The sequence below is a fragment of the Erythrolamprus reginae genome, chromosome 4, assembly GCF_031021105.1.
Source record: "Erythrolamprus reginae isolate rEryReg1 chromosome 4, rEryReg1.hap1, whole genome shotgun sequence".
Classification (NCBI taxonomy): domain Eukaryota; kingdom Metazoa; phylum Chordata; class Lepidosauria; order Squamata; family Dipsadidae; genus Erythrolamprus; species Erythrolamprus reginae.
This window is the reverse complement of record NC_091953.1, coordinates 127,433,220-127,505,308: the sequence shown is the minus strand read 5'-3', so window position 1 is coordinate 127,505,308 and position 72,089 is coordinate 127,433,220.

The window sequence follows — 72,089 nt, the reverse complement described above, 5'->3', positions numbered from 1 at the left end:
CGGCAAACTCTGGCGATATGACCTTTGGCACCACATCGCCAACATGACACATCTTGGGACGGGCAATTTGAACGATAATGACCCCCCCCACAACCACGGCATGGCGACAAAGGAGGACGAGAACGTCCCGTCGGTGCTTCTCTAGCCCGATTAGTAGCCAATCTGCAGACCTCTTCATCTTCTTCGCCCCCTAAATCGCCCACCTCCTCCGGGGCCAGCTTGGGTTTTTCCGAAACAGAGGCTGCCTTTTGTGTGATATTAACTGAGCTGTCCATAGAAGCCAAAGATTGTGTAGATAACTCGAAAGCACGAGCCTCCGCCACAGCAGCTTGAAAGGTTAAATCCCGGATTGCCAGGAGGCGCCGCTTGAGGCGACCGTCCCTGACTCCGAAAACTAGTCTATCCAAAAGGTAGTCATTAAGGTCCCCGAACTCACAATATAACGCCGCCCTACGAAGAGCAGCCAGAAAGTCATTAATAGACTCCCCTTCGGCTTGATTCCGCTGATAAAAAGTGTAGCGACGAGCACACCTCGAAGGGGCAGGGGCATAATGATCTTGTAACGTTTTCAAGAAATCCTCCCAAGACACATCATGGATGGAAACTGGGGCAAACAGGGCACGAGCTGTTTCAAACATATCGGGGCCACAAAACCCAAAAAAATAGGACCTCTTCCTATCCCCCGAAATGTCCTGGTATCCATTTGAGATCAGGAAACAATCAAAACGGGTGACATAGGAGTCCCACGTCTCCCCTTGAGGATCAAAGGGGGGGAATGTTAAATGCACAGACATCCTGACTTACTGTCACCACTGTCAATCTTCTGCATAGGCTCGCTACCTCGTCGCCAATGTAATAGAGGCCACAGTTAACTCAGAAGTTTATTACAGAACTCATGCCAGGCCTGGCAGGTACAGACTTAAGCAATAACATACACACAGGCTTATATATAACAAGCTGCCTGAGGCAGCACCCAATCCCCGCAGAGAGAAACTTCCCGCTTACATTGTAACTACGGGCTGGCGGCCAATCAGCACCCTGGATAGGGACGCCTATCGCCCGGCTCTAATCTGCGGCTGTAACTGAGCAGATACAACACCAATGATACACCTGGAGAACATCCTTAACTCCCCAAATTGTTCAGCTTTCTTTTTCAGTCCTGTTTCTGCCTCTATGGTTTAAAAAAAAAAATCTGCATTTTAACCATCTGAATTTTTCACAGCATACTTTCCTCTTTTCATCATACCCAACAGATTCTTATCTATTTTGCTCCTTTTACCTATCTAAATTAAATATAGATTCAGGGACAGTGTGTATTATTCTTCATTTGCACACATATTACAGGAACTAAAGAGGAATTATCTCACTTCCCTTTTAAAGCCTGCGGCACATTTTGAAGAGGCAAAGTTAAGCAACCATTTTCAAAGAAAGATCGGCAATTGATATCCCTGGGGAAAGTATAGCTCTCAGATAGATAGATAGATAGATAGATAGATAGATAGATAGATAGATAGATAGATAGATAGATAGATAGATAGATAGATAGGAAGGTAGGTAGGTAGGTAGGAAGGTAGGAAGGAAGGTAGGTAGGTAGGTAGGTAGATAGATAGATAGATAGATAGATAGATAGTTAGGTAGGTAGGTAGGTAGGAAGGAAGGTAGGAAGGTATGAAGGTAGGAAGGTAGGTAGGTAGATAGATAGATAGATAGATAGATAGATAGATAGATAGATAGATAGATAGATAGATAGATAGATAGATAGATAGATAGATAGATAGATAGGAAGGTAGGTAAGTAGGTAGGTAGGAAGGTAGGAAGGTAGATAGATAGATAGATAGATAGATAGATAGATAGATAGATAGATAGATAGATAGATAGATAGGAAGGTAGGTAGGTAGGTAGGTAGTTAGGAAGGTAGGAAGGTAGGGAGGCAGGGAGGTAGGAAGGTAGGGAGGCAGGGAGGTAGGAAGGTAGGGAGGCAGGGAGGTAGGAAGGGAGGTAGGCAGGGAGGTAGGGAGGCAGGGAGGCAGGAAGGTAGGTAGGTAGATAGATAGATAGATAGATAGATAGATAGATAGATAGATAGATAGATAGATAGATAGATAGATAGATAGATAGATAGATAGATAGATAGATAGATGATAGGTAGGTAGATAGGTAGGTAGGTAGATAGGTAGATAAATGTGCTTTCCATTAACACAGAAGTACACATACATGCACATACAGACATAAGCAACATGAATTTGGGTATTTTCAGGTAATAGGATCAACATTAACTGAAGGGACATTTTTGTTATGGCTTTTGATAAAGAGCATTCTAAAAATCATCACAAATGTTTCTCACAAGGACAAAATTATAAAAACAATGATAGAGATAAAAGTAGATGGTTATATAGATGAGCGATGGACAGACAGATAGACGGAAGAAAGAGAGGGTGGGAGAGAGAATGAGAACAAGAGAGAAAGAAAGAGGGAGAGAGAGAAATAGTATATACAATGGCAAATATGGAGGGAAGGATACAGAATGGCTGTAAAAGCACTGTGAAAGCAGTATATAAGTCTAAATGCTAATGCTAGACAAATTAGTTGAATCAATCAACAAATGTATTTTTTGCATGTCCCAGAAAACCAACTGGTTTCATGAACGTAAAGCCAGGAATAAAAGGAGTTAATACATCCTCCTAACTTTTACAAAAACATCTTTAGATATTTCACATCTTGAAGAATCCTCTTTTAGAAAAGGAAAATGAGCTCAGGGTTTTATTTATTTATTTATTTATTTATTTATTTATTTATTTATCTATCTATCTATCTATCTATCTATTTATTTATTTATTTATTTATTTATTTTGTCCAATACACAATGAGGGTTTTAGTGGGTATATATCTATATACACATAGTAAAATACATGATGAAGGTTATAGAGGAGATACTCATAGTAAAATATATCTAAGAAATAATAGAAAAGAATGTATAGTAATAGAACATATCAATGAAAGAATAGAAGAAGAGATATAGGAATAGAAGAAAGGTATAGGAGATATAGGAGAGCAATAGGACAGGGGATGGAAGGCACTCTAGTGCACTTGTACTCGCCCCTTACTGGCCTCTTAGGAATCTGGAAAGGTCAACCGTAGATAATATAAGGGTAAAGTGTTGGGGATTTGGGGATGACACTATGGAGTCCGGTAATGAGTTCCACGCTTCGACAACTCGGTTACTGAAGTCATATTTTTTACAGTCAAATTTGGAGCGGTTAATATTAAGTTTAAATCTGTTGTGTGCTCTTGTGTTGTTGTGGTTGAAGCTGAAGTAATCGCCGACAGGCAGGATGTTGCAGCATATGATCTTATGGGCAATACTTAGATCTTGTTTAAGGTGTCTTAGTTCCAAACTTTCTAGGCCCAGGATTGAAAGTCTAGTCTCATAGGGTATTCTATTTCGAGTGGAGGAGTGAAGGGCTCTTCTGGTGAAGTATCTTTGGACATTTTCAAGGGTGTTAATGTCTGAGATGCGATACGGGTTCCAAGCAGATGAGCTGTATTCGAGGATGGGTCTGGCAAAAGTTTTGTAAACTCTGGTAAGTAGTGTGAGATTGCAAGAGCAGAAGTTACGTAGAATTAGGTTTACAACTCTTGAAGCCTTCTTGGCTATATTGTTGCAGTGGGCTTTGGCGTTTAAATCTTTTGTTATTAGTATACCAAGGTCTTTAACCGAGTGGGGATTATCTGTGATAATTTGATTATTCAGTTCGAAGTTTGTTTTCTTCCACCAAAAAGAGCTATTAGTAAGGTTTTGCTCTAACATCTGCATTTACCTGGCAAATTACATTTCTTTTCTATGATCAAACCTTAAAGCATTTGGATTTTCTATATCAGAGCTCAGAACTGGAGGGTTTGTAAAAGGAAACATGGTTAAATTTATTTCAAGTTGATAAGCCCTCTGAAAAAAATGTGAAAATGAGTAAAGAGCTGGAATAAATGCATACAGTTGTGTGCATGCCAAGGACTGACTTTTTTAAAAAGGAGATGTCAGAAATGAATCTTTATTTTCTCTACTAATTAATAAACATCATGCTGTGAGTAACTAGCGATAATATTCTAATAAGAAAAATCAATAAATTTGCACCCAGGGTCATGGTAATTGCTGCCACCAAAAAGGGGAAAAAATATTTCTTCCATTGATCCCCCAGCAAAACTTCTAACTAAAAAGGAGAGAAAGCAAGCCAATTACTGCCATGTGCTTCTGAAAATGATAAGATTAAAAAAGCTAATTATGCAGGTTTTTTAAAAAAAAATAACTACCATTTTTGATGAGCAAGGGCAAACCGTACTTCAGCACAGAGGCTATTACTCTTTACTAATTAAAATAATTGACAGTCCTGCAGAATGCCTTAGTAAACTTGCACGACAAACATCTGAGACAGTGTCATCAAGTTACAAAATTTAGGTAGATGCCCCAATGATGGGATCCACCATTATTTATTATTATTATTTGGATTTCTAGGTTGCCCTTCTCTGTAAACTCAAACTGGAATAAATACAAATAGAATACGTTAGAAACCCAAACTTAAAATCTAATCTAACACCCCAATTATTAAAACAGTTCATAGAATATATAGTAGAATATATAGTAGAGTAGAGTAGTTTATAGAGTATTAAAGTAGAGTAGGCTAGGGTTGAGTCAAGCCAAGTTGAATAGAGAATAGAGAATAGAGAATAGAGAATGGAGAATGGAGAATGGAGAATGGAGAATGGAGAATGGAGAATGGAGAATGGAGAATGGAGAATGGAGAATGGAGAATGGAGAAGGGAGAAGAGAGAAGAGAGAAGAGAGAAGAGAAGAAAAGAGAAGAGAAGAGAAGGACTAGGACTAGGACTAAGATTAAGACTAGGACTAGGACTAGGAACAGAACAGAATAGAGCTGGAAGGGATCTTGGAAGTCTTGGAAGTCTTCTAGTCCATCCCCTGCTCAAGCAGAAGAACCTATAACATTTCAGATAAGCGGTTGTCCAGTCTCTTCTTTAAATACCTCAATTGATGGAGGACCCACAGTTTCTGAAGGCAAACTCTCCCCTTGGTTAATTGTCCTTACTGTTAGGAAGTTTCTTCTTAATTCCAGGTGGCTTTTCCCCAGGCCCATGTTGTCTTCTATATTTCTGGCTAGTTCCAACACAAGATGTTTGTGAGACGAAGGTCTAACAAGGAGCCCCAGCAGCATGTTGCAACTTGAAAGCACCCAAACAGTCCACTGAACTACATGGTAGCCTCCAGTCTATATTCTGTTTTGTGAACAGCTGAGATATAGATTACCTAAAGTGAACCTCAGTGAGAACAGCCTCATCCGTCACGGTTCAAAGCATGGGTTAATCCATTAATGAGGAAACATTACTTTGCATTTCCCTTGAACCGTGCATAAGGTATCATTCATGTAACCTTAACAGGAGGTTGTTGGGTTTTTTTCAGGGTGGGGCAGGATAAATATAGTCTGCAAATGAAAAAAAGAAAAAGCAGCATCTTTGGGAATGAGAGTCTCTAGTCTCATTTATAAAGATTTTTTTTAAATCAGTGCAAGCCATTTGAGAACAGAAATTTGTCCTCTGGTTACTTTATGCGCTAGTACATGGCATTGGACCAGAATACCTCCGGAACCGCCTACTACCGCACGAATCCCAGCGGCCGATAAGGTCCCACAGAGTCGGCCTTCTCCGGGTCCCGTCGACTAAACAATGTCGTCTGGCGGGCCCCAGGGGAAGAGCCTTCTCTGTGGCGGCCCCGGCCCTCTGGAATCAACTCCCCCCGGAGATTAGAACTGCTCCCACCCTCCTTGTCTTCCGTAAACTACTTAAGACCCATCTATACCGCCAGGCATGGGGGATTTGAGACACCTTTCCCCCAGGCTTATTATAATTTATGTTTGGTATGTATGTGTTGTTTGGTTTTTTAAATTGATAGGGTTTTTAGTTTTTTTTCTTAATATTAGATTTGTGCCTGTACAATATTGTTTTATCGCTTGTTGTGAGCCGCCCCGAGTCTTCGGAGAGGGGCGGCATACAAATCTAATAAATTATTATTATTATTATTATTATTATTATTATTATTATTATTATTATTATTAGTCTTTGGAGAAGGGCAGCATACAAATCTAATAAATTATTATTATTATTATTATTATTATTATTATTATTATTGTTGTTATTATTGTTGTTATTATTATTATCATCATCATCATCATCATCATCATCAATTCTAGGTCTTGTGTGTGTTTCTATGTGTGTGTGCAACATATTTTTTTGCTAATAATGAAAAGGAAGTGAGACCGCTATAGATCTATTTCAAGCTATTTTGCTCTCATCAGCTAGTCGCACCCTTAACTGGGATTTGAACTCTTTGAAGACGTTTCGCTTCTCATCCAAGAAACTTTTTCAGCTCTGATGGGATGATGAGCAATAGAGGGGCAATTATTCACGTGACCCTGAGGACACAGATAAACCTCTTTGTGGCCTTAGACTGGCTGAAAGAATGCAAATGACCTGCATTTAATGCAAATAAATCCTTCCATTCCCCACCATTCAGTTAGAGTTGAAGAATCTCCTTGGATGAAAAGCGAAACCTCTTCAGAGAAAAACCAGGAAGTCCAGTTGCCTCTTGAAAAGAAAAGCACCTTTGAGACAACTATGAATGAATGGTTCTGAAAGACTGAAAACCTGAATAGGCAAAAATCTACATGGAAACTATTATGTTACCAAACACTTACTCGGTTTTTTTAGGAGTCCAGTTTCTTTCTTTTGCAGTTAAGAAGTTTGCAGTTAGGTCTAGTTTTGAGATGAAACCTTAAGGAGCACAGCCAGGCTTACCAATGGGAATTTTTCTGTTTATGTCACTCATCCCTTTTCTGTAAGCCTTTTTCTCTGTACTAAACAACAACATCAACAGCAACATGAAAAAAAAACCACAGTATGATGTTAGATCGACCAGCAAACTCTTTGCAAAGACCCCTGAAAAAAACAGAAGCTCGACACAGTGTGTAAGGCCTGCAATATATATATATGTATAAAACAATAGCTTTTATGGCATATCCATATTGAATGTACTTGAAGCGGATGGCACATAGACTCTAATAGAAATATAAAAGCTAACACAATAGACCAATGTTCTTTTCAAGTTGCAGAAACTCTTATACGAACTGGTTGAGTTTTCCCTGTTCCCCGTTATTCAGCATACCAATTAAGAGTAGAGTAGAGTATAATATAGTAGAGTAGAATAGAATAGAATAGAATAGAGCAGTTTGAGCTTTCTAAGTTGGCACAGAAAGAACATTCTTTGTTGTGCTTGTTTGATGATGTTTTTGATGTTAGGTGTCCATTTTAGATCTTGCAATCTGGTCGAACCTAGAAATTTGAAGGTCTCTACTGTTGATACTGTGTTGTCTAATATTCGAAGAGGTGGTAGAATTGGAGGTTTTCTCCCAAAGTCTACCACCATTTCTACATTTATTTTGTATAAGGCCTCCCTTAATTCAGTATCTTCCAAGTGTGCAATTTGCCGATAAAATCCTTTTCTACTTTGCACTTACCCTATGTTAGTGGAGTGTTTTCCCTTTTTAAAATAAAATAAAATAAATGAATGAATGAATGAATGAATGAATGAATGAATGAATAAATGAATAAATAAATAAATAAAAAATTTGACTGAGTTAATTGTAGTGGGATATTAACTGATAGTTTTAACTAATTAGATTTGTATACATATTGTTTTGTATTTATCCTGTGAGCCACCCTGAGTCTTCGGAGAAGGGCGGCATACAAGTCTAATAAATAATAATAATAATAATAATAATAATAATAATAATAATAATAATATAAAATAAAACAATAAAATAATCAGCCTGTTGAAATGCCTGACATGAGAATTTTCCGACGGTCTTAACTAGATTTTTTTATTTTGGCATTTAATAAGCTGTAAACTGCAGAAGCTGTTTGCAGATGAAACTCTCATGTTTGTCCATCAGCAGGAGGCTGGGAGCATAAATTAATTGAGTGAAAGTTAAAAGACGGACAGCATGGTTACATTTATGCAAATACCTCCGTAGCGCATCTAACAGAAGAGGAAAAATAGCTTGTAACTGATTGGTTTGGGTTTGGACCAAAATCCACAGGGCCCCTTTAAACCAGAGCAGATTGTGCCTACAACAATTAAGGCCTCCAGTCCGGATTCTTTTTCTATTTTTTTCCCCCTGTTGTTGTTATTAAAACATTCTTGCCTGCTAGATAAGAAATACCAGGGAAAAACACTCTCCCGGCAGCCGAATACTGAAATCCAATGAGAGAACCTGTGTTTTTTTCTGTTTCAAGTTTTCTGACTGATCAAGCTAGGCTAAAATAAGTGGCTAAAGAAAAAAAAATTAAAAAAATAAAACAAGAAACAAGAAAACGCATGTGTCTTTCGCCATATGTCAGTCTCGTCTGTTTGTTTCTTTTATTTGGATCCCAGGCATGCAAAACCTGGTACACCAAAGGTTCTGTTTAATTAGCTAGCTAAAAGCTTAAGCCATGGAGATCAGGACAGATGCTAGAGGTATTAACCTGTGCCCTGTTCAGAAACTCTTACAAAGATTCTCACTTTCTTCTATGGATTTTAAGACCCATAACGGGGCAAAATCCTGACTGGGACCCACTGGGGAGGGAAAGGCTAGAAATAAATGTTATGCACCTATTATGAGGACAAGGGCTTTATTTCCAGATGCATCTTTCTTTCTTTCTTTCTTTCTTTCTTTCTTTCTTTCTTTCTTTCTTTCTTTCTTTCTCTCTCTCTGTTTCTTTCTTTTACCCCTTCCTTCCTTCCTTCTTTCTTTCTTTTTCTCTCCTCCCTCCCTCCCTTTCATCTTTCCTTCCTTCCTTCCCGCCCGCCCGCCTTCTTTCTTTCTTTCTTTCTTTCATTCATTCTTTCTTTCTTTCTTTTTCCCTCCCTCCCTTCCTTCCTTCCTTCCCGTCTCTCTCTGTTAATGTTTATCTCTATCATATCTATCATCTATCCATCCATCCATCCCTCTTTCTCCATCTATCCATCTATCCATCTATCCATCCACCCACCCACCCACCCACCCACCCACCAGTCCACCTTCCTACTATCTACCTATCTATCATCTAGCTATCACCTATCTCAATCAATCATTTATCAATCATCTAAATATTTATTAATTTATTATTTATTGATTATATTTATATGCTGGCCAACTCCTGAAGGATTCTATTTCTCTCTTTCTTTCTCTCTCTCTCTCTCTCTCTCTACCTACCTACTGTGTTTTCCTGAAAATAAGACGCTGTCTTATATTTTTTTGAACCCTGAAATAAGCGTTTGGCCTTATTGCCATGTCCGATTGGGCTTATTATCTGGGGATTCGTATTTCAGTGATATCTCAGAGCTGGTTATATCATTACATAAAGTAAAATAGCATTTGATCTACCACATCACAAAAACAACACCAGAAGACTGTGAATTTACTATTATCTTTATTTGTTACTATCACCATCATCATCAACAACAACAACAATGTGTGTTTGCCAAATAACTTGATTTGAATAGTGATACTGAAAAATGTTTTCATTTTATATGCAACTATCATCCATCCACCCACTCAACCAGTCACCCAACCAACCACCCTCCCAACTACCTACCTACTTACTTACTTACCTATGTACTTATTTGCCTACCTACCTACCAATAGCAATGGCAAACAAGATTTGATGAATATTAAAGAATTGATGAAGAATTCATGGGCTGGAAACAAGAAGGAGATAGAAAGAAGATGCAGCTATGGTCCAAACATGGATAGCCAACATGCCAACTGCAAAAATTCATGTTATTCACCTCTTTGAGAAATCTCACGTGATCAGGGCATACCTTCTCCCATTGGCTCACTTTCCTTTCGAAGTCAGACTTAACTTTCTGTCAACACACTATTTATAATGAAATTTAATTACCGGAAATTGTGTGGAATCATTTGAAGAGGAGTGAGTAGAAGTGGAGAAGCCTGATGCGTTCTTTGCAAGGAACATGGCAATGTTTCATGTTTCCAGCCAACTGAGCAAGCCACAGGTGTGCGTGGATGCAGCAGGTGAACCAAATATGATGATAGTATAATGAGGAAGCAACAGGATTCATTCACCCGTTGCGCATTTGTGCGAAATCACACCTGTTCTGAAGAGAAGCAGAAATGGATCGTGGGTAAGGTAACCTGTAATGGGACTTTTTTTTTTGGAAACCCAAAGAAGACAAACATGTGTTGGCTGAAGCTCTCCCCACAAGAGATTAATTGTTTCCTAGATTCTCTAACAGCAGATATTTCATTTCATTTTTCATTTTATTGGATTTGTATGCCGCCCCTCTCCGTAGACTCGGGGCGGCTAACAACAGTAATAAAAACAATGTGTGACAATCCAATACTAAAGAAGCTAAAAACCCTTATTTTAAAAACCAATCATACATAGAAACGTACCATACATAAATTGTGGAAGCCGAGGGGGAAAGAATATCTTAATTCCCCCATGCCTGATGACAAAGGTGGGTTTTAAGAAGCTTGCGAAAGGCAAGAAGGGTGGGGGCTATTCTAATCTCTGGGGGGAGTTGGTTCCAGAGGGCCGGGGACGCCACAGAGAAGGCTCTTCCCCTGGGTCCCGCCAAACGACATTGTTTAGTTGACGGGACCTGGAGAAGGCCAACTCTGTGGGACCTAATTGGTCACTGGGATTCGTGCGGCAGAAGGCGGTCCTGGAGATAACCTGGTCCGATGCCATGAAGGGCTTTATAGGTCATAACCAACACTTTGAATTGTGACCGGAAACTGATCGGCAACCAATGCAGACTGCGGAGTGTTGGTGTGACATGGGCATATTTGGGAAAGCCCATGATTGCTCTCGCAGCTGCATTCTGCACGATCTGAAGTTTCCGAACACCTTTCAAAAGTAGCCCCATGGCTTCTTGACTTTTGGGTTTTAAGGTCAAGAGATGTAGAGAAAAGAAACATGGTGGACTCATGATTGATGTTGGCATGAAGGACACTTGGGGATCGCAGCCCTTCTTTATTCTTGAGATTTCAAATATCACAACCATAAATAGCAACATTCTTGTGGACTTTTAGGGCTGATGAACATCTGACTTACAATCCCTACTGCAGCTATTCATTTTAATGTAGCTTCCAGCATCCTGTAGTTTTTAACCAATCACTCTCCTTCTCTCTGTCATTTGTCTATCGTCTAAGTATTCATCATCTAACTGTATTTGTCTCAACTAAAGCGATTTTGAGTTGCAACAATTCAATTCTTTTAGTTTGCCTTTATTTGATTTAGTCTTAAACAAGTATTTTAAGTGTCTTGTTTTCCTGACTGCCACTGAACAAACAAATGAAAAATCCTGTTAAATGCAATTTGAGGACCAGTAGCTGGAAGCCACAAATATAAGGTACAGTGGTACCTCTACCTACAAATGCCACTACTTATGAATTTTTTTAGATAAGAAACGGGTGTTCAAGATTTTTTTTTTGCCTCTTCTCAAGAACCATTTTCCACTTACAAACCTGAGCCTCCGAAAAGGCAGGGAGAAGCCTTTGTGGGGCCTCTCTAGAAATCTCCTGGGAGGAAACAGGGCCGGAAAAGGCAGGCAGAAGCCTCTGTGGGGCCTCTCTAAGAATCTCCTGGGAAGAAACAGGGTATCCACCCTCCCTGTGGTTTCCCCAATTGCATGCATTATTTGGTTTTACATTGATTCCTATGGGAAAAATTGCTTCTTCTTACAAACTTTTCTACATAAGAACCTGGTCACAGAACGAAAGTAGAGGTACCACTGTACTCTACATCTCTTGAGCTTAAAACCAAAAAGTCAAGAAGCCACTAGGGTCAGTGGTCACTGAGACAAAACACCGAGTAAATGTCTTCCACCTTGGTTGTTTTAATTCCGAGGAATATGTGGCATGTTTCAAGTGCAAATATTTGAAGTGCAAAAGACTCCATTTTGAGTTCAACATGCTAAGTTTGAAAGAGCTCTATTTAGAGCTATTGTGGAAGTGTTCCGAGTAAGTTCAAACAGCACTTTTAGACATGAGCCAAAATACTTACAGAAATCTGTAAACAACCTGTGTCCTTTTCAAAACATTTGTCTGGAAAACAGAGCAATTTCAATTCAAAGCATTTTGAATTCAAAATTTTCAACACCCCTACTAAAAATTTAAAAATATCTTATGTTCCTCTTAAAACATTCACAACATGTATAATAACACATTCATTTTACCACTTAACATTTCTTCTCTCTGCCTCTGTCTCTATCTCTTTGTCTCTCTCTATCTGTCTCTGTCTCTCTCTCTGCCTGTTTGTCTGTTTCATCAATATGCCGATGATACCCAGTTATACATCTCCACCCCATGTCCAGTCAATGAAGCAGTGGAAGTGATGTGCCGGTGCTTGGAGGCTGTTGGGGCCTGGATGGGTGTCAACGAACTCAAACTCAACCCAGACAAGACGGAGTGGCTGTGGGTCTTACCTCCCAAGGACAATTCCATCTGTCCGTCCATTACCCTGGGGGAGAATCATTGACCCCCTCAGAGAGGGTTCGCAACTTGGGCGTCCTCCTTGATCCACAGCTCACATTAGAGAAACACCTTTCAGCTGTGGCGAGGGGGGCGTTCTCCCAGGTTCGCCTGGTGCACCAGTTGCGACCCTATTTGGACCGGGAGTCACTGCTCACAGTCACTCATGCCCTCATCACCTCGAGGTTCAACTACTGTAACGCTCTCTACATGGGGCTACCTTTGAAAAGTGTTCGGAAAATTCAGATCATGCAGAATGCAGCTGCGAGAGCAGTCATGGGCTTACCTAGGTATGCCCATGTTTCACCATCACTCCGCAGTCTGCATTGGCTGCCGATCAATTTCCGGTCACAATTCAAAGTGTTGGTTATGACCTTTAAAGCCCTTCATGGCACTGGACCAGAATATCTCTGAGACTGCCTCCTGCCGCACGAATCCCAGCGACCGATTAAGTCCCACAGAGTGGGCCTTCTCCGGGTCCCGTCAACCAAACAATGTCGCTTGGCGGGACCCAGAGGAAGAGCCTTCTCTGTGGCGGCCCCGACCCTCTGGAACCAACTCCCCCCAGAGATTACAATTGCCTCCACCCTCCTTGCCTTTCGAAAGTTGCTTAAAACCCACCTCTGCCGCCAGGCATGGGGGAACTGAGATATACTTTCCCCCTAGGCCTTTACAATTTTATGCATGGTATGTCTGTATGTATGATTGGTTTTTATATAATGGGCTTTTAACTGTTTTTAGTATTGGATTTTGTTATATATTGTTTTATTGCTGTTGTTAGCCGCCCCGAGTCTGCGGAGAGGGGCGGCATACAAATCCAATAAATCTAATCTAATCTAATCTCTCTCTGTGTGTTCCTATTTCTATCTCTGTCTCTATCTCCTTCTCTTTCTCTCTGCCACACTCAACACACACTTACTTTAGTTTCCCTGTTATTTTTCCAATAGAGAAAAACAATCATGAGCTATTTTGTAAATACAACTGCAATGTCTAAACACAGTAATCTTAGGAGTTATTTTTGAGCAGAAGGTTTGGCGTGTTTACAACATGCCTGATAGTAATTCAGTCATCCTTCCAATTCCAATATTTTATTTTATTATTTGAAAAAAAGAAATGCCTGAGCTAAACATGAGTGCTCTGTTTGAAAATATATTGGAACCTGGCAATGGAAACTCGTTGGAGCAACCCCTGGAATTCACAGGGTTTCCCAGAATTCGACCAATAAAAGAGAATAAATGTTTGCATATATCATTCTGACCAGCTGAAGTTTGACTCAGCCTTTTTGAAGTCAGTAAAATGAGGATGCAGATCATTGGGAGCAATAGGCTGACTCAGTAAACCTACCTAGAATGGGCTGTGAAGTGGTATACAGTGGTACCTCTAGATACGAGCTGCTCCACATGTGAGTATTCCAAGTTACGAGCTGCGACGCAAGCAAAATTTCTGTTCGACACCCGAGCTCAAATTCAGGATACGAGCCGAGCTTCCACTAGGTGGCGCAAGAATCTCCTTGCTTCCGGTTATCTCGGCGCAAAAAACAAAGTCTAAAGGCATTCGTTCGAGATGCCAGTTGATCGACTTACGAGCTCAGGTCTGGAATGAATTAAACTCGTATGTTGAGGTACCACTGTATATGTTTCTAAGTGCTATGGATATCATTTCACTCTGTAAAAACCTAAGATTTCATGTTTGCTATTTTCTATTATTTTTTCTTTTTTGGGGGTAAAGATTTTTTATTATTATTTTTCTCTTCAATCACATATACGGAAAAAGAAAATATCATTAATTTGAAGTTATATTACAATTTTACAATTTGGGTATACGTACTTTAACCAACGCTACCTTCTTAACATGTGACTTGAGTGATGTCAACTTGGCCATCTTTAAGCCAGCCACATGACCTTTAAGCCACCCTGGGTCACATGATCATCAAGCCACTCCCACCTGGTCACGTGGCCAGCAAACTACACCCACAAAATAAGCCACATCCACAGTGTGGGAGTAAAAATTTTTGCTCCAGAGCCTGTGGATGGTGAAAAATGGGGCCAAAGAGTCTTCCAGAAGTTTAGAAATGAACTCCTGGTAGGCTTATTGGGCCATTTCCCATGTCCTCAAGATTCAGGAGACTTTCATGAAGCCTGGGGAGGGGGAAAATGGCCTCTCCCTGCCCTCTGGAAGGCTGAAAAATTATGGACAGCGTGCACATATGCAGTGGAGCTGACTTATATCTCTCATGCTGTCAGATATGGCTTCACCTGCCATCTGCAGCATACGTACCATAGGTTTGCCATCACTGCCTTAGAGCAGTTTTTCCCAAAGTGTGGTACACGTACCCCCAGGGGTACGGAATACCTCCGGGACCGCCTTCTGTCGCATGAATCCTAGCGACCGGTTAGGTCCCACAGAGTTGGCCTTCTCCGGGTCCCGTCGACTAAACAATGTCATTTGGCGGGACCCAGGAGAAGAGCCTTCTCTGTGGTGGCCCTGACCCTCTGGAACCAGCTCCCCCCGGAGATCAGAACTGCCCCTACCCTCCTTGCCTTTTGTAAAGTTCTTAAGACCCATCTCTGCCGTCAGGCATGGGGGAACTGAGACATCTCCCCTGGGCCTATCCAGTTTATACATGGTATATTTGTGTGTATGCTTGCTTTTAATAATGGGGGTTTTAGGGTTTTTTAAATTATTAGATTTGTTCTTACATTGTCTTTGTTATTGTTGTGAGCCGCCCCGAGTCTACGGAGAGGAGCGGCATACAAACCTAATAAATAATAATAATAATAATAATAATAATAATAATAATAATAATAATAATAATAATAATAAGGAGCAAGCAAAACTACTGTGGGACTTCCGACTTCAGACTGACCGAATTCTGAAGCATAACACACCAGACATTGTGATCGTGGAGAAAAAGAAAGTTTGGATCATCGACATCGCAATCCCAGGAGACAGCAGAATTGAGGAGAAGCAGCTAGAGAAATTAGTGAAATACGAAGATCTAAAAATCGAGCTGCAATGACTCTGGCATAAGCCAGTGAAAGTGGTCCCAGTGGTACTTGGCACGCTGGGCGCAGTACCAAAGGATCTCAGCGGACATTTGAAAACCATCGGAATTGACAAAATCTCCATCTGTCAATTGCAAAAGGCCGCTTTACTGGGATCGGCAAACATACATCATGCTACATCACGCAGTCCTAGGTGCTTGGGAAGCGCCCGACTGGTGATGAAATACGAAATCCATCATAGTGATCTCATTTGCTGTGTTGTACTGACATAATAATAATAATAATAATAATAATAATAATAATAATAATAATAATAATAATGTTATTTATAATATAACTTTTATTTATATTTTATTAGGAATAATTTTATTTTTCATTTATTATTGTGTACTAAAGAAAGAAAAATTAAATATATTTTGATTGTTATTAAAATACATCCCTTTTTAAAAAACAAGGGGTACTAAGCGTTATGAAAATTATAGAAGGGTTATACATATGTCAAAAGTTTGGGAAACACTGTCTTAAGAGTATATACCCAGTCACTTATTTTTGACAGGCATGGACAGGGCTGTATACTGAAACTGAAACCCGTAGGGAAGTAATAATCCCTCTGTGAGAGAGACAGGTGGATTATTAATTTGATAAATAAATAAAATAGCCCTTTTCCCTTTGCTAATTCAAGTACTTTTTCTCTTCAACTTCTATGCTGGACAATCAAACAAAAATACAGTGGTACCTCTCTCTAAAAACGCCTCTACTTACGAACTTTTCTAAATAAGAACCGGGTGTTCAAGATTTGTTTGCCTCTTCTCAAGAACCATTTTCCACTTACAAAGCTGAGCCTGCAAAACTGTAACCGGAAAAGGTAGGGAGAAGCCTCTGTGGGGCCTCTCTAGGAATTTCCTGGGATGAAACAGGGCCGGAAAAGGTAGGGAGAAGCCTCTGTGGGGCCTCTCTAGGAATCTCCTGGGAGGAAACAGGGCCGGAAAAGGCAGGGAGAAGCCCTTGTGGAGCCTCTCTAGGAATTTCCTGGGAGGAAACAGGGCCGGAAAAGGCAGGGAGAAGCCTCTGTGGGGCCTCTCTAGGAATTTCCTGGGAGGAAACAGGCCAGAAAAGGTAGGGAGAAGCCTCTGTGGAGCCTCTCTAGGAATTTCCTGGGATGAAACAGGGCCAGAAAAGGTAGGGAGAAGCCTCTGTGGAGCCTCTCTAGGAATTTCCTGGGATGAAACAGGGCCGGAAAAGGCAGGGAGAAGCCTCTTTGGGGCCTCTCTAGGAATTTCCTGGGATGAAACAGGGCCGGAAAAGGCAGGGAGAAGCCTCTGTGGGGCCTCTCTAGGAATCTCCTGGGAGGAAACAGGGCCGGAAAAGGCAGGGAGAAGCCTTTGTGGAGCCTCTCTAGGAATCTCCTGGGAGGAAACAGGGCTGGAAAAGGCAGGGAGAAGCCTCTGTGGGGCCTCTCTAGGAATCTCCTGGGAGGAAACAGGGCCGGAAAAGGTAGGGAGAAGCCTCTGTGGAGCCTCTCTAGGAATTTCCTGGGATGAAACAGGGCCGGAATAGGTAGGGAGAAGCCTCTGTGGAGCCTCTCTAGGAATTTCCTGGGATGAAACAGGGCCGGAAAAGGCAGGGAGAAGCCTCTGTGGGGCCTCTCTAGGAATCTCCTGGGAGGAAACAGGGCCTCCACCCTCCCTGTGGTTTCCCCAATTGCACACATTATTTGCTTTTACATTGATTCCTATGGGAAAAATTGCTTCTTCTTACAAACTTTTCTATTTAAGAACCTGGTCATGGAACAAATTAAGTTCATAAGTAGAGGTACCACTGTATAACAATTAAGATTTTAGCAGAAAGAGGGGGGGGGAATCCAGAACAACTGTAAGGGTGCTTCAGTGTCTGGGAAACATCTGGAGAAGCCAATAAACATCTTGTTTGGGTTTTCCAATCCTGTTTAGTGGAAAAGTAAGCAATTTGGAGGAACCTGAGAGAGAGGAAGGAAAGGCGCAGCTGACCCCTGCTCGGCATTTACTTAAGCAGAATTGGCATTAATAGAGTATTCTGTCAAAAATCCAAGTTCAGGAAAATGGATGGCTTTGTCCGTAGCAGCCACTATCTTAGCAGATTGCACTGTCACCACTTCACACAAAGAGCATTGCAACACCATTAGCGGACATAAATAATGCACAAGCTCTTATGTGGTACTCAGCTAAGTGCATGGAAACCTTGGGCTCCTGTTGTCAGAAATTCAATGGATTAGTACCTAGATTTATTTTAAGTCTGTAAAGCACTTTGTTCTTGACAGCGTTCAAAGTAGAAAGAGTGCTATCCCGAATGTGCATCTTAATACTGTCATGCCTGTCTTGTAGAAGCAGATGATATATGGCCTGCAATACAGCTTTTTAATATTTAAAACTTTTTTTTTTCACTCGGCAGATGCAAATGTATAGATATTAATAGAGATCTACAGCTGCTTTATTGATTTGGAAATGCAAAGCAAAAAGAAGAAAGGGGGGAAGAGAGAGGGGGGAAAGAGGAAAAGAGAAGAAGGGAGGAAGGAAGGGAAAAGGGAAAAGGAAATGGAAGGAAAGAAGGAAGCAGAAAGGGAAAGGGATGGAGAGGGGGAAGGGGAAGCTGAAGGGGAAAGAAGGAAAGAAGGAAGGAAGGAAGGAAGGAGAAAGGGAAAGGGAAGGAGAGGGGGAAGGGGAAGCTGAAGGGGAAAGAAGGAAGGAAGGAAGGAAAGAAGGAAGGAAGGAAAGAAGGAAAGAAGGAAGGAAGGAAGGAAAGAAGGAAGGAAGGAAGGAAAGAAGGAAGGAAGGAAGGAAGGAAGGAAAGAAGGAAGGAAGGAAAGAAGGAAGGAAAGAAGGAAGGAAGTAAAGAAGGAAAGAAGGAAGGAAGGAAGGAAAGAAGGAAAGAAGGAAGGAAGGAAGGAAGGAAGGAGAAAGGGAAAGAGAAGGAGATGGGGAAGGGGAAGCTGAAGGGGAAGGAGGGAAGGAAGGAAGGAGAAAGAGAGGAAAAAAGAGAAAGAAATGGACAAGGTGAGAATGCATGTAACCCCACAATATTTTATACAATATAATATCTGCAAATTGCTACTATAATGATTTATTCTCTTTTACGTGCCTTTATTGCAAGCCCTATTTAAATATCATATGCAAAACTGTATACCAAGGGTTCTCAAACTTGGCAACTTTAAGACTTGTGGACTTCAACTCCCAGGATTCTTCAGCCGGCTATGCCAGCTGGAGAATTCTGGGAGATGAAATCCACAAGTCTTAAAGCTGCCAAGTTTGAAGACCTCTGCTGTATACTGTGTGAATGGCACAGAATTCAACATGTCACTGTGTAATGTGAAATGCCCTGTTGTAGCCAGTCAAGTGGAATGGTAGACAGTGGCATGCAGAGCCATATTGGAGGATATTTTTGCCATGTTTCAACTCCAGTGCATATACACGTGCCGGCCAGCTGATTTTCAGCCTTGGGAAAGACCATTTTGCCCTCTGGATACTTCCCTGAAGCCCCGGAGACAAAACAATCCCTCAAAGGACAAACCGGAAGTTTGGAAAACGCACTTCCATTTTGCCGTTGTGCTGTTTTTTGCATTCTGGAGGGTTCAGGGAAGTTTCCTGAAACTCCGGAGTGCAAAAAACAGCACCATGGGCAAAACAGAAGTGTGTTTTCTGAACTTCTGGTTTGTCCCTTGTGCTGTTTTTTGCACTCTGGAGCTTCAGGAAGCTTCCCTGAACCCCCCAAAGTGCAAAAAACAACACAACCAGAAGTGAATTTTCCTGAACTTCTGGTTTGCCCTTTTGGGCATTTTTTTCACCTACCAGGCTTCAGAAACACCTGTGCATATGCTCATGGGGGGAGGAGGTGTGTTTGCATGTAGATGAATGATAGCACACACACAAACACACCCTTTTGGCACCCAAACCAAAGAAGGTTCGCTATCACTCTCCCAGGGTTTGTACACCGCACTATGGAAACCTGACAACAGCTAATACAATACAGTGGTACCTATATCTAAGAACATCTCTACTTGCAAGTTTTCTAGATAAGAGCCGGGTATTTGAGTTTTTTTTCCTCTTCTCAAGAACAATTTTTTACTTACAAACCTGAGCCTCCAAAACTGTAACTGGGGGGCCTCTCTAGGAATCTCCTGGGAGGAAACACGGCCGGAAAAGGTGGGGAGAAGCCTCTGTGGGGCCCCTCTAGGAATCTCTTGGGTGGAATCAGGGCTGGAAGAGGCAGGGAGAAGCCTCCGTGGTGCCTCTCTAGCAATCTCCTGGGAGGAAACAGGGCTGGAAAAGGCAGGGAGAAGCCTCTGTGAAGCCTCTCTAGCTATCACCTGGAGGAAACAGGCCTGGAAAAGGCAGGGAGAAGCCTCTGTGGGGCCTCTCTAGGAATCTCCTGGGAGGAATCAGGGCTGCAAGAGGCAGGGAGAAACCTCCTTGGGGCCTCTCTAGGAGTCTCCTGGGTGGAATCAGGCCAGAAAAGGCAGGGAGAAGCCTCCATGGGGTCTCTCTAGGAATCTTCTGGGAGGAAACAGTGCCTCCACCCTCCCTGTGGTTTCCCCAATTGCACACATTATATGCTTTTACATTGATTCCTATGGGAAAAATCGCTTCTTCTTCCTCATTGAACCATCTTTTCAATCAATGTTTCCAGTGTCTTTCTCCCAGCTTGGAACTGAACCAGATGGATATTTCTTCCAACCCAGCCATCTTCTTTTAATCGAACACAGATCCTAAGATCGGATCGTTTTTCACAAGCTTTGATTCCATTTTTTTTTTTGAAAAAAATAATAATAAAAGATGCAGAAGAATTATGTCGATTATATGAGACAGCATCCGCTCTGTGTTTGTTTTCAAAAGCCGCTTAGCAAATATGATGTATGTTCTGCCACAGCAGGGATCTAGCTGGGCCTTCTCTCTGTCTGTGTGTCTCTCCATGGCCCCTTGGAAGTGCGAGAGAGTTAAGCATGATAATCCTCCATGCGCTTGAGAGGATAACAGCCCCCTTTGTGTAGATTAAAGCAGTTTTCTATTGACACTGGGGTGGTAATACAAGAGCAGCCATATCTCATGTGAAGGTCAGTCTTTCACAATGCCACTAAGACATAAAATCTTCATTTGAAATAATAACGGTTACCTTTTCGCTTTCTCGCCATGCTCCATGAATTTCTACAGAAGTCAGTGAACCAGCCTGCAGTGAAGTATTCATTACTGAACCCTACACTATAGAAGTCACAATATGTGTGTCATTAATGCCCACCACTGGGGAGGGAAGAGGGGAGATGGACGCAGCAAGGGACTGCAACATTGACACAGAATGTGTTGGTTTGGTTTTTTTTACCAAGAGTAGGTGTTAGAGGTGGATTAACTCAAGGCACATGGCTTGGGTGTACTTGCATTTTTTTTTTAAAAAAAATCTAATTTAAATTAGAAGTTTTAAAAGTGAAAAGTGGTAAGAATGATTGCAAACTAAACCAGAATGGGGAAGGGAGGAAGAAAGGGAGGGAGGGAGGGAGGAAGGAAGGAAGGAAGAAAGAAAGAAAGAAAGAAAGAAAGAAAGAAAGAAAGAAAGAAAGAAAGAAAGAAAGAAAGAAAGAGGGATGGAGGGAGAGAAAGAGGCGAGTGAGTGAATGAGTGGGTGAGTGAGTGAGGTAGGAAGAAAGAAAGAAAGAAAGAGGGAAGGAGGGAGTGAGGGGAGTGAGGGAGTGAGGTAGGAAGAAAGGAAGGAAGAAAAAAGAAAAAAGAAAGAAAGAGGGAAGGAGGGGAGTGAGTGAGTGAGTGAGTGAGTGAGTGAGGAAGGAAGGAAAGAAGAAAGAAAGAAAGAAAGAAAGAAGGAGGGAGGGGAGGGAGGGAGGGAGGTAGGAAGGAAGCGAGCGGGTTTGTCCAGCAGGGAGTTGTTTATGACGAGTTGGCTGTGGTGAGTTGTCCCATTTCTGCAGGGTAGTGCCTGTTCTACGGAAAAACTGCTCAGATCGGGCTCCAATGTTTGAGCTCTCTGGGAACTTATGAACTCTGACCCTTTCCGGAATCCTCACAATGAATTATAGCATAGTTTATTTATTTATTTATTTATTTTGTCCAATACATAATACACATTGAAGAGAAAGATATGTAATAATATAAATAAAGAAAAGAATAGAAGAAAAGATATAAAAGTATAGGTGAACATATTTGAAAGGAAGAAAAGACAAATGAGATAAGGAGAGACAATTGGACAGGGGACGGAAGGCACACTGGTGCACTTGTGCACGCCCCTTACTGACCTCTAAGGAACCTGGAGAGGTCAATCGTGGATACTCTAAGGGAAAAATGTTGGGGGTTAGGGATTGACAGTACTGAGTCAGGTAATGAGTTCCACGCTTTGACAACTCGGTTGCTGAAGTCATATTTTTTTACAGTCAAGTTTGGAGCGGTTCATATTAAGTTTGAATCTGTTGCGTGCTCTTGTGTTGTTGCGATTGAAGCTGAAGTAGTCATTGACAGGTAGAACGTTGCAGCATATGATCTTGTGGGCAATACTTAGATCGTGTTTTAGGCGTCGTAGTTCTAAGCTTTCTAGACCTAGGATTGATAGTCTGCTTTCGTAGGGTATTCTGTTTCCAGTGGAGGAGTGAAGGGCTCTTCTGGTGAAGTGTCTTTGGACATTTTCAAGGGTGTTGATGTCCGAGATGTGGTTAGTGATAGTGAAAAGATAGTGAAAAGTTAAGAATGATGTGGAAGTCTTGTTTGAGTTTTGGGGAAATTTACTCCTAAGAAACAAATGGAGAAGACATTCCACAAGTCTGCCAATGTTTTGAACAGTACCAATGGTTGTGTCGAATGTTAACAGAATGACTATGGATGAACAAGACTTTTAAAGATAATCCATTTGGCCTAACTTTGTAGCAACCTCATAAAAGGTTCACCGAGGAATAGTGCCCTTCCTGTAAAATTGATAATATTCCTTATTTCAGAAGATACAAAATGAGGGCAATTAAAAGAGGACCACTGTTTCTGCTGATTTTCTTATCCTTTGAATAATATAATTTCAAGGAAGACAGAATTTTCTCCGTCTTGCTAAAATAAAAGAATTATCTTCGTATATCTGGCCTGTCACTTCTTTATCAAACAAAGCCTGTTATAATTGCTACCCTGCTGATTGCATTATCTTATTTTCAAGATCTGTTTTGTTCTATACTTTATGGGTGTTTACGTTTATTTATTATATTTTACATTCATATAGAGTAAAACTGCTCCCGGAATTTCTACAATAAATTAAAGCAGCAATAATAATTACAAATTTATAGATAGAAATTACAAATACTTTATTTTTAATCTGAAGGGAGGATGGGAGGGAGAGAGGGAGGGAAGGAGGAAGGAAGGATGGAGGGAAAGGAAGGAAAGAGGGAGGGAAGGAAGGAAGGAAAGAAGAAAGGAAAGAAGGACGGAGGGAGGGAAGGAGGAGGGTGGGAGGGAGAGAAGGAGGGAGGAAGGAAGGAAAGGATGGAGGGAGGAGGGAGGGAAGGAAGGAAGGTTTGAAAGCTTTATGATGAATTCTGGAACGAGGTCAAAAAATATAACTGTTTTTATTCCCTAGTTAAATTAAGATGATTAAATATACTCTGCGAGATCTTTTGAAAGTCATATTTAGACAAGTGACTGGTCTATTAATACAGAACTATTAAGAAGGATTACTTAGCAGTAATACAATTTAATGTTCATTTTAAGTAGAGTCTATTGTTTGGTACAAATAACTCCAAAACTTTGCTTTGGTATGCTCTCTTTTTTTATTTTCTTTTTTCTGCATTCACACCCCCCCCCCCCAAATCAGTTTTAGGGTTAAAGGCAAACAGTCTAGCACAGTGATGGCGAACCTATGGCACGGGTGCCACAGGTGGCACGCGGAGCCATATCTGCTGGCACATGAGCTACTGCCATAGCTCAGCTCCAATATGCATGTGTGTGCCGTCCAGCTGATTTTTGGCTCACACAGAGGCTTTGGGAGAACATTTTTGACTTCCAGAGAGCTTCCGGGCGGATGGGGGGGATGCATTTTTAACTTCCCCTAGCTCCAGGGAAGCCTTTAGAGCCTGCGGAGGGAGAAACACGAACCTACTGGGCTCACCAGAAGTTGGGAAACAGGCCATTTCTGTTGGCTTCCGGGTGGTGGGAGAAACTGTTTTTGCCCTCCCCAGGCATTGAATTATGGGTATGGCCACTCACACATGCATAATAGTGTGCGCGCACATTCTTTTGGCACCCAAGGAAAAAAATGTTCGCCATCATTTCAGATCGTGCAGAATGTGGCCGCGAGAGCAATCATGGGCTACTGCCTGGACAGGGGTGGGGGGACACACACAGTGGGGTAGCAAAAATGGAGCTCTACCCCAAAACACCCAATTTGCACTGAAAGATGTTGAAACAAGATGCATAATCCACGCTCACAGTGTGGTTGTAAAAATTTTGGTAGCCCATCGCTGAGATACGCCCGTGTCTCATCAACACTCCGCAGCCTGCACCGGTTGCCGATTAGTTTCCGGTCACAATTCAAAGTGTTGGTAATGACCTATAAAGCCCTTCATGGCATCAGACCATATTTTTAGGACTGTCTTCTGCCACACAAATCCCAGTGGCCGATTAGGTTCCACAGAGTCGGCCTTCTCCGGGTCCCGTCGACTAACGTCGGCAAACGCCCTCTTTGCCACAGCTAAAATATAGAAACATAGAAGATTGGTGGCAGACAAAGATCTCATGGTCCATCTAATCTGCCCTTATATTATGTCCTGTATTTTATTTTAGGATGGATATGTGTTTACCCAAGGCATGGTTAAATTCAGTTACTGTGGATTTACCAACCACGTCTGCTGGAAGTTTGTTCCAAGCATCTACTACTCTTTCAGTAAAATAATATTTTCTCGCATTGCTTCTGATTTTCCCCCCAACTAACCTCAGATTGGTGCTCTAATGTAAGCAGTGGATTGAGGAGGACGCGCAACTTGTGGACCCTCTCTGAGGGAGGTCAATAATTCTCCCCCAAAAAGCGTGATGGACGGACAGATGGAATTGTCCTTGGGCGGCAAAACCCACAGCCACTCCGTCTTCTCAGGGTTGAGTTTGAGCCTGTGCATGAGGCTCTCCCGCCCAGTTTTGGACCTAGCAGGACTCTCTTCAGACTCCTGGGACCAAAAATGGGCTGTACCTGTTAAATATTCATGAAGAAGGTTCCAGAGTTCAGAATCTGCATAGAGCCTCCTAAGCTGTCCTGATTGGTTGCTTCATTTGGCGGGAGACTTGTTACCATGCCAGATGGAGTTTGTTACTTTGTGATCTCTATAAATACAAAGCCGCGGCATTTTCTTTTAGAGCGATTTTAAATGCAACCCGTTTGCGTTAACCCTGTCAGCTCTAGCCGAATAAACAACTGCTAATTCTACCAGTTTACTCTCCGAGTATTTTTCAGTACCCTCCCCAGAATATGTGTTGGTTATGACCTATAAAGCCCTTCATGGCACCGGACCAGACTATCTCAGGGACTGTCTCTGCTGCACGAATCCCAGCGACCAGTTAAGTCCCACAGAGTGGGTCTTCTCCGGGTCCCGTCAACTAAACAATGTCACTTGGCAGGACCCAGGGGAAGAGCCTTCTCTGTGGCAGCCCCGGCCTTCTGGAACCAACTCCCCCCAGAGATTAGAATTGCTCCCACCCTCCTTACCTTTTGTAAGCTTCTTAAAACCCACCTCTGCCGCCAGGCATGGGGGAACTGAGATACTCTCTCCCCCTAGGCCTTTACAATTTTATGCATGGTATGTCTGTATGTCTGTTTGGTTTTACAATAAGGGTTTTTAACTGTTTTAATATTGGATTGTCATATGCTGTTTACTACTGTTGTTAGCCACCCCGAGTCTACAGAGAGGGGCGGCATACAAATCCAATCCAATCCAATCAAATATGTGCCTGTGACTCCCAACACCCTGCACATGCACAACCAATTTCCTGCATGCACCTTGCTCTCTGCACATGCCTATGTGCTGTGCATAAGCGAAAATCAGCTGGCCGGAAGGAGATGCGCACACATGCTTGGTGAAGATGAGCTCGGCGACAGCTCATGTGCCCACAGAGAGGGCTCTGTCTTCCACCTGTGGCACGCAGAGTCACACCGGATTAGGCCATAATGTCTTCTGTAGGAATCTGTGATTTAATTGGCCGATTGGCACCCATACAATTTATTAGCAGTCGATTTACTATTCCAGTTGTGCAATGGCTATTTGAGATACTTCCTACCATGATTCCCCCACCCCCCTTTACTACATTAATGTTCCATTTGGGAAATATTATTAAAACACGATGAAATGCTTTTGATTGATGGTGTCCAACTTTTTTTTTAGAGGCTAGCCCACAACCCAGTTAATGTTTACATTAGGATGATTTAGTGGTGGTAGCAATAAGTGTTTATGTCACATTACGCTGTTATTTAAATCGCTATCCCTCCGGTTTAACCGAGTTGTCACAAGAGGATAGCCAAACTTTCACGGATCCTAGAAGGCTTAGAGTCACATGTCTTAAATCTTGACATTATGGTGATTATGGCAGATAAGGGGATCTGTGTTCCTTTGTAAGACGGTCAGTCATTTGAATTAGAATAAGAAGCACATTCTACTTTTTAACCAATAGGTGGCGGGTTTCCTCTTCTGCTTAGGCCGATAGTCAGAATGGGTATCAGCAGACAGATTTGATTATTTAGTATAAACATTGAAAATGTATTTTAAAACATCTTCGTTTCGGTGCCGGTTTAGTTTATAGAAGGGTTATTTATCTGTAGTGTATGTCTCCCAGATGTGTTCTTACAGTGAGGCCTTCACTGTTAAGATGGCAGAAACTTTGCAAATTATGGCCTGATCTTTTTTGGAGGTATTTTTCTGAGACAATAAATAAATACTTAAGGCTTGACTAGGAAATGACGTTGAGTTATGTGCGCGGCTCAGCCACGCACAAAATCGTAGCAGTTTAAATTAAATCAAGCTGGACAAATACACCTAATTGGATTACTCTCCATGTACTTAACAACTTCACTTAGTTACACTTAAATTACCATTTGGATAGGGTATTTTGGAGAGACACCAAGAGAAACTTGGGCTTCCTGTTCCAAGTCCTGCTATATGGTGGGCATGACAATTCAATAAGATACATTTCTGTCTACAGGTCATATTTGAATCTGTTATATGTGTGTGAAACTTTCAGTAGAGCATCTATCAACAGTCACAGTTCTGCTATTACGATTAAACTTCTTAGGAGGCCAACTTTCCTCCTGTGTTTTAGAATTCATAGATGTAAGATAGAAGAAAAAACACATTGGGATTTGATAGAAAGAAAGCAGTTATCTATTTGTCATTTTTTTCACCACTTTAGCTTTCAGACTTTCTAAATCTTTAAAACAATTATACTTCTAATCGACCAATGAAAGAAGAAAAGGAAGATCCCTGGTGTGGTTTTGGAGTTTTGGAGTATTCCAAGCATCTGTTTATAAATAATGTCAAATCAAAACAAATGTTAGAAAGTTTGAAGCCTGAACACAAATAGCTTATATTAGTACTTCCAGTTCTAAGCTGGGGAGTTGTTTTAGATCCCAGAATTGATTTTATTTATTTTATTTATTCATTTGTCCAATACACAAATACATAGGAAGAAAAATAGACATGTAGTAATATATATAAGGGTAAAGTGAACTTGGAGGAGAGGATATATGGAAGAAAGAAAATATATATGATAAAGTGAGAGAAAGGAAAGACAATTGGACAGAGGACGAAAGGCACACCACTGCACTTATGTACGCCCCTTACTGGCCTCTTAGGAACCTGGAGAGGTCAATCGTGGAGAGTCTAAGGGAGAATATCACAATCTCCTGAAATCCCAGAATCTAGATTTGACTCCATCGTAAATATCACAATTGTAATTGTGGGTAAAAATCTAGGAAGGCAGTAGAATAAAATAGGGGAAAAGTAGAATGCAGTAAAACTGCACCTCGGCATAGAGACATGTTGGCAATAGGACCACGGAAGTGTCTTTGGTCAATGTTTGCTCCCTCAGCCAAGAAATAGAGATGGGTAGTACTCTCTAACTGAGACACAACTCTATGGAGAATCTCCATAATCCACTGTATTCACTGTATCCAAGATGGCGCCAACAATGGCTGCCTCAGTGAAATGTTCTCAAATGGTTTCTTTATTTTTTTGTAACTAGTTGCTTGCATCCTTACGATTTATATTAATACAGATCGTTTCTGAATTGCTTATTTCTACCCTATGACAATCATTAAGTGTTTTACCTCACGGTTCTTGACAAATGTATCTTTTCTTTTATATACACTGAAAACATATGCACCATATTGTTGTGAGCCGCTCCGAGTCTTCGGAGAGGGGCGGCATACAAATCTAATAAATAATAATAAATAATAATAATAAAAGACAAATTTCTTGTGTGTCCAATCACACTTGGCCAATAGAATTTATTTATTCATTCATTCATTTGTCAAAACATGTACAAGATAATATGTATGACATAAATATAAACAAAGGCAAATTCTATTCAATTCTATTCTACTCTACTCTACTCTACTCTACTCTACTCTACTCTACTTAACTCTACTCTACTCTACTTTACTTAACTCTACTCTACTCTACTCTATAAGGGCAGACTAGATGGATCATGAGGTCTTTTTCTGCCATCAGTCTTATATGTTTCTACGTTTCTATGGTTGTCCCAAAGGCATCTTTTTCAAGAGGCAACTGGACTTTCTGAGTTTTTCTTTGAAGGCATTTTGCTTCTCATCCCAGCAGCTTCTTCAGCAATGGAAACTATGTAGAACGACTGGATTTAATTTTGAGTTGTATGTCACGCAATCGTATCTCATTCAGAGTTCCCAAACATAAACAGGAAGCAAAATGCTCAAATTTCACCCTTCGCTAATTTTTTTAAAAAACAAGCCACAATGGATTTGCTCAGAAAACAATGTGGAAACGATTTTATTTTTAGCAGACTCAGCCCACATTACAATAGAGTAGGGGTGTCAAACTCGATTTTATTGAGGGCCGCATCAGGATTGTGGTTAACCTTGGGGAACTGGGTGAGCGTGGCCTGGATCGGTGTGTCTACCTTGACGTCACTCGTGCCTATGGAGGCCCGAGTACTCTGTCAGTGAAAATGGACCCTGGGCTCTGTTTTCGGCTGTGACAGCATCCTGCAACCCTCTGCCAATGAAAACAAAGCTCGGGAGGGCTGTATGCAGCCAACCAAAGCTCTGTTTTCACTGGCAGGTGCACTGTTGGCCAGTCCATCCCTGTTTCCAAGGCAGCCTCATGGGCCAGATCTAATCACCCCATGGACTTGAGTTTGACAACTCTGCAGTAGCAATAGAAATAGCAATAGCACTTAGACTTATATACTCTCTTATATAACCTCACTCTACTCACAAGAGCCTACAAAACTTTTGCCAGACCCATCCTAGACTACTGCTCATCTGTCTGGAACCCATACCACATCTCAGACATCAACACCCTTGAAAATGTCCAAAGATAGTTAACCAGAAGAGCCCTTCACTCCTCCACTCGAAACAGAATATCCTATGAAAATAGACTAACAATCCTAGGCCTAGAAAGCCTAGAACTACGACGCCTAAAACACGATCTTAGTATTGCCCACAAGATCTTTTTTTAAAAAATTTATTTATTTATTTATTTATTTATTTATTTATTTATTTATTTATTCTTTGTCCAATATACAATACATATGGAAGAGAATAGGCATTAAGTAATACAGTATATATAACGATAGAAAGTAAAAAGAAGAGTAGATGAGAGGGAGAGAATATATATGATATAAGAGATAAGGAGAGAATATATATGATATATGAGTTAAGGAAATCATATGCTGCAATGTCTTACCAGTCAATGACTACTTCAGCTTCAACTGCAATAACACAAGAGCACGCAACAGATTCAAACTTAATACGAATCGCTCCAAACTTGACTGTAAAAAATATGATTTCAACAATCGAGTTATCGAAGCTTGGAACTCATTACCAGACTCAATTGTGTCAACCCCTAACCCCCAACATTTCTCCCTTAGACTCTCCACGATTGACCTCTCCAGGTTCCTAAGAGGCCAGTAAGGGGCGTACATAAGTGCACTGGTGTGCCTTTCGTCCCCTGTCCAATTGTCTTTCCTTTCTTTCACCTATCTTATATATTCTCTTCCTTTCATATATCCTCTCCTCTAAGTTCACCTTCACCCTCTTTTATATTATCATATGTCTATTTTCTTCCTATGTATTTATGTATTGGACAAATGAATAAATAAAATAAATAAATAAATACTGCTTCACAGTGCTTTACAGCCCTCTCTAAGCAATTGACAGAGTCAGCATATGCCCCCAACAAACTGGGTCTTCATTTTACCCAGCTCGGAAGGATGGAAGGCTGAGTCAACCTTGAGCCTGCTGCGATTTGAACTGGTGAACTACAGCCAGCGGTCAGCAGAAGCAGATTGCAGTACTGCAGTCTAACCACTGCGCCACCAATGCTAATAAGTAGCTAATAAAAACAGCATGTTTGAAAAAGAAAATGCAACCCTCTTTCTTATATTCCTAAATCTGGCCTACAGTGGTTTTATCACCAAGCAAATAGTCGTTGTTGTTTTAATCTCAAGATTTATGAGTTCTCTACAGTTTGGATGCTAAACTGTTCAAGAAAAAAAAACCCAGAAAATAAAGTACTTCTCCAACTGACCTTGACTCCAGCCTTTTCTTGACTGCAAAATGCCAAAACTTTGCTTGTTGGGTTATTTTTTTGACTAGAATCACTGGGGGAAGATCCCATTAAATACAATCCCAGCCTGCCCCAATTAACTTCTCAGCTAAGAAAGGTCAACTTGGCATTGCCATCTGCAGAGGTGGCATTATATTTTTAAGAGTTGTTTTCGAGTTGTTGTTGTTTTTCCATCTTCGCTGTTCCTAAGTGCTGACCCGGACCGAAAACTCTTCATTTGCAGTGCTTATGTTTGGTCAATTTGAATACTTTTTTCACTTGGAAAGTAGTCTGAACATTTCTGCACACAATGATATGAAAATTGAACTGAAGAAATTAATCCTTATTGGTTTATTTTGCACATAAATATGCCTCCCCCCCCCCATTTTTGTGAATTTTCTTTAGGTTTATTGATAATTATGCCTGCAAAATACATTCTATTTTACTAAAGTTGGTATGGGATTGGTAGCTTGAACATTTCTGAACATAATGATATGAAAATTGAACTGGAAAAATTGATGCATATTGGTTTATTTTGTTGATGAAATGCACGCCCCCCCCGGGGGGGGCGTGCATTATATCCGCAAAATAAACCAATAAGATTTACTTTTTTCATTTCAATTTTCATATCATTGTGTGCAGAAATGTTCAGACTACTTTCCAAGTGAAAAAAGCTTTCAAAAAGACCAAACATAAGCACTGCAAATGAAGAGTTTTCGGTCCGGGTCGTATGTGACCCGAACAGAAGATTTGTTATTTTTCTTAAACAGAACAGCAGGGGAAAATTAAGGGAGACTAGGATAGATCTATTTCGGCCTTATTTTGGCCTCATCAGCTAGCCATACCCACTGGGACTTGAACCTGCAACCTTTGCCTTGTAAGGCAGAGAATTATCCTCTAGGCTACAGTATCCAATCCCTTCAGCTCTGTACCAGGGAAGGGTTACATTTTTGTGTCGAATCACCCTGGTATATTGAAGGAACATCACAGCTCCTTTTTTGCCTCTCGGCCCAACCCAGGGCCATTTCCAAGGCAGTTAATTTTATTGATAGCCGACAATTCTATCTGTATGTGTCACATGTTTAATATATATATATATATATATATATATATATATATATATATATATATATATATATATATATATATATTTGTTTTCGTAAATTTTCACAGGTATATGTATGTAGATTGTTCTGAGTTCGGGTTTTGCCCTGTGTAATATTTTGCATGTTTATGCGACGTTTCGGTGAAATCTCATTCACCATCACCGAAACGTCGCATAAACATGCAAAATATTACACAGGGCAAAACCCGAACTCAGAACAATCTACATATATATATATATATATATATATATATATATATATATATATATATATATATATCAATGAAAGAATAGAAGAAGAGATATAGGAATAGAAGAAAGGTATAGGAGATATAGGAGAGCAATAGGACAGGGGATGGAAGGCACTGTAGTGCACTTTTACTCGCCCCTTACTTACCTCTCAGGAATCTGGATAGGTCAACCGTGGATAATCCAAGGTTAAAGTGTTGGGGGTTTGGGGATGACACTATGGAGTCTGGTAATGAATTCAACGCTTCAACAACTTGGTTACTGAAGTCATATTTTTTACAGTCAAGTTTGGAGCGGTTAATATTAAGTTTCAATCTGTTGTGTGCTCTTGTGCTGTTGTGGTTGAAGCGGAAGTATTCGCCGACAGGCAGGATGTTGCAGCATATGATCTTGTGGGCAATACTTAGATCTTGTTTAAGGCATCTTAGTTCTAGGCTTTCTAGGCCCAGGATTGAAAGTCTAGTCTCGTAGGGTATTCTGTTTTGAGTGAAGGAGTGAAGGGCTCTTCTGGTGAAGTATCTTTGGACATTTTCAAGGGTGTTGATGTCTGAGATGCGATATGGGTTCCAAACAGAGCAAGACACAGAAAGATAGCTGTTCCAGCTGGGTTCAATTCCAAGTGGGGAGAAAGACTCTAGAAACATGGAGGCTGATTGGAAAGACGGCTTAATGTTGGACTGGACCGCATGAGTTTGAAATCCTGGTGCAGCTGTACATATGAAGAAGAGAGAGGGGGCAGTGATGGGCTCCTACGGGTATGGTCAAGTACGCAAAACTAGTAGAAACTAGTAGGGAATAAAACATTGTGTTACCTTTGGCTACCTGCATATCCCAAATGTTGCATGTAGGACAACTGCCCTATTATTTGTTTTTTCAATAACCACAATAAATACTCTGTTATATTTTCAAGTGCTTAGTTTCATATCTATGAGATCTTTTAATCCTTCCTGTAGAGCTTTGACAACTGAGATTTGAAATGTTGCTTCTGAAGTTAGTTACTTAAATTATTAAGGAACTCATATGTTATCATAAAACTGGATATTTAGTGCAAGATATATAGCAACAAGAACCTGTAATAAAAATAACTCCATTAATTGGAAATATGTTTCCTGATTTGTATTGTGATTTGGGAGAAAAACAACTTTGAAGTTACATTTTATTTGACAAAAACGTTTTTTATTAAAAATACAGGTTTCACTGTCCTATTTAAGGCATCTTCAATTTTTTCTTCCATAGATTTGTTTCTCAAAGCAGTGTGTGATAAGAAGCACACCAGACCTTGAGCCTTTGGTATTTAATTATTTATTCATTTTACTAGTTTTCAAAAGTCCAAACCAAAACAATCAACAATACATAATAAACAAAAATAATAATAAACAAGAAAAAGCAAAACCAAAGGAAATCATCTTAACAATTTAGGCATACCATCATACCTTTCAAAGCATATTATATTATGAATGCAATGAATAATAATTAATTATTAAATAATAATATTATCTAATTTATCCATTTCTCAAAAGGTAACTTTTTCCTTAGTCAAAAAGTGATAACAATACAAGTAACACAAAAATATAACACAATAGAAATACAATACAAAAAGGATAACAATACTAACCCTTTTGTACAGATTTCATGATATTTTGCAACAATACAGTCTCTTACAACTTTCTAAGAATTTTGTTGTTGTTATCCTTTCTATGTGACAAAACTCTTCTTTAAGCAAGTTTATTTATTTATTTTATTTATTTATTAGATTTGTATGCCGCCCCTCTCCGTAGACTCGTTACATAAGTTACATAAGGTAAGTAGGTATCTTTTCACACCAGAATTTCTTTTTGAAAGGAAAAAAAGGAAGGTCTTCTATAATGTTGATGGATTCTAGGTTTGAATATGTTTCTTCAAAAAATATGCAGTATCTTTCTATTCTGGTTTTTTTAATATTTAGATATTGTGTCCTGTCTTTTGGGTTTAAACTATGTAGAGATTTCAGCCTTCTTGTTTCTAGCTTAATTCCCTGAGTGACCTGGTGGCCTAGTGGTGAAGTCGTTTTCCTCATCTTCAGAAGGTTGAGAGTTCGATCCTAGGTAGTGATGCTTTTCTCCTAGGGCAGTGTTTTTCAACTAGTGTGCCGTGGCACACTAGTGTGCCGTGAGACATGGTCAGGTGTGCTGTGGGGAAATTAAACATGGGTCCCTGTTCTGTCGGGCTCTCTGGTAGAATCCTCCCAAAAATTCACAGGTACAAATTTCAGACACACACACATTTGAAAATTCAAAACAATGTTCTTTATAATGAAAATTCACTTAAACCAAGCCCTCTTTTGGTATAGCAAATAGCACTCATCTCCAAACAACCTGGTAATTTGTACAAGTCCCTTATCAGTTCTGTGATACTTAGCTTGCAACTGTGAGGGAATTCACAGTCCTTCTTCTTTCACAAAGTGAAACACACTTTGCTCTGGTTTAGTTTCAAAGCGGGGAAAAATCAGCACACAAAAGGTCAAAGTCAGTAAAGCAGTCACGAAACACAACGATCAGATAATCCTCCACAATGGCCAAACCCACAGGCTGCTATTTATAGCAGCCTCACTAATGACCACAGCCCCACCCAACCACAGGTGGCCTCATTTTCTTTGATAATAATCTCTCAGTTGTTGCTGCCTATGCATCGCTCTCCGCATGCGTGGCTGTATCATTAACTCTTGTTCTGAATCCAATGAGGAGCTAGATAATTGATCTCCTTCTGAGCTGTCTGCCACACTCTCCTCCTCCCTGTCACTCATGTCTTCTTGGTCAGAGGAGCCTTCATCATCAGATTCCACCGGGGGCAAAACAGGCCTGCAGCATGTGGATGTCTCCCCCACATCCACAGTCCTTGGGGCAGGAGCTGGGCCAGAGCTAACCACAACAGTCCCCAAACTACCAATTCTGCCAGGATATCTCGTTTGTGTTCATCGAAACAGGCCCAGGTTTCACACTAATTGAGTATAAATACATTTAGAAACTATATTATTTACTATATGTATAATATGCACTGCGTTAGAGAGTCATTTTGTGTCATTTTGGTTGGTGGTGTGCCTCAGGATTTTGTAAATGTAAAAAAATGTGCCACGGCTCAAAAAAGGTTGAACATCACTGTCCGAGGGCACAAAGGAAAAAAAGGGCTGCAAATTCTGTTTGGTATCAGGAAGGGCATCCGGTCAGTAAATCCTCAGCTCCATACAGTCGCCCCAACTTAACCTCCAATTAAGGGATTACAGGGTCATAAAAAAGGAGTTTAAACACTTCATTATACCTTGAGGCTTATGAGGGGATCCTAATGATCAATAATAAAAAGATCTGAGCAAAAAAAAAAAAATTGCATCAGCACCAGGCGAGCAGTAAATGAATTTGTGGTTCTGTTGTACCCTCATTTCTGCCATACTATCAGCAATTCATTTAGGCATGATAAGAGCAACGCCAGATAATTCCCCCTTTTATTAAATTTTAGCGCTTAATCAAATCACACAAAATTTATCTTCTGAGCTGCGGTAATTTACATGTTTTCTTTATGTGGTAAATAACAATATTTAAGGTCCTTTTTTATGCTTGCACAAATAGCCTGCATCACTATTGTTTTAGCAAGGTTACCGCATAGGAAGATTTGACTAATATTAAATATGTATGAATTTCTCTGCTATTCCCCAAGGCTTTCTGAAATGATATGCATTTCAATAGACTGATAAGCAAAGTTTAAATTTAAAGACAAAGCCCTTGAGGATTCTTCTTCTTCAGCTGTCTTGGTCTTTATGTTAACCTCTAATTTTCACCTCAAACAAATATTTAATAAATAATTATTACTGCAGGGTTTACCAAGTTAACTAAATTAATTGTTTTGGGGGTGTTGTCATTATTTATTTTTGCCAGAGACTATGCCAGTTCTGTATTCTGCCCTAACGATAAACATGACATGATTGATCTTAAGGGTATTGACTTTTTACAATGCCGAGCCGGCGACTTACCGCCAGCAGGATTTGCTGCGGTGCTGGGGAAATGCGGTTCCCGGCGCAGCCGCCATTTTGTTTGGCCAGGATCTCATGATATTTCATGAGATCCTGGCCAGGTCCGGCATTGGCGCAGGCCAATGACGTCGCCTGGGGGTGTGGCCCGCCAGCCCTTTATAATGGACTGTGCAGGCTTGGGGCCTTCTTTTCGCCCCAGGCAACAAGCAGGCAAACACCCGGCTGGTGTTCGCTGAAGATAGGAGCGGCCATTTTTGAAGATCTCGTGGCGTCGGCCATTTTGAGGGGGTGAGAAGATCGGGCCTATAGGCCTCGGCTTCCCATTTATGGGTTTCTTTGAGGATTCTTCTTCTTCAGCTGTCTTGGTCTTTACGTTAACCTCTAATTTTCACCTCAAACAAATATTTAATAAATAATTATTACTGTAGGGTTTACCAAGTTAACTAAATTAATTGTTTTGGGGGTGTTGTCATTATTTATTTTTGCCAGAGACTCTGCCAGTTCTGTGTTCTGCCTTAATGATAAACATGACATGATTGATCTTAAGGGTATTGACTTTTTACAATGCCATTCATGCTGATGAATTTTTTTAAAAATCCCATTGAACTATCCAAGACACTATTTATTGTCACTTTAACACCCCAAATCTTTCAGTCAGTGGCTCTAAAGAGGGATGCAGGCATTATTAGGTATTGATAAATTGTGTTTAATATCTTAGCAACGTGGATGAATAATATGTGAGAGCAACTATTGTTACAGGCTTCTCATTGTTAACTCACAAACACACAAGGAGTTTCCAGGGTGATTTGTTAATTTGCCTTCGGTGTCTATCGACACATTTCATTGAGAGTTTCTTCCCATTTTTTATGTAAGAAAAACACTAGGATTTCGTCACTTGCTGTATGAAGATAAAGCCAATCATTTCTCCTTCAGCTTGGAACTCACTACCAGACTTTGTAGTATCATCACCTAAGCCCCAAAACTTTACCCTTAGACTATCCACTGTTGACCTCTCCCAATTTCTAAGAGGACAGTAAGGGGCATGCATAAGTGCATCAGCGTGCCTTCTGTCCCATCCTAATGTTTTTCTTCTACTAGTATCATGTATATAAATATTGTTATATATTTATTGGATTTGTATTTGTATGCCGCCCCTCTCTGTAGACTCGGGGCAGCTAACAACAATGATAAAAACAGCATGTAACAATCCAATTAATAAAACAACTAAAAACCCTTATTATAAAATCAAACATACACACAAACAAACATACCATGCATAACTTGTAATGGCCTAGGGGGAAGGAATATCTTAACTCCCCCATGCCTGACCGCATAAGTGAGTCTTGAGTAGTTTGTGAAAGACAGGGAGGGTGGGGGCAGTTCTAATCTCCGGGGGGAATTGGTTCCAGAGGGCCGGGGCTGCCACAGAGAAGGCTCTTCCCCTGGGGCCCGCCAAACAACATTGTTTAGTCGACGGGACTATGTCTTTGTATACCACGAATACGTATTTGACAAAACAAATAAATAAATAAATAAAAATAAATAAAGCTTTAGATTTCCCCATTTTTTTCCCAAGTGCCAGAAGAGGGCCTAAAAATGAAGTCATTCCTAAGCTAATTCTACAGAAGGTTGCCTCAACTTTGTCTTCAAGCTATTTCTCTACCTCATTGGTGCTAATGTGTGTGTCACAAGTTACATTCAGTCTTCCAAGATATTTTAAGTGGGCCTCAGAGCTCTATTTCCATTTAAGAGTGATTTAGAGAGGCACAGTTTCCTGCCATTATGTATAGGAAACTGCCCAATAGAAGAAAGAGAAGGGACAGGAAAATGAAGCAGGGAAGGAGATATACAGTGACCAAATAATGTTTCAGTCATCCCTTGAATCTTCTTCTTCTGTCTTAAGAATCAATACTTTTGATTTCATGATCTCCTTGTTCCAATACCATAAAAAAATATTTTATTTTATTTATTTGTTTGTTTTGCCAAGTATGTATTGGTGATATTTATTTATTTGTTTGTTTGTTTGTTTGTTTGTTTATTTATTTATTTATTTAATTGGATTTGTATGCCGCCCCTCTCCGTGGACTCGGGGCGGCTAACAACAGTGATAAAACAACATGTGACAATCCAATAGTAAAACAATTAAAAACCCTTATTATAAAACCAAACATACATACAAAACATACCATGCATAAATTGTAAAGGCCTAAGGGGAAAAGAATGTCAATTCCCCCATGCCTGACGGCAGAGGTGGGTTTTAAGAAGCTTACAAAAGGCGAGGAGGGTGGGGGCAATTCTAATCTCTGGCAGGGAGATGGTTCCAGAGGGCCGGGGCTGCCACATAGAAGGCTCTTCCCCTGGGTCCCGCCAAATGACATTGTTTAGTTGACGGGACCCAGAGAAGGTCCCACTCTGTGGGACCTAACTGGTTGCTGGGATTCGTGCAGCAGAAGGCGGTCCCCGGGATAATGTGGTCAGGTGCCATGAAGAGCTTTATAGGTCATAACCAACACTTTGAATTGTGACCGGAAACTGATCAGCAACCAATGCAGAATCATGTATTTATATACATGATACTAGTAAAAGAGAAACATTAGGACAGGGGACAGAAGGCACTCTGGTGCGCTTATGAACACCCCTTACTGACCTCTTAGGAATCAGGAAAGGTCAACACTAGATAGTCTAAGGGTAAAATTTTGGAGGTTCCATGCATCAACTACTTGGTTACTAAAGTCATATATCCTACAGTCAAGTTTAGAGCGGTTTACTTTAAGTGTATCTGTTGTGTGCTCTTCTGTTGTTGTGTTTGAAGCTGAAGTTGTCGTTGACAAGAAGGACATTGTAGCAGATGATTTTATGGGCTATGCTTAGGTCATGTTTAAGGAGACGTAGTTCTAAGCTTTCTAAATCTAGGATTGTAAGTCTAGTTGTGTAGGGCATTCTGTTGCGAGTGGAAAAGTGGAAGGCTCTTCTAGTAATTATCTCTGGACGTTTTCTAGAGTGTTTATGTCCTAAATGCGGTATGGGTTCCAGACAGATGAGCTGTATTCAAGGATTGGTCTTGTGAAAGTTTTGTATGCTCTGGTTAGTAGTGTGAAATTACCGGAGCAGAAGTCAAGAAATGTATCTACAAAAATGGTGGAAGGTCTTAAGCATAAAACTTATCAAGAAAGATTTAATGAACTCAATGTGTCTAGTCTGGAGGACAGAAGGAAAAGCGGGGACATGATCAAAACATTTAAAAATGTTAAAGGGTTAAATAACTTTCAGGAGGGAAGTGTTTTTAATAGAAAAATGAAAAAGGGGGCACAATCTGAGGGTAGTTTGGGAAAAGATCAGAAGCAATGTGAGAAAATATTATTTTACTGAATATTATTTTATTAGAAGTAACGTGAGAAAATATTATTTTACTGAAAGAGTAGTAGATCCTTGGAACAAACATCCAGCAGACGTGGTTGGTAAATCCACAGCAACTGAATATAAACATGCCTGGATAAATGTATATCCATCCTAAGATAAAATACAGGAAATAATATAAGGGCAGACAAGATGGACCATGAGGTCTTTTTCTGCCATCAATATTCTATATTTCTATGAAAGAGTAGTAGATACTTGGAACAAACTTCCAGCAGACGTGGTTGGTAAATCCACAGTAACTGAATTTAAACATGCCTGGGATAAACATATATCCATTGTAAGATAAAGTACAGGAAATAGTATAAGGGCAGACTAGATGGACCATGAGGTCTTTTTCTGCCGTCAATCTTCTATGTTTCTATGTATTTCAAACTCCTATCTCAGCCTGGTGTTTTTAGTTAAAGTCACATTATAATTCTTGATTCTCTCAAAAGAAGCAAAATCATCATGTCAATCAGAGTTATAAGACATACAGTACATGATTATGGAGGTTACATACAAACAAAGGATTTTTTCCCCCTTCCAAACAGAAGCTCAGCTTTATTCCTTTGATGAATGTAGTGAACAAGGAGAAATTGGGGGAGGGGGAGCGGAGTAGCATTTGAGGTGACTCCAATGTGAGCCAAGTCTTGTAATGAACCTATAAAATGCTTAGTGCGAGGCAGTGAAGCTTGCAGTTGTGTTTACAGAAAGGAACATTCAGGTTTCATATTTATTATGAGCTTCCACTGATTTAAGACTCTCATATATTGAAAACTAATAAAAAAAGAAGAAGAAGAAGAAGTCCCTTATTTGCATAGTTTTCCAAAGAGCAGGAGTCAATTTCAGGCAGCAAGGCAAGGCAAATTACCGGGAAATTGTAATGGACCACAACATAAGTGTTGAAAAGCGGTCGTGGAAAGCTGGCAGTGGAAATCAATACTTGGGAAAAAGATCATTGTAATGATAATACAGTGGTACCTCTACCTAAGAACGTCTCTACTTACAAACTTTTCTAGATTAGAACCGGGTGTTCGAATTTTTTTTGCCTCTTCTCAAGAACCATTTTCCACTTACAAACCTGAGCCTCCGAAACTGTAACCAGAAAAGGCATGGAGAAGCCTCCGCGGGGCCTCTCTTGGAATCTCCTGGGAGGAAACAGGGCCAGAAAAGGTGGGGAGAAGCCTCTGTGGGGCCTCTCTAGGAATCTCCTGGGAGGAAACAGGGCCAGAAAAGGTGGGGAGAAGCCTCTGTGGGGCCTCTATAGGAATCTCCTGGGAGGAAACAGGGCCAGAAAAGGAGGGGAGAAGCCTCTGTGGGGCCTCTCTAGGAATCTCCAGGGAGGAAATAGGGCCAGAAAAGGTGGGGAGAAGCCTCTGTGGGGCCTCTCTAGGAATCTCCAGGGAGGAAACAGGGCCAGAAAAGGTGGGGAGAAGCCTCTGTGGGGCCTCTCTAGGAATCTCCAGGGAGGAAACAGCGCCCCCACCCTCCCTGTGGTTTCCCCAATCGCACACATTATTTGCTTTTACATTGATTCCTATGGGTGGGGGGAATTGCTTCTTCTTACAAACATTTCTACTTAAGAACCTGGTCACAGAACAAATTAAGTTCATAAGTAGAGGTACCACTGGACCAAACTCGGATTGTGTGCACTGTCGCTCAGCGAACAAACTCAGGCTGCTGACATCCATCCAAGGAAGGCATTACCATAATTTTATTTATTTATTTTATTTATTCATTTGTCCAATACACAAATACATAGGAAGAAAAATAGACATGTAGTATATATTACTACATGTATATAAGGGTAAAGTGAACTTATTGCTAATATATATAAGTAATAAGTGAACTTATTACTAATATATATAAGGGTAAAGTGAACTTAGAGGAGAGGATATATGAAAGAAAGAAAATATATATGATAAGTGAGAGAAAGGAAAGACAATTGGACAGGGGACGAAAGGCACACCAATGCACTTATATACGCCCCTTACTGGCCTCTTAGGAACCTGGAGAGGTCAGTGAGTGCAGACAACAATATCACAGATACTTAGTCTGAGTACAGATTTCAAGTTTTTTAAGCTTCTGAATATAGCCTGCAAATGGTTCCTGTAGTCTGCATTTATTTTTTTGGAAATCCATTCACACTCCAAAGAACTGAAGAATCTTCTTGGAGGAGAAGTGAAATGTCTTCAAGAGAAAAAAAGAAACAAGAAAGTCCAGTTGCTTCCTGAAAAAGTACCTTTGGGACAACCATAACCTTGATTTCTGAGAATGTCTACAGACTTTTAAACATAGATTTGTCCATGGCAATGACAAATCTACTTTCTTTGCATATACTGTACTTATCAAGCTGGGTATCTTCTTATCTCATACAAGAGCTGAAAGCAAAGATGCATGTCAAATTAGTAAAATGAGGTCACATAATATTGCTAATTATCATACAATATTCCGCTACCTCCACTGGGTTACCATTTGAGCGAAAATGCTACCAAACCCGAAAGAAAGTGACTTCATCCTTATCACATAGATGAAACAGTTCTCTTTCCGAGTTTGAAATTTCTGTGATCTTTCGGCTTAATAAGCTCCCTAAAAGGCATTCAAATTGCATCACTTTTGTCTTAGAAGTTAAATTGGGAAATATTGCATTCTCTAAGATGATAAACTCGGTTGAAGATAAATTATCATGAGAAATACTTTTAATTGATTTACCATAATAAAAGTGACTTTGAAGTGGAAATGACACATTAAAATGAATCTACACTATGTTAATAATAAAGTGGCTTCTTTGTTAATGGAATTACTGACAATGCCAATGCTTACAGGAGAGCTGTCTATTGTTACTCTGGAAGCATTGATGGCAACCACAGATAAGGAGTGTTTAAATTCAAGTGCGGCTTCCAAGCAGCATGAACTGAATACACAGCTCCAAGAGAGAAGAATGTTTGTAGCTCAGGATTGAACTGTGAAGTGCTTGGTGTTCTCTTAGCTTGGTTGGTTTCTTACAGACAAATTTCATTATCCCACTAACATTCTCGGTGCTCAAGCACAGTACTTACCCAACCAATAAGTACTTCTTCTTTACCAAGATGTCCTGTTAAATATGAATATGTTGAATACCTTGAATACTTACATTTCAAAGTGGTTGAAGGTTTAAGCTATCAAGTTCCCATCTCAATTCTGTGTTGAGCTAATTCCATGCATATATATATATATATATTTCCTTTTATCATCATAATAGAATAACATATCCCGTTATTCTGTATAGAATATCAGAGTTGGAAAAGACCTTGGAGGTCCTTTAGTCCAACTCCCTGCTTTAGGCAGGAAACCCTTCACCACTTCAGACAAATGGTTAGTTTTTTCCCAAACGCCATCATTCTACTAAAGAAATAATTCCCTCAACACTGTCAAACATTTTACTAAGTCTGCACTACTATTACCAGTAGTTTTTACTTATCATTCCCATCACTCATTTCCTCCCACTTATGACTGTAGTACTGTAACTTTGTATTGCATCCTTAAGATTTTATTAATTTTTATTGTTATTTCATTGCTTATTTGACCCCATGACAATCATTAAGTGTTGTTGATTCTTGACAAATGTATATTTTATTTTATGTACACTGAGAGCATACGCACCAAAGACAAATTCCTTGTGTGTCCAATCACACTTGACCAATAAAGAATTCTATTCTATTCTATTCTAAAACTTAATCTTTGATACAGAATGAGAAATGCAATTGTTACCTCTGTTTTATATACCTATCTCTTCAGAGGTATAAATTATATTACCCCCGGAAGCCGAGTAACGACGCTGAGACATGTTGTGGATTAAATATGGGTCATTTATTGAATTAACATAAATTTAAATAAATTTGAATACGTCAATTTAAATATTTAAATTCAGAACAAACTAAGGACCTGCAGAGGCAAAAACTAACGGGGCGGAAATTCCTACCAGAAAATTCCTTGGCAACTTTGGGCAAAACTCCTTGCTGAACCAGGTGAAGGTACCACCTTCACCTGGATCCAAGCCATGCCCCTTCGTCGTGTGGGAGGAGTTCACCCTCCAATCCCCGTGGGAAATTGGATCCGGTGATTCCCATGGACATCCTCTCTCCAATCCCCGACGTTGTTCCAACCTCTAGTTCCTTTGAAGGATGCCCAAAAGGAGCAGGCACAGTCACTTCTAATTACCCATTTCCGCCCCTAACCTGCCAAACCCCAATGACCAAAGGGAGGCCTATACCACTAAGTGCGCCGCACCCCCTAACCAATCCAGTCCACCCCGTCAGTGTGGAATAGGCGAAAAAACGGCCGCCTCTAAAGGGGAGGCCACAAAAAATTCCTATTCGGCCCCGAGGTGACCTCCTTAGGACACACTGTTGATAGCGGAGGGTGGGCGGGTGTTCGCCTGAAGAGGGAGCCAGAGCAAGGGGGAGGTCCTGTCCGGATCGCCCTTAAATAGGGTGACCCCGGACCTCCCCCAGGACCCAGCAGGCAGCACGCCACCTTGGCGCGCTGCCAAAAGCCGAACTTCCGGGTTCCAGAGGAACCCGGAAGTACGGAGCTTGCAAGAGCTGCCGGCAGCGTCTCCCCTAGCTCCGAGGTAATTTCGACCGGTGGTTTTTAAGCCGCTGGTCGGGCATTTGGTTGTAAGGAAATACACACTTTAAACAATGATACAATAGTTAAAGATAAATGCCTTAATAAATCCCGTTCTAATGGAAAGGAATCACTTCTTTCACCTTTTTTGACTTTTCAAAAATGCAAAGGTTTCACTTATATATGTGACAAACTTTGAGAAAAGAAAAAAATGAATAAAATTATTAAATATGATCACATTCTTAAACTGTCTTTTCACTGCAGCTTTCTATGTTTGAATTAATTTCTAAGGATTAATCTAAGATATATATATTTATCTTGGTTTCATTGTTTGTTCGTTCCTTCCTTCCTTCCTTCCGTCTTTCCTCCCTTCCTTCCATTTCCCTTTCCTTCCTTCTCTCCTTCCTTCCTTCGTTCCTTCCTGTCTTCCTTCCTTCCTTCCTTCCTTTCTTTCTTTCTTTCTTTCTTTCTTTCTTTCTTTCTTTCTGATATGGCAATCAGTTTTTCGTTGCAAACAATTTTTTAAAAATCTAAATCTACCTGAGGAAGCCTTTTATTCTGTGTCCTCTCATTGACTTTGAAGGATTGAGCCAGAAGAATGTCATTCCCTCCTAATTTTCATTTCCTGGCTTTTAAAAAAAATCAAAATATGAGCAAATATAGTTAAACCAGCTAGAAATACTACTGTGCCTGCAATTATCCTTTTAAAACGCTCCTATTTTCCTGATGCTTTTAGCAGGGAAAGCTCATATCTGAATTTAGTACCTGTTTAAACAAAAATAGATGTTTATCTCTTTTAAAATTTTGCCAGGATGCTGTCACTTCCCCATTCGTTAATGTTATGTTGTGACAGAAAGTGTCAGCATCTCACAAAAAAATGAACAGGAATACATTCCTCTATTTAGTGAAGCTGAAAAATATGTCGTCACCATTCAGCAAAAAAAAAAAAAAAAACCCTTTCAAGGTGCAAGTTGAAGCATCATCGGGGTTCAGGGAAGCCAGATTTTCTGACAAAATTAGTTCATTAAGAAACCATCATCTCCTTCGCCCAGCTATTCCTTCGGTCTGGTGTCCAAATTTTGTACTACTAGTTTGTGATTGCAACTCATACCTTTCTTCCTGGAGAGCTTGGTTTTCATAGGTTGAGAACCAATGGACAGAGCGCATGGCCTTAAGAAATGTAGCAAACCAACTATCGTTTCTACTCTTTGCTTTTCTATCTCTTCAGGTAATATTTACTAATTCTCTACCTATTTATATAACAAGACAAAAGGTGAGAAACTGACGGGCACTTAGTAAAAAATTATATATTATATTATATTTATTCGATTTGCATGCCACCCCTCTCCGTAGACTCAGGGCAGCTCACAGCAATAATAAGAACAATATATGGTAACAATCCAATAACTAAAAAACTAAATAATTAAAAAACTAAAAACCCCTTATTTAAAATAAAACATACACTCAAACATACCATGCATAAAATATATAGGCCGGGGGAGATGTCTCAATTCCCCCATGCCTGACAGAAAAGGTGGGTCTTAAGAAGTTTACGAAAGGCAAGGAGGGTGGGTGCAATCCTAATCTCCGGGGGGCGCAGGTTCCAAAGGGTCTGGGCCGCCACAGAGAAGGCTCTTCCCCTGGGACCCGCCAAATGACATTGTTTAGTCGACGGGACCCGGAGAAGGCCAACTCTATGGGACCTAACTGGTCGCTGGGATTCCTGCGGCAGAAGGCGATCCCGGAGATATTCTGGTCCGATGCCATGCTCTGGGGTGGAGCTCCATTTTTGCTACCCCCACTGATATCATGTCACCCCTAGTCCTTCTTTTCATCAGATTAGACATAATCAATTCCAGCAACCGTTGTTTATATGTTTTAGCCTCTAGTCACGTACACATCAAGCATGAAATATAATAAGCCTAGGGGAGATGTCTTAATTCCCCCATGGCTGGTGATATAGGTGGGTCTTAAGTAACTTGTGAAAGACAAGGAGGGTGGGGGCCGTTCTAATCTCTGGGTGAAGTTGATTCCAGAGGGCCGGGGCCGCCACAGAGAAGGATCTTCCCCTGGGGCCCACTAAATGACATTGTTTGGTCGGCGGGACCCAGAGAAGGCCAACTCTGTGGGACCTTATTGGCCGCTGGGATTCGTGCGGTAGAAGGCGGTTCTGGAGGTATTCTGGTCCAATGCCATGTAGGCTTTAAAGGTCATAACCAACACTTTTAATTGCGACTGGAAACTGATCGGCAGCCAGTGCAGGCCACGGAAAGTTGTAGAAACGTGGGCGAATCTAGGAAGCCCCACGATAGCTCTCGCGGCCGCATTCTGCACGATCTGAAGTTTCCGAACACTTTTCAAAGGTAGCCCCATATAGAGAGCGTTGCAGTAGTTGAACCTCGAGGTGATGAGGGCATGAGTGACTGGGAGCAATGACCCCCTGTCCAAATGGGGCCGCAACTGGTGCACCAGGCGAACCTGGGCAAACGCCCCCCTCGCCACAGCTGAGAGATGGTGTTCCAATGTTAGCTGTGCATCGAAGAGGATGCCCAAGTTGTGAACCCTCTCTGAGAGGGTCAACAATTCCCTCCCCCCGGGTAATGGACGGACAGATGGAATTGTCATTGGGATGTAAAACCCACAGCCACTCCGTCTTGTCTGGATTGAGTTTGAGCTTGTTGACACCCATCCAGGCCCCAACAGCCTCCAGGCACTGGCACATCATTTCCACTGCTTCGTTGACTGGACAACGAATCTGTTACTCTTCTCTGCACTCTTTCTAGAGTCTCAACATCTTTTTTACATATTGGGAACCAAAGGTGGATGCACTATTCCAAGTGTGGCCTTACCAAGGTATCATAACATTAACATTTCACATGATCTTAATTTTATCCGTCTGTTTATATAACTTAGAACTTTGGCTTCATTGGCAGTTGAAGCACATTGCTGGCTCATATTTAAGTGGCTGTCCACTAGGACTCCAAGATCCCTTTCTCAGTTATTCCTGTTGAGCAAGGTACTGCATATACTGTACCTGTGCTTTTTGTTTCTTCTTGCCTAAATGTAGAACTTTATTTTTTTTTCATCACTGAATTTTTCTTTTATTTATAGTAAACCCTTGTTTTTTATCATGAAATATTAAGGCATATTTCTTCCTTGCAGAGAATGTACCCTTTGTTATCTTGAGTTACGTAGGATTGGTAAAATTGAAACAGGAAGCATAAAGGTAGGGGAAGAATATCTTTGGACATGACTCAGATTTATTTATCAAATTTACGTTATCAAATTCTGGGTTAATTTACACACTCATACCCCACCCCACCCATACATATAATAACACCCAAGCCCACAAAGCAATGTGAAGACAAGGTCAGTTCTATACAAAATTGCTAAAAAAAAACAAACACTTGGAGGGTTAGGATATTTATTCACTGACCCTGAAATGACAACTTGACACGGCTACTAATGTAGAACACCTCTCTTTGGAGTTATTCTTCAAACCAAAGGTGGCACCAACTGAGGGTTTACCAGAGGTGCCAGCTAAAACCAATCTGCATGCAATATTTTATTCCTAGATCCCATAAATCAACTTTATAAGGAGATGGAAATATCAAGAATTTCAACTCTAGGAAAAGGGACAGGCCTTATGTTATCTTGAAAGTATCTTATTTGAACATTAACTCTTTAGTGTAATGATTGAAATCTTTTGCCTCTTACCATTCTGCACTCAAATTGTCATCTAACAAGGAACAAGAATCTTTGGAAAGAGAAAGAAGCAACTGGATATTATCGTGGTTCCATATTTGTTTTCTGCTGTAGGTTAAACTGGTGGTTCTCTACAGCTTTAGAACATGGCATCAATGCACCGGTCATAAGACGTTCTCTACATTTGTTTGGTGAGGAACCAATCTCATCAAGAAGAATTTAGTTCAATTGGTGATTAATAAAATATATATGCTATGATAGAAGATTATAGGAAGCTTATTTCCTGTCATTCAGGATGCTGCTTATAAGCGGTATGTGCTTAGAGTTCAACCCACTTTATGGTGTGTTTCTGTTGCGCTCTTCTGAGAAGAGATTTCAAAGTATTTCTAGCAGTTCTTCCAGATTCTCTAACAGCTTTTTTTTCCTTAGGCCATCCATCTGGTAAATTCATATGATTTATTTTTCTATTCGTGTACATCCAGATTTGACTGTGTCGTTTCTCTACATTATATAATATACCGTATATGGATATATGCATATCCTTTCTTTCTTTCTTTCTTTCTTTCTTTCTTTCTTTCTTTCTTTCTGTCTTTCTTATGTAATGTACATTGGAGGTGGAGATGACATTTTGAGAGCTGTATGCAACAAAATTTAGTTTCAACGTATTCTGATTAGTGTACATCCAAAATGATGATAAAGTTATTCTATTCTATCCTATCCTATTCCATTCCATTATATTCCACTCCATTCTCTATTCTATTCTGTTCCAGTCTAGTCTAGTCTAGTCTAGTCTAGTCTAGTTCTGTCCTGTCCTGTCCTATCCCATTCCATTCATATATTCTGTTCTGTTCCATTCCGTTCCAGTCCTATCCTATCCCATTCCATTCATGTATTGTATTATATGATATTGTATTGTATTGTATTGTATTGTACTGTACTGTTTTCTACTCTACTCTACTCAACACTACTCTACTCTACCCTACCCTACCCTACCCTACCTGACTCGACTCGACTCGGTTATATTTTTTAATAGATGTAAAGAACACGTGATATACCCCTACAGTCTCATAATAAAATCCATGCAACTTACAGGTTATCTTTGTAGCTCAGAGTTAAATCACCAAGGACATTTCTTAAATGACACATGGACCCATCACCAGGGAAAAGAATATGTTTTCCTTTGCCACACCTAGCTTTACATGCTTATGGGTCGAAAGGATCTGTCCCACCCTTATTTTTACTCTGTTCTGTCATCTGATCTTCTTTTCCAATACCTAGAGCCGTATTCCCAGTCCAGTTGAGAATGACATTTATATATGCAGTTTTTCCAAGAACAACTAATGAGGCTGAAGATGTTTTATGCCACATGAACAAATTAGTTATTGTCCATTCTTTTAATTTAAAATGGAGACATGCAGTAATTGCTCTATTATCAGGGAATACCATGATTCTATTATGTTGTGCTGAGCTTCCAAGGTTGTCAGTTCTAGATAGCATTGTTCTTTATCTCAACTATTATTTCAAGACAATGTGACAGGCTGAGCCTTTTTTTTTTCTTTTGAAAAAATAATTAAGAGTATGACTACTGTACGTCTCAAACACCCAGCTGGATGGCTTACATGCATTCTCGTTCCTTAGATGTAGGACCTGTTAAAAGGATGTGTCAAGTCCAAAGCATAAAGCACTCCAACAACTCTATACATTCTTGACATCAAGAAGATATAAAGTATGTTTGCAATGCACCTTATCATGCTTCATTTTGGGGAATTTGTGGCCTGTAAAGCTAGAATAAAATGTGCTGTTGAAGGAGACCATAAAGGACTTTCCTGGAGCCAAGACCAAATGTCTCACACTACTTACCAGAGCTTACAAAACTTTTGCCAGACCCATCCTCGAATACAGCTCATCTGTTTGGAACCCATATCTCATCTCAGACATCAACACCCTTGAAAATGTCCAAAAATATTTCACCAGAAGAGCCCTTCACTCCTCCACTCAAAACAGAATACCTTACGAGACTAGACTTTCAATCCTGGGCCTAGAAAGTTTAGAACTAAGACGCCTTAAACAAGATCTAAGTATTGTCCACAGGATCATATGCTGCAACATTCTGCCTGTCAGCGACTACTTCAGCTTCAACCACAACAACACAAGAGCACACAACAAATTTAAACTTAATATTAACCGCTCCAAACTTGACTGTAAAAAATATGACTTCAGTAACCGAGTTATCGAAGCGTGGAACTCATTACCGGACTCCATAGTGTCATCCCCAAACCCCCAACACTTTACCCTTAGATTATCTACGGTTGACCTATCCAGATTCCTAAGAGGTCAGTAAAGGGCAAGTACAAGTGCACTAGAGTGCCTTCCGTCCCCTGTCCTATTGCTCTCCTATATCTCCTATACCTTTCTTCTATTCCTATATCTCTTCTTCTATTCTTTCATTGATATGTTCTATTACTATATCTTCTTTTATATTATTTCTTAAATATATTTTACTATGAGTATCTCCTCTATAACCTTCATCATGTATTTTAGTATGTGTATATAGATATATACCCACTAAAACCCTCATTGTGTATTGGACAAAATAAATAAATAAAATAAAATAAAGCTCATAAACATAAAGGAAAAGTTGCATATTTGCATCTTGATTTTGCTAGCAAAACAGAGATATGCAGTTTGACAACCTTTTGGTACTCCAGGGAGCCCAGGGAGCAGAAGCTGTAAAATGGACACGATCAGAAAGCCAAGTCAATAGTCATTCTTCCATGATGCCAGCCTGCCTGATACCAGAGAAAACCCAATACTCAGGGAGGTTTAGGTTTATTAGATTTATAGGCCACTCTTCTTCTTGCGGACTCATAGAAACACAGAAACATAGAAGACTGATGGCAGAAAAAGACCTCATGATCCATCTAGTCTGCCCTTATACTATTTCCTGTATTTTATCTTAGGATGGATACATGTTTATCCCAGGCATGTTTAAATTCAGTTCCTGTGGATTTACCAACCACGTCTGCTGGAAGTTTGTTCCAAGGATCTACTAGTCTTTCAGTAAAATAATATTTTCTCATGTTGCTTTTGATCTTTCCCCCAACTAACTTCAGACTGTGTCCCCTTGTTCTTGTGTTCATTTTCCTATTAAAAACACTTTCCTCCTTGACCTTATTTAACCCTTTGACTTATTTAAATGTTTTGATCATGTCCCCCCTTTACTTTCTGTCCTCCAGACTATACAGATTGAGTTCATTCAGTCTTTCCTGATACGTTTTATGCTTAAGATCTTCCACCATTCTTGTAGCCCGTCTTTGGACCATTCAATTTTGTCAATATCTTTTTGTAGGTGAGGTCTCCAGAACTGAACACAGTATTCCAAATGTGGTCTCACCAGCGCTCTATATAGCTGGATCACAATCTCCATCTTCCTGTTTGTTATACCTCTAGCTATGCAGCCAAGCATCCTACTTGCTTTTCCTACCGTCTGACCACACTGCTCACCCATTTTGAGACTGTCAGAAGTCACTACCCCTAAATCCTTCTCTTCTGAAGCTTTTGCTAACACTGAACTGCCAATACAATACTCAGATTGAGGATTCCTTTTCCCCAAGTGCATTATTTTACACTTGGAAACATTAAACTGCAGTTTCCATTGCTTTGACCATTTATCTAGTAAAGCTAAATCATTTACCATATTACAGACGCCTCCAGGAATATCAACCCTATCATAGCGGCTTAAAAGGATAAAATAGAGACAATTACTATAAATAGAATTTAAAACATTACTCTAGCATTTGAGAATGGTGTGATTGTGTAGAATTGAATCGTTTGGTTTTTTTTTTAGTAATAATGGGTTTTTAAATAAGTTTTAATATTGGATTTGTACCATATTGTATTTTGTTGCTGTTGTGAACCACTCCAAGTCCTCGGAGAGGAGCGGCATACAAATCTAATAAATTATTATTATTTATTATTATTATTATTAACTGGGAGAATAGGATATTTGCTGTATTGGATCAATATAACTTTTTTTCTGGACAGTTTGGTGAATGTTATGCTCAGTGAAGGGCTACCAAAAATTTTACTACCACACTGTGGGTGTGGCTTATGCATTTTCTTTCAACATCTTTTGGTGCAAATCGGGTGCTCTGGGGTGGAGCTCCATTTTCACTACTCCACTGTGTTCCCCCCATCCGGGTAGTAGCCCACCCGTGGTTATTATTATTATTATTTATTAGATTTGTATGCCGCCCCTCTCCGAAGACTTGGGGCGGCTCACAACAGTAATAAGAAACACTGTAACAATGGGACAAATCTAATAATAAAAAATATATAAACACCCCAACAGTTAAAAACCATACAGCACATACATACCAAACACGAAATATAAAAAGCCTGGGGGAGATGTCTTAGTTCCCCCATGCCTGGCGATACAGGTGGGTCTTGCGAAAGACAAGGAGGGTGGGGGCCATTCTAATCTCCGGGAGGAGTTGGTTCCAGAGGGCCGGGGCCGCCACAGAGCAGGCTCTTCCCCTGGGGCCCACCAAATGACATTGTTTGGTCGATGGAACCCGGAGAAGGCCAACTCTGTGGGACCTTATCGGCCGCTGGGATTTGTGCGGTAGAAGGCGGTTCCGGAGGTATTCTCGTCCAATGCCATGTAGGGCTTTAAAGGTCATTACCAGCACTTTGAATTGTGACCGGAAACTGATCGGCAGCCAGTGCAGACCATGGAGTGTTGTAGAAACGTGGGCAAATCTGGGAAGCCCCACGATAGCTCTCTCAGCCGCATTCTGCACGATCTGGAGTTTCCGAACACTTTTCAAAGGTAGCCCCATGTAGAGAGCGTTGCAGTAATCGAACCTCGAGGTGATGAGGGCATGAGTGACTGTGACCAATGACTCCCTGTCCAAATAGGGCCCTAACTGGTGCACCAGGCGAACCTGGGCAAACGCCCTCCTCGCCATAGCCAAAAGATGATGTTCCAATGTCAGCTGTGGATCGAGGAGGACGTCCAAGTTGCGCACCCTCTCTGAGGGGGTCAATAGTTTCCCCCCCCCCAGGGTAATGGACGGACAGATGGAATTGTCCTTGGGAGGCAGGACCCACAGCCACTCCGTCTTGTCTGGATTGAGTTTGAGTTTGTTGACACCCGTCCAGTCCCCAACAGCCTCCAGGCACTGGCACATCACTTCCACTGCTTCGTTGACTGGACATGGGGTGGAGATGTACAACTGGGTATCATCCACATATTGATGATACCTCACCCCATGCCCTTGGATGATCTCACCCAGCGGTTTCATGTAGATATTAGCCCACCCGTGGTTATGCTCTGCCTTAGGAAAACAGTGAGTGAATATACTTCAAAGACACCAGGTTGTAGCTTTGAAAGTATCCAGCTGCAGCACCAGCTGAAAGCATGCCCTTCCTGAATCCCCGTTCTCATCTTGATTCGCAGTTATTGTCACGACTGGTTTCTAAACACGAAGGCCAGAAAAGCAGATATCACGTCCCTCTCAAACATGACCTTTCCTGCTAATACTGCGTTCCCCAGGTTATTCTGGCATTCTGCTCTGGGGAACTCCAGCTTCTTCCCACCACACGAAAACTGTACAGCACATCAGTATTTAAGCTTTTAGAAGACAGCAAAGCATGTTAATGAATCTTTGCTCCCTCGAGGTTCATTACTTCTAGGAAAAGAATGCCTTGTTTGCAAAGGCATTTTTTTTCTGCCTGACCTTCAGTTCAGGAGCTCTGCCTACCTCTTCAGCAGTCATTAAGGCTAGCTCTCTGCTTTTTATGTTTCATCCTGCAAATTGAGTTAACAAGTTTAGAAAGCCAGCAATGTTTGGCTCAGAGGAGGAGTTGAACCGCATCTGGAGTGCACTAATTAAGATGATCACTAGGTGGCAGAAAAGAGAATTAAACCAATCTCTTGGCTACCCTCTACCACCACAAAACCACGATGTGATTACATATTTTTTAATTTAAATATTTGTTCAATCAATGATTAGCAAAAATATAAAAGAACAAAATGATGAAATGTAATCCAATAGGCTTATATTGGAAAAAGAATACAGTGTTCCCTCGATTTTTGCGGGTTCAAAATTCGTGAATAGCCTATACCACGGTTTTTCAAAAAATATTAATTAAAAAATACTTCACGATTTTATTTCTATACCACGTTTTTTCCCGCCCAATGATGTCATACGTCATCGCCAAACTAATAATTTTTGCAAATAAATAACAAAAAAATAATTATTGTTAATAAGTAATTATGTTTATAAATATCAGGATCACTAAGTGTTTTATTCAATGGTGAGTACCAGTAATAATGGTGAGTAAATTGTTGTTAAGGGAATGGGAAATGGTAATTTAGGGGTTTAAAGTGTTAAGGGAAGGCTTGTGATACTGTCCATAGTCAAAAATGGTGTATTTACTTCCGCATCTCTACTTCGCGGAAATTCGACTTTCGCGGGCGGTCTCGGAACGCATCCCCCGCGAAAATCGAGGGAACACTGTACTCTTAATTTGGAAGGAAACAAGCTTCCCATTTAATACTATTTGTTGTACTCATCTGCCAAATATCACTTTATTATCAGTCACATTTTACTTTACGGTTTGTTTTTTCTTCTCTCCAGCGATGTTTGATTTTAGGCTTGTTATGCTTATAAGTGTACATTTAAAAACCAGATTAAAATCATTTCTAACTGGACTCAGTTCAGAACAATCCATCTGATTCTATTGAGACATTCAGGTGAGTATTGATGCATTCTGATTATATTTGGATTTTTGAATTGATTAGGAAAAACTGATGTGGTGCTTCTACTGAACCATCCCTGTTGATCCGTCAATTCAAAAGCATATGATCACACTTAACATTTTGAAATGACTTTCCAATTAAATTAAACACAAGACCACATATCCTGTTTTCAACAGAAATAGCAACAATTGATAGGGGGGGAAATAAGATAGACATTAAATAATGGAAAAGGGGAAGGGAAGGAAGGAAAAGAATCAATATGGCTCTGGACAAAGCCAGATAGGGATTTAAGAGTAGTTCGATATATAAAGGAAATAAATAATAGTTGGGGAAGAAATCTTTCCAAGCATCTAGAAATGTCCAAAAACATTCATATTTTTTTCAGTAAAGATGTTCATATTTTTCTACTCTTAAGAAAGAGAGATTTACAGAAGAAACGACTTGAGGAAGAACTTTAGTAAAATATTAGAAACATAGAAACATAGAAACATAGAAGTCTGACGGCAGAAAAAGACCTCATGGTCCATCTAGTCTGCCCTTATACTATTTTCTGTATTTTATCTTAGGATGGATATATGTTTATCCCAGGCATGTTTAAATTCAGTTACTGTGGATTTATCTACCACATCTGCTGGAAGTTTGTTCCAAGGATCTACTACTCTTTCAGTAAAATAATATTTTCTCATGTTGCTTTTGATCTTTCCCCCAACTAACTTCAGATTGTGTCTCCTTGTTCTTGTGTTCACTTTCCTATTAAAAACACTTCCCTCCTGGACCTTATTTAACCCTTTAATATATTTAAATGTTTCGATCATGTCCCCGCTTTTTCGATCATGTCCCCCCTTTTTGGACAGTATATGACTCTGTAAAACCAAAACTGATTAATCCCTGTGTCTAGAAATGTGTCAAAATTAATGAATCAATCCTAAATCAATCATATCATTGTCATGTTATTCATTCCAAAATTTCAATCCTCCTTTAATAATTTAAAAATTATTTAAAAAAAAAAGTTTTTTTATTTTCAGAATGTCCAAAATCCCCGAACAGGCATTTTGTATTTAAAATGTTAAGTATTTTCTCATCCCATCATCAAATTAGTATTTTGTCAGTCAGGGACAGAAATCATTATTGTTTAGAGAGTTGTAATTTACACAACAAAACCAACATTAACACCCATGTCAGTCTCCTCTGTCTGATAACCAAACGTTTTCGCGTTGAATATGATTACACAAATAGTGTGATTCGAATAATTAAATTTATTTGTTTAAATAAACATTGCACCGTAGAGTTTTTTTTAAAAAAAAATAAAATAAAAGGAAGGAAAAATGAGACAGATGCAGTGTCACTGTATCAAGAAATAAAATGAGATCATTATCGCCGTAGACTAAAGGAGGAAAAGAGGAGGAAATAAACCCCACAAACCTGTCATGATGATTTCTTTACGAGGTATCTATGGAGGGAGAAAGTGGAACCGGGAGTCACTGCTCACAGTCACTCATGCCCTCATCACCTCGAGGCTCGACTACTGTAACGCTCTCTACATGGGGCTACCTTTGAAAAGTGTTCAGAAACTTCAGATCGCGCAGAATGCAGCTGCGAGAGCAATCATGGGCTTTCCCAAAAATGCCCATGTTACACCAACACTTTGCAGTCTGCATTGGATGCTGATCAATTTCCGGTCACAATTCAAAGTGTTGGTTATGACCTATAAAGCCCTTTGTGGCATTGGACCAAAATATCTCAGGGACCGCCTTCTGCCGCAGGAATCCCAGCGACCGATTAGGTCCCAAAGAGTTGGCCTTCTCTGGGTCCTGTCGACTAAACAATGTCGTTTGGCGGGACCCAGGAGAAGAGCCTTCTCTGTGGCAGCCCCGACCCTCTGGAACCAGCTCCCCCCAGATATCAGAGTTGCCCCCACCCTCCTTTCCTTTTGCAAGCTCCTTAAAACCCACCTCTGCCGTCAGGCATGGGGGAACTGAGATAACTTCCCCTGTCTGTCTGTCTGTCTGTCTGTCTGTCTGTCTGTCTGTCTGTCTGTCTGTCTATCTTTCTATTTATTTATTTATTGGATTTGTATGTAATGTAATGTATAGTAATATAGAAATAGTAACGTATCATGTACCATGATGCAAATTGGGCATCTGCTGTGGTGCTGAATAGCTCATACAGAGATGGAAAGACTTTGTGACACAGATCAAAATTCCCATTTCAGAATGACCAGATGTATGGGTCAGGTCCTGAAAAGAAGACTCTTCAGCACCACCCAGGAATGTACAGTGGTACCTCGAGATACGAGTTTAATTCGTTCCGGACCTGCGCTCTTAAGTCGAGCAGCTCTTATCTCGAACGACTTTTCCCCATAGGAATTAATGTAAATAATTTTAATTGGTTCCAGCCCTCAAAAAACTCACAAAGTTAGTCTAAATTATGCAAAAAGACATTGCAAGAATAAATGTAACTTTACTTATTAATAAGATGATAAGCTGAGAGCTTTCCTTCCCTTCCTCTTTTTACCCAAAACAATCAACATGGCAAACTTTTATTTTTATTCATTAAACTGTAGTTATTTATTCAACTTCACTGCCACCCAATCCTGTAGAGGGAGGAAAGAAGGGAGGAAGGAAAAGGAAAGCAAGAAATGGAGGGAGGAAAGGAAGGAAGGAAAGAAAGGAAGGAAGGAAGAAAGAAAGGAAGAAAGAAAGGGTGAAGGGACAGGAACAGAGGAAGGAAGCAAGGAAACTTATGAAAGGGGAGAGTAACTTCACTGCCACCCAATCCTGTAGAGGGAGGAAAGAAGGGAGGAAGGAAAAGGAAAGCAAGAAATAGAGGAAGGGAAGGTAAAAGAGAGAAAGAAAAAGAGCAAGAAAGAAAGCAAGCAAGAGAGAAAGAAAGAAAATGAAAGAGAAATAAAAATAGAGAGGGAGAATGAAAGAAATGGAAGGAGGGAAGGAAGGAGAGAAAGCAAGAGAAAGAAAGAAAGAGAAAGAAAGAAAGAGAAAGAAAGAAAGAAAGAAAGAGAAAGAAAAAAGAATGAAAGAGCAAGAGAGCAAGAGAGAAAAAGAAAGAGAGAGAGAAAGAAAGGCAACTTCAAAGAAAGGCTCACTGAGCATCTCTCACTCTCCCTCTCTTTCTATCCCTCTCTCTTTCTCCCCCCCTCTCCCCCCTTTCCCTCTCTCTTTCTCTCTCTCCCTCTCTCTTTCTCTCCCCCCTCTCCCCCCTTTCCCTCTCCCCCCCCAGGCCGGCAGCGATGTTTTAAAACAGCCGCGCCGTTTGCGAGCTAACTCCTGAGGTGCGGAAGTTTGCCTTTGGCGTTTGGGCCACTTGGAATGTGAAATTCAAAACAGCGTTCGGATCCCCCCACCCCCAGCAGAAGCCAAGGACCCCCAGAGTGGGGCGGCAGGGGAGGCGACTGCCTCTCCACTCACCAAGTGCCGGGATACGAGCCGAGAAGAGCTGGGCTGGCTTACTTTCCTTCCTTCCCGCGCTGATGCAGAGCCACTCGAACAAAGCGTCACGCCCCCCTGACGCTTTTGGCGGCAAAAGAGCCCAGCGTCGCTTCGGAAGCCGCCGAAAGCATCAGAGGGGCGCGACGCTTTGTTCGAGTGGCTCTGCATCAGCGCGGGAAGGAAGGAAAGTAAGCCAGCCCAGCTCTTCTCGGCTCGTATCGCGGAGAGGGGCGGCATACAAATCCAAGTAATAAATAAAATAAAATAAAAAAATGTCTCTCCTCTCCCAGCTCTTATCTCGAGTAGCTCTTAAGTCGAGCAGCTCTTATGTCGGGGTTCCACTGTATAATCTTGAAACCCCTGTTGTTTCCATATGCTCTCTCTCTCTCTCTCTCTCTCTCCACCCCCCCTCTCTCTCCAGGAATTTAAACTACACCTACCTGTTGTGATTCCGTCTGAGGCCCCTCAGGGAACGGCTGATCCTCTGCCGGCTTCCTGCTCAGAGGGGGAGGATGAGGAACAGGAGGTTCAGGCAGACGGGGAGGAGGAATCTCAGGCTGAGGGAGAGGGAGGACAGCCAGAGTCCCCCGAGGGGGAGCTCTCCCCAGCAAGCAGCCTGGATTCCTTAGATGAAAATGCACAAGCAATCATCGATCTCCAGCAGAGAAGAGCAACACAACGAAGGGGACAATTAGCCAGGTACTTTCAGCACTAAAGAGGCAACAGCTGGGTTTGGGTGTGGTGCTCTCTGGAAAGGCTGAAAAGGCAGACCCACCCTTCCTGGCTTGTGGAGTATTATCTTTGGGAGTCCTGGGACCTGGCTGTGATTTTTGGCGTCTTGGAATTCTGGTTTGTGACTTTGAATACTGAAACCTTGGGGGGAAAGGCGTGGGTCTTATTCTCTACAGTGGTGGGTGTGCCAGCAAGAAGTCTGCTGTATTGTCTGGCCGTCAGGACTTTGCTGTGAAGTCTCATAGCCTGCCTGTTGGGAAGAACAGGTTTTTCTCTGTGTTTATTTTTCAAACTATAAAGTGCTTTTGCTTTTACCAGCGTGTCTGGCTGCTTTTTCCAGTTGGTGTTGAAGTCTGGGGGCACCCAGACAGAACACTACCTAACTTTTCTCAGCCAAGGGCAACGCTAAGCCCTGGAGCTGGAGTAAGTTGATGGTGTTCAGGTTTCCCCCTTGCCAATAGAAACATATATAGCAATGCTTAAGAGTGGAATGCATGCTTCAGACATGATTTGCTTCAGGCCTTTTATGAGTGGAGCACTTTTTCCATGAATCATTATAGCATTCCTTCTTTTTTTTTTCAACTTCAGTGCACAAACCTAGCAAAATGGAACCACTGCTTTAAGAGACGTTATCAACGGCAAACCTCTCTCTTCAGATCCAATATATCCTGCTGAAGACAAGACCATTCTGCCTTCTTAAGCCCCAGATCTATACCAATCAAACTATTAAGTGAGATTGGAGAATAGGCTTAGTTCCACATCATTTACAGTCAAAGGAACTTCTTGCAGTTGTACAACAGACCTACCTTAGAAGCTCTTAAATTCTACAGAGGGAGGCTTTGAAGTTATATTAACCAGCATAGAATGTTTTTCACACCAAGGAATTCCCTTTAAATGTCTTTCAAAAAGTTTTCAAGAAGTAATGAATAGACAGCGTTGCACTCCCTCAAAATTGCAATGTATGAGTCAATTTTTTTCCTCCCTAAATGTTGTTAGATTTCCTGCTACTTTGCTCCCTCTGGACCTCTGTTTATCTGAATCCAAACTGACAGGATGGTGGGCAACGGTAGCTTGCTATCCAGAAATAGCATGAAATAGCATTCACCCCTTCTCCCCAAAGGCCCCAAGAATTTATCCCATGCTACATAGCTGCAACTGAGGAAAGTATATAAAAAGCATTAGCTTACTTGTGCAATTGGGGCAAACATACTCAGCTTAGCACACAACCTTAAAATAAAGTGCACAAAAACTGCTGCTCTGCCAGTTCCCTTTGTTACTATTATTGCTTCTTTCCCGCTTCCAAAGGCTGAAATTAATGATCACTAATATCAATCAATATAATTATAACTAATACCAATCTAATCAAATAGCACTCCCAAAACCCCAATTCCAAACAGATTTGCACATATAAAAAACATGTCCTGTTGCATATTGCATCTATATCTTGCATATGCATATATATATACAAATCCCAGTAAGGGTATGGCTAGATGATGAGAGCAAAATAAGCTTGAAATAGATCTATACTAGTCTCTCTCCCTTTTCCTTATCAACAAAAGTATGTTACATACATACATACCTACATACCTACCTGCATACATGTATACATGCATGCATACAGGTTAATTAAAGCTACTGCCTTACAGGCAGACTCCCCAGGTTCAAATCCTGCTAAAGGGTATGGCTAACTGATGAGAGCAAAATAAGCTTGAAATAGATCTATACCATTCTCCCTTTATTTTCATTATCAGCAAAATATACTGCACAAGAAACACTCAAATAACACATCCTAGATCTAGTGTTGCTTCCTAAGTGGACAGTTTGATTTCAAAGAAGTTTGTTTTTCTTGGAGTTATGTTGTGTTCTTTAAGTGTTCTCTTTATTTTTTTGAGCAGTGTATATTACACCCATACATATACATATGCATATGCATATGCATATGCATATGCATACATATACATATACATATACATATACATATACATATACATATACATATACATATACATATACATATACATATACATATACATATACATATACATATACATATACATATACATATACATATACATATACATATACATATACATATACATATACATATACATATACATATACATATACATATACATATACAGTGGTACCTCGAGATACAAGTTTAATTCGTTCCGGACCTGGGCTCTTAAGTCGAGCAGCTCTTATCTCGAACGACTTTTCCCCATAGGAATTAATGTAAATAATTTTAATTGGTTCCAGCCCTCAAAAAACTCACAAAGTTAGTCTAAATTATGCAGAAAGACATGTTTTTAATGAAGAAATGTACATGTACATATAAATGAATAATGAAGTTTCTTTCACTTAACTTGTAAACTTTCTTAAACTTTTAAATTTACATATGTTCAACTTCTCTGCCACCCAATCCTGTAGGACAGAGGTCCCCAACCCTTTTTGCACCAGGGACCGGCTTTAAGCGATCAAGAGAGGAATGGGTGAATGAATGGACGGAGGGTGGGAAGGAAGGAAAGAGGGAAGGGACAGGAACAGAGGAAGGAAGCAAGGAAACTTATGAAAGGGGAGAGTAAGAGAGGAATGAGTGAAGGGAGGGAGGGAGGGAAGAAGGTGGGAAGGAGAAAGAAAAGAAGAAATAGAGGAAGGGAAGGTAAAAGAGAGAAAGAAAAAGAGCAAGAAAGAAAGCAAGAAAGAAAGCAAGAAAGAAAGAAAGGGGGAAGGGACAGGAACAGAGGAAGGAAGCAAGGAAACTTATGAAAGGGGAGAGTAAGAGAGGAATGAGTGAAAGGAGGGAGGGAGGGAAGAAGGTGGGAAGGAGAAAGAAAAGAAGAAATAGAGGAAGGGAAGGTAAAAGAGAGAAAGAAAAAGAGCAAGAAAGAAAGCTGCAAGCACCCCCCCGAGCCCCCCAGGCCGGCTGCAACCTTTTAAAACACGCGCGCCGCTTCGCAGCTGTCTCCTGAAGCCGAACGCGGAAGTTAGCGTTTGGCTTCAGGAGACAGCTCCTTGGCGCTTGTATCTCGAATTTGGGCTTGTAAGTAGAACAAAAATATCTCTCCCCTCCCAGCTCTTATCTCGAGTTGCTCTTAAGTAGAGCAGCTCTTATGTCGGGGTTCCACTGTACATATACATATACATATACATATACATGAAGGTCTTGGCATATTCAGGTTTCTTCCCATGTAGGATTCAGAGATTTCTGGTGACGTTTCGATGAGGTCCCACTCGTCATCTTCAGGCTGGTGCAGGACAGAAACACCAGCCTAAAGATGACGAATGAGACCGCATCGAATCCTACACAGGAAGAAACCCAAATATGCCAAGACCTTCATATCTGTACCCATGAAAATCTACGAAAACAAATACATATACATACATTCATAAAGAGCTGGGGTGATGCAGCAGGTAGAGTGCTGTACTGCAGGCCACTGAAGCTAACTGTAGATCAGCGGTTCAAATCTCATCACCGGCTCAAGGTTGACTCAGCCTTCCATCCTTCCAAGGTGGATAAAATGAGGACCCGGATTGTGGGAGCAACATGTTGGCTCTGTTAAAAAGTGCCATTGCTAACATGTTGTAAGCCGCCCTGAAGAAGGGCAATATAAAAATCTAATAAATAAATAAATAAATAAATAAATAATAAATACACACATACATAAATACATACATAAAAACATACATGCATACACATACACACACACACACATACATACATACATACATACATACATACATACATACATACATACATACATACACATATATCCCAGCAACCAGTTAGGTCCCACAGAGTGGGCCTTCTCCGAGTCCTGTCAACTAAACAATGTCGTTTGGTGGGACCCAGGGGAAGAGCCTTCTCTGTGGCGGCCCCAGCCCTCTGGAACCAGCTTCCCCCAGAGATCAGAATTGCCCCCACCCTCCTCACCTTTCGTAAGCTCCTTAAAACCCATCTCTGCCATCAGGCATGGGGGAACTGAGATATTCTTTCCCCCTAGGCTTCTACAATTTATGCATGGTATGTTTGTGTGTATGATTGGTTTTATAATAAGGTTTTTTTTAGTTGTTTGAGTATTGGATTGTTACATACTGTTTTTATCATTGTTGTTAGCCGGCCCGAGTCTACGGAGAGCAGCGGCATACAAATCCAATTAATAATAATAATAATAATAATAATAATAATAATAATAATAATAATAATAATAATATATAACTCAGAAGGGATGTGGTGGTTTTCAGTGGCTAAGACCCTGAGCTGCTTGATCGAAAGGTCGGCAGTTCAGCACTTCAAATCCCTAATGCCAAGTAATGGAGTCAGCTCCTGTTATTTGTCCCAGCTTCTGCCAACCTAGCAGTTCAAAAGCATGTAAAAAATCCAAGTAGAAAAATAGGGACCACTTTGGTGGGAACATAATAATGTTCTGTGTGCCTTCAGCATTTGGTCATTCCAGCTATATGACCATGAAAACCTCTTTAGATAGTGCTGGCTCTTCAGCTTTGAAATGGAGATGAACACTGCCCCCTAGAGTCAGGAATGACTAGCACATATGTGCGAGGGGAACCTTTCCCTATACATAACTGATGCAGTTTATTTATTCCCTTATTTATTTTTAAATTGTACATCGCTCTGACCAGAACCCAGAGTACTGGTCTTTTGTAAATTTGGAAAAAAGTGACAAAGAGGTAGATTTAAAAGATACTTTATAATCTCTCCTCCTTGTTTGGAGATAAATCACTGATTTGTGTGTGTCTATGTGTCTCTTACTTATGTGCGGCTTATTTTCCATCAGTTATAAAAGAGTCACGGATTGCAATAATTTATTGGCTTGGTAGTTTCATGGTTAACTACCACTAGCAAACAATTCACTATTATTTTCATTCTAATTCCCCGTTGGTTTATTTTTTTTTTGCAAAACTCTCATTTTCTACAGACTACGGCTTTTATTATTAATCTTATTGTTCTAAAGTCTTGAGGAAAAAAAAGTCATTTTAATGAGGGTTTTTCGGACCTATGTTGAACTAACATGAATATTCATTCTGGGTAATCTATCTGAAACCTGGAGAAATATTGTTTCGTGCTGGAGGTCCATTGTTTCAAACTCTTTCCGAAACAATCACTTGGTAGCAGCCATCAGTCTTTGGGAATAGAAAGTATTAATGTTAACTGACCTTTTGCTGAAAGGAATGTGGGACTTCATTGTGAATCATCTGAGCGATCTCTTGAGATCCGTCATAAAAATCAAACTGGACCTGCTTATAAAACTATTCTTTTGTGTGTGTTTTCTGCCTCATCTTTCCCATGCTCAAAAAGGTGTAACATCAAACAGGGATGACCTTATTGTCCAAGCGACTTTTCGAGTCCTGAGATTATTGGTATCAGGAATTGACGAAGTATAGAAATCCACCTCCTTGAAATTTGTTCTCAGAATGTTAACTACAAAGCGAGTTATGTATAGCGGTAAATGCAGGCTTAATTTGTGGAGAAATCATGGTGCGATGAATACAATTAAGAGCCTCTGAGGGAATAATTATGTTACTGCATAAAGCTGGTGGGTCTCAAATTACTTGGTGCCTGGACTCTAAATCGGCCTGTGCTCCTATTGGGAAAGTCATTCACAGCCCTAACAAAAGTGCCATGGCAAATAGGAAAGTTTTTCAAAGTCGTAGAAGCTCATGTATTCCATTGACTCCATGATCAAAAGTAGAACTTCTGAAAAAGAAATAAACTCGAGGCAAGAGAAAGAACATAAATCTGCCGAGAGAGTGATGATGATGGTGTTGGGCAAGGATTTGATTTATTAAAAAAGATTTATCAGACCTATTCTAGAATACAGCTCACCCGTGTGGTATCCACACTGCATATCAGACATTAATACAATCGAAGGAGTCCAGAAATACTTCACAAGAAGAGTCCTTCACTCCTCCTCACGTAACAAATTACCCTACTCCTCCAGACTTCAAATACTACATCTAGAAAATTTACAACTATGTCATCTCCAAACTGATTTAACTGTTGTTCATAAAATCATACATCATAATGTATTCCCTGTCAGTGACTACTACTTCACCATTAACAACAACAACACAAGAGCACATAATAGATATAAACTGAATGTAAATCGCTCCAAACTTGACTGCAGAAAATACGATTTCAGAAATAGTACAGATAAAGTGAAGTTTTAATTTTATTTAATCTAAGTATTAGATTAATAATACTTAAGTGGTGCAATGGTTAGAGTGCAGCATTGCAGGCTACTTCAGCTGACTGCTAGTTGCAGTTTGACAGTTCAAATCTCACCAGGCTCAAGGTTGACTCAGCCTTCCATCCTTCCGAGGTGGGTAAAATGAGGACTCAGATTGTTGGGAGCAATATGTTGACTCTGTAAACCGCTTAGAGAGGGCTGTAAAAATGCTGTGAAGCAGTATATAAGTCTAAGTGCTATTGCTATTTGTTAATTTTTAAGTTTATTTCTCATACAAAGTAGTGAAACACCACCTATCTTTTTATATACTGCTCAAAAAAAAATAAAGGGAACCCTCAAATAACACATCCTAGATCTGAATGAATGAAATATTCTCATTAAATACTTTGTTCTGTACAAAGTTGAATGTGCACCACAGCATGTGAAATTGATTGTCAATCAGTGTTGCTTCCTAAGTGGACAGTTGGCTTTCAGAGAAGTTTGATTTACTTGGAGTTATATTGTGTTGTTTAAGTGTCCCCTTTTATTTATTTATTTTTGAGCAGTGTATATTGCCTTTGGTTTGGGAATGCATTAAATTTATTTACATTCTTCCTTATGGGAAACAGTTGTTTGGTACTCATTTTAATACTCATAGTGACCCCTGGAACCAAGTAAAGATGGAGTACCACTGTACAGGTTTAAGTCACTGTGTGAATAAGGAGAATCTAACTTGGTGTTTATATTTGGCAAAAAGTGTTTTTTGTCAAAGACAAGTGGAAGGATTAGCACATGCTCAATCCACTGTTGATCCTCCAACCTTTGCAAAGCTACCTTGTCCGCACAATATCTTATAATATCTTTGCTATATTTATTATAAGCCAACAGTTTTTGGGGTGATATTTATGGTGTAGAAATAAAATGGTTTCATAATTAGACATAAACCTTTCTCCTTTTCTTATTGGGTAAGATTCTTGTCATCCTTTTCATTTTAGTCAGCTCCTAGCCTGATGGATGTGAGTCACAGAGGACAAATAAGGTCTAACAAATATTATTTCGATTCAGTGCATTTGGTCCAAATCTGTTCTATTCCTGCACAGGACGAGACGTCTCCCAAGTGTTTTGTAGTGACCGGCTTCCCATTTTCTGTTTCTTAATCTCACAACATATTTCCTCGGCAAACACATCTTCAAACAAAGTGCAGCCCTTGGAGAGGGATGAGTCAAGATTAGCATGTGCAATGTCCATATAATCACTGTTTTATTCAACACCTTGGAATAGATGAATCTGGGGTCCAATGGGACCACTCGAACAGGAGAGCAAACAATGAATTCTAATCAGGCTGGGTACCTCTGCCTGCTTCTAAAAATAAACAGGACAAAATTTAACTTCCAATTTAGGAAGAAAATGCAATGACTCCCCAGTATATCAGCCTAAGGTAATATACCCCAGTTGTTGACTCTTCCTGGTAATTTGGAAACTCCACCAAAGGAGTTCAAAGGATGGGTACCTATTTTCAAGAATAAATTAGTTAAAAAAAAAATTGGGAAAATCCTTCCTTTGGTCAAGTCACTGTGTGTGTGGTTCTCAGGGTTCTATAGACCTGTAGTGAGAATTTCTCCCTGCTCACTGTTCTGCTGGCGTGTTTCAACCGCCTGTAATTACAGGGTAATTAGTCCAGGAAGACACACACCACACGATAAAAGGAAAACCCAAAAGTTTTTATAAGCAGAAAAACAGAAACAGCTCCCTTTTTAAATGTCAAAGGGATTTTCTGGTACACACAAGGCACAGGTGAAATGCAATCCAATTGCTCACCCAATAACTGGGAAATTGAGTCCAATTCTAAAGTGCAGAGAGTCCACACACAATCTTGAACAGCACAAAAACCACGATCCTGATGAAACAATGAATCAGATAAACTGCCATGAGGCTAAAACAGCAGGTTGCACTTTTATCTGTAGCACTAATTACAGCAGCCCCACCCAACCACTGGTGGCCTCATTTTCTCTTGTAATAATCCTTCAGCTGTTGTCTCCTATGCATCACTCTACACATGCGTGGATGTGTCATTAATTCTTGTTCAGAATCCAAGGATGATACAGATGATTGATCTCCTCCTGGGCTGTCTGCCAAACTCCCATCTTCCCTGTCACTCACGCTTCCTTCGTCAGAGGAGGCTTTGTCGGCAGATTCCATCGGGAGCAAAACAGGCCTACAGCATGTGGATGTTTTCCCCACATCCACCTGCACATTCCTTGGGGTAGGAGCTGGGCCAGAGCTAACCACAACACTCGCCAAACCAGGAGTGATGGCCGGCTCGCCACACCCTCAAACCCGCTCTCTCAGGGGCATCATAGGTCCCTCCATCTTGTTTCCTGCTTCTGCACATGCTCATAAGCTGTTTTTTTTTTTGCTTCTGCACATGCACAGAAGCTAGGTGTTCAGCACTTCACATGCCCGTGAGCATTCATTCAGTGCAGGAAGAAGCGAACCGGTGGTGAGGTAGGTTAGAACCCACCCCTGTGTGTGTAATACTATTTTCCCAATTTATATTCATCCTTTCCCCCATTCCTTCAATAACAATTAATAATAATAACAATAATAATTCATTACATTTGTATGCCGCCCCTCTCTGAAGACTCAGGGCGGCTCACAACAGCAATAACAATACAATAAATACAAATCTAATATTAAGAAAAACAAGTTTAAACCCATTATTACTAAAAACAATCAATGCTACACAATCACACCACACTCAAATGGGGGGAGTCAGAAGGGTGGGAGTAGTCCCACCATGCCTGGCGACATAAATGGGTCTTCAACATCTTACGGAAGGTGAAGAGGGTGGGGGCAATTCGAATCTCCAGGGGGAGTTGATTCCAGTGGGCCGGCGCCACCACAGAGAAGGCTCTTCCCCTAGGTCCCGCCAGATGGCATTGTTTAGTCGACGGAACCCGGAGAAAGCCAACTCTGTGGGACCTAATCAACTGTTGAGATTCTACATTCACATCTTTGTCTTTAAACAATATTTTTTCTCCCTATGATTCTCTTTTACTTCTTCTTAAATACATTTAAATTTCAATAGCATTTCTTTGTACAATGTATTTGTTGTCCCCTTTGAGTCACTAATAGTTTAGTATATTAAAAATTAGTCAATATTCTACCATGATTCCTGTATCCCAATTATCTAGGTACACCAATAGGGCCAATTATGAATGAGGTTTGATCAATTCTGGAATTATATCTCCAAGTCCCCTAAATATATAGTCCTTGGGAGTATAAGTTTCAATATACTTTTTACACACTGTTAGTAATAAAAATAATATAGAGATTCTCAATCATCCAGGTTATAGTTTTCCCAAAGATGCTTTTTATAAAGCCCTACATGGCATTGGGCCAGAATACATCTGGAACCACCTTCTACTGCACGAATACCAGCGGCCGATAAGGTCCCACAGAGTTGGCTTTTTCCGGGTCCCGTCGGCCAAACAATGTTGTTTGGCAGGCCCCAGGGGAAGAGCCTTCTCTGTGGCGGCCCCGGCCCTCTGGAACCAACTCCCCCCAGAAATTAGAACGGCCCCCACCCTCCTTGTCTTTTGCAAATTACTTAAGACCCACCTTTGTCGCCAGGCATGGGGAAGTTAAGTTATCCTTTCCCCCTAGGCTATTATAAGTTATGCACGGTATGTTTGTGTGTATGTTTGGTTTTTTATAATAAGGGTTTTTTAGTTGTTTTTATTAATTGGATTGTTCATGTTGTTTTACCACTGTTGTTAGCTGCCCCGAGTCTGCGGAGAGGGGCGGCATACAAATCCAATAAATAATAATAATAATAATAATAATAATAATAATAATAATAATAATAATATAATAATAATAATAATAAAAGGGAATTGGAGTTTCTTGGCTTTTTCTTTGAAAACATTTCACTTCTTATCCAAGAAGCCTTTTCATTCTAATTGACTGGTTCCCCACTAATCAGTTAAAACCGAAGAAGCTTCTGAGATGAGAAGTAAAACATTTTCAAAAGAAAAAAAAACCCCAAGAAAGTCCACTTACCTTTGGAAAAAAGCACCTCTGGGACTCTCTGAGGCTTGTTGGCAGAAAACATTGACACCATATTAATATTATATTATATGCTCGCTGGTTTGTTTAGCGCCAGTTTCCAATCAGGCAGGCTATAATAAATACATTAGTATAACGAAGCAAAACATACAATTTCTCACTTGCCCACTTGAGTTCCCTGCTTAACTAAGCAACTAATTTTGATTCAGCATTCCTCAGTCAACAAGTGTGTTGAAAATTGTGTCGAAGTTCCCCAGATGGGCATAAGACTAGCCTAACGCAGGATTTCTCAACCTTGGTATTAGTCAACACACCTTAAAGTTTAACCCATTTGAACAATCCATCCTAAAGACATTGATCTAACACTATCGCCTGGAATTAAGAATTTTTAAAGCATTCAGATTTATTGCTGAGTGAACGTCCATTTGGGTCGGTACATCTTACGTACACTGAATATGGATTATTATTTATCATTTGTTCTGTCGGGCTCTCTGGTAGAATCCTCCCAAAAATTCACAGGTACAAATTTCAGACACACACACGTTTGAAAATTCAAAACAATGTTCTTTATAATGAAAATTTACTTAAACCAAGCCCTCTTTTGGTATAGCCAAGAGCACTCGTCTCCAAACAAACTGGTAATTTGTACAAGTTCCTTATCAGTTCTGAGATACTTAGCTTGCAGCTGTGAGGCAATTCACAGTCCTTCTTCTTTCACAAAGTGAAACACACTTTGCTCTGGTTTAGTTTCAAAGCCGGGAAAAATCAGCACACAAAAGGTCAAAGTCAGTAAAGCAGTCACGAAACACAACGATCAGATAATCCTCCACAATGGTCAAACCCACAGGCTGCTATTTATAGCAGCCTCACTAATTACCACAGCACCACCCAACCACAGGTGGCCTCATTTTCTTTGATAATAATCTCTCAGTTGTTGTTGCCTATGCATCGCTCTCCGCATGCGTGGCTCTTGTTCTGAATCCAAGGAGGAGCTAGATAATTGATCTCCTTCTGAGCTGTCTGCCCCACTCTCCTCCTCCCTGTCACTCATGTCTTCTTGGTCAGATGAGCCTGCATCAGCAGATTCCACCGGGGACAAAACAGGCCTTCAGCATGTGGATGTCTCCCCCACATCCACAGTCCTTGGGGCAGGAGCAGGGCCAGAGCTAACCACAACATAATTATTATTTTATTCACAAAAAACAGTAATACACAGCAAATGAGATTTATATGCTTGATTTCGTATCACAATATCTGAAGTCGATCACTTCCGAAGCGTCTAGGACTGTGTGATGTACTTTTGTATGATGTGCGCAGATCGTAGTACAGTGGCCTTTTGCATCTGACAGATCGTGATTTTGTCAATGTTTATTGTTTGCAAATGCTGGCTGAGGAGTTTTGTCACAGCACCCAGGCTTCTGATTACTACTGGTTTGTGCCAGAGTTATTTGTAGTTTGATTTTAAGATCCTGATATTGGCTAATTTTTTGTTTTTGTTTTTCATCAATTCGACTGTCACCTGGTATGGCGACATCAATGATCCACACTTTTTTCTTTTCCACAATTGTGAGGTCTGGTGTATTGTGCTTCACAACCTTGTCAGTTTGAATTCCAATGTCCCATCATCATCATCATCATCATCATCATTTCCTTATTATTACCTCTCAATCCTAGCAAGGTTACATTTTGTGGGTGTTTTAATTGTGCAGCATGATAGCCAAATGTCGTGAGATTTGTAAGATATTAGACAATCTGTTTTACACAACCTGGAAGCTTAATAAATAGAAAAAAAATCCTCCTTTTTTTTCTTTCTAGTTAACTCTTTGGAATGAAAAGTCATTCAGGATTGATAAGAAGCCTTCTTCGTTCATGACATAGGATCATTAAATCATCTACCTTTCTATTACATCTTTCTTTTAACTTTTCTGATTAACCCAAGGAGCAAATACAAAGCAGTAAGTTCTAAGAGACTAAATGAATACATTTGATTTGAGATATTGAGTAGAATAGTTAAATGGATTTGGAGGAAAATGAGATAGTTAATCTTCATGTAAGTGGAACTTTGATAGTCCAGGACAATTACAATGTGATTTTTGTAGATAGTTCGTGCTGCCTGGCCTCTACTATAGAGATCCTCAAGGTTGCAGTTAGCTGAATCACTTCCATAGCTGAATTTCTCCAAGAAAGTTTGTGCACTGACATGATAACAAGCTATAGTTTCAATTGGATGACAGAAGGTATTCAACTTCCAGTACAGCGTAGCACAAAAATATCACTGCTAGTAGTTGGTCCATCTGTGGCTCATAACTCCTGATCTCCCTCCTCCTAGTATCATGAGAACCTTTCAATTCCTCTTATAGCAACTGGTCAGGGGGTTGATTGTGTTTGTATTAGAGTTTGTTGCAGAAAAATCAATTTCCAGAAGCACACACAGATGACTGACTCATCTGGATTCATTAACTTCTTTATAAATATAGTAACAGATGAATTTACAATACAGAGTTCTTCTTCAAGCATTTACAGGTAGCAGGGAACAGTTAGTTTCATTTCAGCAAAGCAGACAAGCACAGAGTGAGCTGAATGTGCAGAGTGGAGTGGAACCACATCCAGCCCTAAGCTCCCAGTTTCGATTCTCTACACAGACTCTGAAGTGTTTCAAGCTCCCATTGGCTGATTCAGTTGCTATGCCTAATCATTGGCTGACCTTGTTAACACGGCTCTCCCAGTTCATGAATATTCTAACAGTTTGTGTGTGTGAAACCATCAACAATGAAGCCAAAAGCGTCACCTGAATTCAGCAAGAGGACAGAGCTGAACTAAATGCTAATTTCCTCAATGACCCTTCAGTCGACTGGAGGGCTGATCGTTTGCTGAACTGAAGTTGTTCATACTGTGGTCAAAAAAAACAATTGTGAGCAGTTTCAAAAAGATTTCTGAGTATTTATTCATTTTTATTTATTTATTTTGTCCAATACACAATGAGGGTTTAGTGGGTATATATCTATATACACATAGTAAAATACATGAAGAAGGTTATAGAGGAGATACTCATAGTAAAATATATCTAAGAAATAATAGAAAAGAAGGTATAGTAATAGAACATATCAATGAAAGAATAGAAGAAGAGATATAGGAATAGAAGAAAGGTATAGGAGATATAGGAGAGCAATAGGACAGGGGACGGAAGGCACTCTAGTGCACTTGTACTTGCCCCTTACTGACCTCTTAGGAATCTGGATAGGTCAACCGTAGATAATCTAAGGGTAAAGTGTTGGGGGTTTGGGGGTGACACTATGGAGTCCGGTAATGAGTTCCATGCTTGGACAACTCGGTTACTGAAGTCATATTTTTTACAGTCAAGTTTGGAGCGGTTAATATTACTTGGAAAGTACTTGGAAAACAATAGCATTGACTCTCTGGAAATGCTCTTCATGTCCTTTACCAACATCTTTCTGAAC